The following is a 72089-nucleotide window of genomic DNA, read 5'->3' as shown; positions in this document are numbered from 1 at the left end:
AGCCTCTGAGGTGTGGTGTGTGCAGGGCTGCGAGCGTGGTCAGGCGCGGACTTCAAGTCCCAGGAGCGCCTGACACTCGGCATCACCAACAGCTGACCCGCTCTCCCTGCTGGCTCCTCCCCCGCCTCAGCGCGGCTAAATTCTCTGGCTGTTTCCTCACCTGTGTTTCGTTTGGCAGCAGTGGGAGCTTCGGACTGTGAGCACGCTGGAGCTGCTCTTCCCGTAATCTCCTTTCTTAACTACTCGCGGTACCCGCTCCGCGGGTCCCGCTTCGCCTTTGGTGCTTTGCCAGCGCTGCTGAAGTGCGCTGTGACTGTGTGACTCCTTACAACTGAGCCTCTGAGGTGTGGTGTGTGCAGGGCTGCGAGCGTGGTCAGGCGCGGACTTCAAGTCCCAGGAGCGCCTGACACTCGGCATTACCAACAGCTGACCCGCTCTCCCTGCTGGCTCCTCCCCCGCCTCAGCGCGGCTAAATTCTCTGGCTGTTTCCTCACCTGTGTTTCGTTTGGCAGCAGTGGGAGCTTCGGACTGTGAGCACGCTGGAGCTGCTCTTCCCGTAATCTCCTTTCTTAACTACTCGCGGTACCCGCTCCGCGGGTCCCGCTTCGCCTTTGGTGCTTTGCCAGCGCTGCTGAAGTGCGCTGTGACTGTGTGACTCCTTACAACTGAGCCTCTGAGGTGTGGTGTGTGCAGGGCTGCGAGCGTGGTCAGGCGCGGACTTCAAGTCCCAGGAGCGCCTGACACTCGGCATCACCAACAGCTGACCCGCTCTCCCTGCTGGCTCCTCCCCCGCCTCAGCGCGGCTAAATTCTCTGGCTGTTTCCTCACCTGTGTTTCGTTTGGCAGCAGTGGGAGCTTCGGACTGTGAGCACGCTGGAGCTGCTCTTCCCGTAATCTCCTTTCTTAACTACTCGCGGTACCCGCTCCGCGGGTCCCGCTTCGCCTTTGGTGCTTTGCCAGCGCTGCTGAAGTGCGCTGTGACTGTGTGACTCCTTACAACTGAGCCTCTGAGGTGTGGTGTGTGCAGGGCTGCGAGCGTGGTCAGGCGCGGACTTCAAGTCCCAGGAGCGCCTGACACTCGGCATCACCAACAGCTGACCCGCTCTCCCTGCTGGCTCCTCCCCCGCCTCAGCGCGGCTAAATTCTCTGGCTGTTTCCTCACCTGTGTTTCGTTTGGCAGCAGTGGGAGCTTCGGACTGTGAGCACGCTGGAGCTGCTCTTCCCGTAATCTCCTTTCTTAACTACTCGCGGTACCCGCTCCGCGGGTCCCGCTTCGCCTTTGGTGCTTTGCCAGCGCTGCTGAAGTGCGCTGTGACTGTGTGACTCCTTACAACTGAGCCTCTGAGGTGTGGTGTGTGCAGGGCTGCGAGCGTGGTCAGGCGCGGACTTCAAGTCCCAGGAGCGCCTGACACTCGGCATCACCAACAGCTGACCCGCTCTCCCTGCTGGCTCCTCCCCCGCCTCAGCGCGGCTAAATTCTCTGGCTGTTTCCTCACCTGTGTTTCGTTTGGCAGCAGTGGGAGCTTCGGACTGTGAGCACGCTGGAGCTGCTCTTCCCGTAATCTCCTTTCTTAACTACTCGCGGTACCCGCTCCGCGGGTCCCGCTTCGCCTTTGGTGCTTTGCCAGCGCTGCTGAAGTGCGCTGTGACTGTGTGACTCCTTACAACTGAGCCTCTGAGGTGTGGTGTGTGCAGGGCTGCGAGCGTGGTCAGGCGCGGACTTCAAGTCCCAGGAGCGCCTGACACTCGGCATCACCAACAGCTGACCCGCTCTCCCTGCTGGCTCCTCCCCCGCCTCAGCGCGGCTATAATTCTCCTTAGTATCACCGCAACGCGGGAGCGCGCGGGAGCGCGCCGGGAGAAGCCCGGGACAAGGGCGGGACCGTCTGAGGCCGTCAGAGGCCGAAGGAGGCTGGGCTGGGCCCCCTCCCTTGGTTCTTTAGCTACAATTTATGCTGTTTTATCATTCATAGGCTTGTATTGTATTTTAATGATTTTGTTCATTTGGTTTTATACTTTACAATCGTTCTTATTTTAATTTTTGTCCCTTTTTAATTCAGCCTCATGACGGCTAAAAAACTACGCTCTGGACGAGTGATTGTGGGGAGATCTGGATCCAAAACTAAATCAAACCCCCTACGAAACAAAATAGCGTCTACTATGCAATTGAAGGGGCAATGCCAGCTTTTTAATTTATGGGACAAAGGGAAAGACAAACCTATTGAGCTACAGTCTATGGATGAAATTCCAGGTTCCAATGACGTAGTCCCTGTTAATGGGGTTATTAATGTTTCCTCTAGTTTAAGCTTGGCGGTCAGTCATTCTCTTCCATTTCTAGCCAGTCCTGATGAATTAAGGGGCTCACCGCCGACATTAAATAATGTACATCTGAATCAGAATATTCACCTTAATTCTTTGGCCAATATGCCCTCAAAATCTGATGACATTGCTCCTTCCCAAGTTACATTAAGGGATGTCCCTAAAGTTTCATTGTCTACAGATTTTGAAGCAGCTACGTTAGTTACATCCCCTGTATTAGGGAATGAATTCACTCTGCCTGACATTGATTTAACAGCTCATAGGGCGCGGATGGGATTGTTGCAGGGGAACTCTAAAGGTGTGCCTTTAGAGGAAGTAATAACGATTTCAAGTACTGGTCCCCTAAGTAGCACACCCTCTAATAAATTAGATTTCTCCCTTCCACAATTAAATCTTACATCCTGTTCAGGTCCAATGTTGAACAATTTAGCTGAGGGCTCTCCAATTATTAATGGGAGGCTAATTTCTAACTCTTTGTCCTCTTTGGAATCAATTTTGTCTTCGATTCTAAGATTACTTGAAAAGTTTGTGGGAGGTTCGGAATGTATTTTTGATACTGTAACGCAGATTTTGCAAGTTCTCTTGTTAAGTAAAAACGAGTTAGTGTCAGACCCTCCTATTTCAGGGGCTTCTCTGTCGATGCCCCAGAAAATAAGCGTTCCTTTCACTTCTGCAGTTTTGGATTTTGCGCCTTCTTCTTCCGTGATAGAAGGTCAAAAGGAAAGCCAGCCCATAGTACTTTCAGCTATCCCCAAACCCTCCAAAGTGGTTTCGGCTGGTGCCAATTGTATAGCCTTGCTAAGTGATAAGATAGAGATAATGCCAACTTCCCCTCTTATTTCTAAATCCGAATTGCCTTCCCTCTTTCCGATATTTTCCTTGCCATCAAATAAGGAAGAGGAGATCCCTAAAGTAAAAATGGGATTGATGGGAAATATGAGTCCCCAGAAACATAAAAAGAACAGATTGAAGAAGAGGAAACCTATTCGTAGGTTTGCCAAAAAAAGACAGAGGAAACTTCTCTTTGATAAAAATGTGGATTTAAGTGTAGATGATTCTCCGAAGGTGGAGCAGTCTCTCACCCCTAAGGTAGAAATCAGGGTGGTATTGCCCAAAGACGATGCCCCCCCCTCTGGACTAGGTCCTATAAATTTAACTAACCCTTTCCTTCCCAAGGATTTTCTCCCTCCCGCTAATCCTTTTTCCTTTTGTAAGGTTAATCCAGGTTCTAGCCAAGTTATATCTAAGGTTACCTCTTCATTTGTTGTTCCGCCCCCGTCTTCTCTTAATCCTACGGCAACACCCTTTCAGGCTCCACCCTTAACGTCAGTTGTCCTCCCAAAAGAAAAAACATATGTGGATACGTTATTTCTTGATTTCTCTCCTCTTTTTGAACCAGATTTAATTTTGAATAGATCTGCCCTTTTGACCTGTTTTAAAGAGATCGAAAGCTTGAAATTAATTCAAACTTCCGATTTAGATCTGGTACTTCTCCTCAATTCATATGTGGGGAAGCCTTTAAGATCAACAAGGGTGAAATTCTATTCTAAGGTTGTGGTAAATCTTATTCTTCAATGGGCTGAGGATCTACAAATTAGAGGGATAGATGTGATGCCACACTTTGGGGAAAAATGTATTTTAAATACGGCCGCTAATGTTTCATTATCGCTTTCCGCCAATTCGGGTGTGCGATTGTCGGATTGGTCTAATCTTAGATCTGAGAACCTGAAAGTTTGTGTGGCTAGGAATGAAAGGCTAGTTTCCTACAAAAACCCTCCTCTTAAGCAGACAGTGAAGGATGATCAGTCTAAATGGAGTTGGCTACCTGGAGTCCTTGCGAGTAAATCTGCTCCCCGTTCCATTCAGGATTCTAATTTTTAACAGGGAGCTGAAATTCATCTCATGGAACACTGCCGGATTCAAAGATTATAAGGAGAAATTGGGTTTCCTTCATTCTCAAAAGGCAGACATAATCTGTTTGCAAGAAACCTGGGTGGATGGAAGTTTCGTTTTGGATAAAGACTATTTTGTTTTGGATTTTAACGCAACCAGCACTAGAAGAGGCCATGCTAAGGGAGGGTTAGCATGCTTGTTATCTAATAGATTGCAATGGAACTATTCACACTATCTGGATCCAGGAAAACTGTTTCAAGCAATAATTCTAAAAGATGTATTTGAGGATTGCCCTAATAGATTGCTGATTGTGGTAAACATTTATATTCCCCCTAATTGTTGTTTTAATTCTGGTTTAAAAACTCTATTTACCTTTTTAACTAAAGTTTTGGAGTTCTCACCATCTCCGCATGTGTTAATGTTTGGGGACCTAAATTGTAATATATCTAACTGCGGGTTGGAGTTGTTTAGAAATGTCGCATTGGAAGAATCTCTGAATATACCTTCAGCCCAGTTCCCCCCCAAAATTAAAACTAACAAAAGAGGTAAACTTATTTTAGATGGTTTACTTAAAGCGGATTGTGTAATTGTAAATGGGAGGCTTCCATCTGATATCCCGGCAGCTTTTACTCGTAAATTCAATAAGGGAAAATCTATTATTGATTTTATCATGATAGATTATGCCGGTTTTCACCTATTGAAGGATATGAAGGTCATTGAATCAAATCTTAGTGACCATAATGCATTGACGCTTTCTGTCTCCATTAGTCTTCAGAAAGCGGTTCCGTGGAGTCTGGATATAGATTCTGTGAATTTTGATTCCAGCTCAGGGAAATGTTTTTGGAATCCTTGTATTGTTGAAAACCTAGCGCCTCTTCTCTATTCTACTGTTGAGAATTTACCTTTCTGGGAAGGGAGCGTATTGTTATGTTTTACAAATTTTTTAGATTCCGTAACTGCTTGTGCAAAAAAGAAATCAGGTGTGAAACAGTCCCTTTTAGCCCCTTACCCTCTACGGGCTTTAAACAGAGAAATAAATAAAGTTGTAAGGGGACAATTTTTAAGTTTTACCCAAGAAGCTAAATGTAAGTTGTCTATTCTAAAAAGAAGGAGAGTCAGGCTTAAGGCCCGTTTAAAACGTTCTAAGGAAGATGCCCTCTGGATTCAACTGAGGGAAGCTTCTTATAATCGCCAAACTAAGACCTTTTGGTCCTTAATTGGCAAAGGCTGTGGTACTAGAGCCAGTCCTACGCCCATTGCCATTGAGGAACAGGTGTGGGTTCACTATATCGAGAAGTTGTACAGTAATAATAATTCTTTTGAGTTTAAAATTGAATCTGAGAATGTTTCACCTAAATTAGATTGTCCAACAGTAAAGGAAATTGAATGTGCCATTAAGAATATGCGCTCCTCTGGTGCGATGGGTCCTGACAAAATCCCAATTTCAGTATTAAAAAACCAGAGTGAACTTTGGAGTAAAATACTCTTTCCAGTGTTTGAATTCTGCTTTTTTAGCGGAACAGTCCCCCCCTCCTGGAAAGGAAGCATCATTGTCCCTTTATATAAAAAAGGGGCAAGAGATCTACCACAAAATTATCGTCAAATTGCCTTGCTTGACGCTATTGGTAAGGTGTTTGCAAAATGTGTGCTTTCTTTAATTAATGATTGGGTATCTGAACATAAAATCCTTCCCTTGGAGCAAACTGGTTTCAGACAAAATCATGGAACTTTAGATAACCTGACTGCATTACAAGTTATCAATGAAAAATATGTGAAAGTTCGGGGTGGTCAGGTATATGGTGCTTTTATTGACTTTTCCACCGCTTTTGACAAAGTTGACAGAAATTTGCTGTGGAGAAAGTTATTTAACCTAGGTATGCCTGCATCACTCATTAAGTTAATTCGCGCCTTGTACTCTGACACTTGGTGCAGAGTATTACTTGGAGGTGATCGCGGCGTATCGAGATTAATTTCAACATCTAATGGGTTGAAGCAAGGTTGCCTTTTGGCTCCGTTGCTATTTTCCCTATATACTGTTGATTTACCCACTGCCCTTTCGGCTTCCGCCGGTATTGCCCCGTCCCTGGGGGGTGTTCCAATTGCATGCCTAATGTATGCAGACGACATCCTAATTTTGGATCTCACCCCAAAGGGCCTAAATAATCGGTTGCACGCACTTTCTGAATTTGCTGAAAGTCATTTTTTATCTATAAATACGGCAAAAAGCAAGGTGATTTGTTTTTCTGGTAGAAAGAAGCCTAAATGTTTTAACTTTCCATGGGTTGTGGGGGGGGAAAAACTAGAATGTGTGAACTCTTATACCTTTTTAGGTAAAATTGTCTCTCATACTTTAAGTGACAAACCACACATAGACAATAACTCTCGGAGGGCCATTTCTCAGGGAAAGAGCTTAGTTTCGCTGTATAAAGCCACAGGTAGACGACATTTTTCTATTCTTTTAGATGTCTTCAGAGCGAAAGTTCCTGCCTCCCTGTTATATGGAATTGAGTTAGTTGATCCAAAAAAATGGAGTTTTTTAAACTCTGCAGAAGGAAAAATTCTTCGGAGTTTAATGTGTGTAGGCACAGCAAATTCGACTGCCTCCTTGAGACTGGAATTGGGATTACGTAGCAGCAGGGTACAAGGTCTGGCTAGTATCATACGCTGGGTAGTAGCATTATCTAAAGGTGAACCCAATACCTTAAGAAACCTCATAAAAAATGAATTATTAGGATCTTTTAATGACTTCTCATCGATTGTAAAAAACTTCAGATTTGCTGTGTTACAATTGAAATTAGATGAGGAGACTCTATTTCTATTGTCCCCTCATCAATTAAAAACTGTTTTGAAGTCAGTTTCCTGGGAATTGGGGTTTAGTCTAGATAGAGACTTTTGCCTAGCAAAAAAAGGTTGTACGCCTGTGATTGAATCTTATACCTTGCGGAAAGCTCAACCGTATATGTACTGGAATATTTTCCATGGTGTGAGACGACTGGTGTACTTATTAAGACACAATTTGCTTCCGCTAAAAGTTTTACATGCCAGCTGGTTTGGTGGTTCGGCACGTTGTGATCTTTGCCAATTGTATGATCAAGATCTAGATCACGTCATGTTTGTTTGCCCTGCACTGATGCCTGGCAGGCGTAGATGGTTAAGACTAACTTGCTTACAACTTAACATATTATCTGCATCTTTGTTTAAGGCAGCCTTGATTAACCCGCCTAATGAAATGTTTGCTTTTAAACTGTATAACTTTTTCAAATGTTTTTTGGACCTGTATTAAGTTATTGCAAGTGTTTGTGATGGAAACTTTTTTTTTTTTTTTTTTTTTATACATTTGTTGTTTTGTATGTATATGTTGTTTTATGTGGACCTCAATAGAGTTCCTTATCATAATAAATAAAACTTGAAACTTGAAACTTGTATTGTGACTTTTTTTTGGCACTGGCACTGCACTAATCAAGTGAATGCACAGAGGCTTAGGCCTATCCCTGGTAATGCAAGTTCAAGAGCCTGTTCTGTGACCTACAGGGGCGCACAACGCATGCCATTATAATGGATGTATGACTGCTGTCACTGGCCTGTTGAATCAAGTAAAGCGCTGGTGGCGGCGTGCAGAGGTTTTGTGAATTAATAGTGTGACCAGCCATTTTTCTCTGTGTCAGGAGAGTATGGTGACTCCTCTCATGTAAAGTTCTGCTTTTATATGCTTTTATTAGCTTGTACCCGGTCCAGGGAAGGCATGGCTTGGCAGTTCGGGCTGGACTGTTCCCATGAGGCACATGGTCAGACTGATTTGCATATGGCCATGTCTGAACTGGGGTGGCAGAGTGGGCTTAAGAACGGTGATGGATTAAACCCAGATCAGTTGACTGGGGGTGAGTGCTTGTATTGTCAACGCTCCGTCCATCATTTCCTTTGGTTTTCTTTATATGAACAGCAGAACATTGCACTGACAAGAAATGTGCATTTTGAGTGCATGTATGTGTAGCACATGTGGCAATAAGGCGGTAAGCCAAGGGATACATTTTGGATGGCCCAGCTGTAACATGGCAGAAGATGTAGAGTAATACAGCTTCTTTAGAGTGTTGAATATTGACTGCATTTCTGTGGCTTAAGGGTAGAGATCCAGACACTAAAGTGAGAAGAATAGAAACAGGTTGTCTTCAGAAATTGAATGTGGACCTTGTAAGCATAAGGCTGCTGATTAGCTCTTCCTAAGCACTGTTAGATTTGTAGGGGTCAGACTAAAGTTTATGTTGTTCAAGGTAGGGAATTTTCTAACCAGGACATGCCCTTTTGTCTCTCCCTGATTACTGCTTAAGGAATGCTAATAGCAGCCAGGAGCCATGATCACACACTTCATTGTGCCCTTGTTTTGGATGCTCCTGAGCCATCGCCTTGCACAAAGACTGTGTCTAAGGAGCAGCATTAAAAAGACATTTGAAAGAGAAGTAACCTAAATCAGTCCTGACACCTTAGACAGTGGATCCACATGCCCTGTCTGGAAGATGGTACTAAAAGTGAGATCCAGAACATCCCTCTTTAGCCCAGTTCCAAGTAGTTCTGCTTGACCTAGGAAGGTAGTGCACCGCAGAGTTCTCCAATAGCTGCTCATGAACAGAGCTGGTGTCTGCATGACAACTGGTCTCCCAGAGGTGAAGAGGGAGATATCATATAAACTCTGCAGAACTTGCTGGATATCTGCCTAGCACCTTGAAGCCTGTCTGACTGCTCAGAGATGTAAGGAGAATGCCTGGCCCCGCATGAGGAGCGATTGTCAAGAAGAATATGCCATCTGTGTTCCCTGCATTTGAAACACTTAGAAGTTGCTGACTGCCCTTGGGCATGAAGCAAGGGCTGAACTGTGTCATGAGGAATCTCTGGTCTCTCGTTGCAGGCCGCAGGTGGATTGACTACAGAAATCAAGCCTGGAAAGTAACCATATGCTGTCCAGCACCTAGGTAATGCCTGAAGGCCTGGTACTGCTCAAATCCAAGCGAATCCAGTGGAGGAGCTCCAGCTATTGCCAAAGAACACTGTGTGGCCCAGGCCTGAAGATTACAACTGCCCACAACAAGCAACCCTCAGAGCCTGCTCTGGTGACCATGTCTTCCAGGATTGGTGCCTGCTGATCAGGCCTGCTTGGCTGCTCACCCACAACTGCCTGAGTCCCAAATAAAGACGGAGCTGCAGTTCTAAGTCAGCGGAGTTAGTGCTGAAAGGGACAGCCAGAACATCTGCAGCAATAAGAGCAATCAATGGGGTGTTAGAGGTGAAAAACTGAGCGGGACTGCCCGTGTTCTGCAACAGGAATATTGACGGTTTCTTATGCAATTCCAGTTTGAGTATGAATTGTTGAACTGAACAAAGAAATAATATGCATGAGTAGAGACCCAGTGAACTGCACATCTTCCTAATATCTGCCTATGTCACGGATTCCTCCCCTGCCTTCCGCGGGAGTAACAGCTAACGCCCTGATTATTTTAACTACACTTGCTAGCACAGCGCTCGCCTAGCGCTTTTTTAACTCACCCTCTCCTGCATCCAGGGACCTCTCCCCTGTCACAGCCATCTCCGCGCAGCCGAGCTTGACGCTGCAGCGGACCTAGGACTCCCCGTTTGCCGCCTTCAGCGGCCGCTCCCCCGGCCACGCCCACTCTTTCTGGCCACGCCCACCCAGGACCTTAATAAGGAGCTGACTACGAGCTCAGACAGACGGATTCCTCCCCTGCCTTCCGCGGGAGTAACAGCTAACGCCCTGATTATTTTAACTACACTTGCTAGCACAGCGCTCGCCTAGCGCATTTTTAACTCACCCTCTCCTGCATCCAGGGACCTCTCCCCTGTCACAGCCATCTCCGCGCAGCCGAGCTTGACGCTGCAGCGGACCTAGGACTCCCCGTTTGCCGCCTTCAGCTGCCGCTCCCCCGGCCACGCCCACTCTTTCTGGCCACGCCCACCCAGGACCTTAATAAGGAGCTGACTACGAGATCAGACAGACGGATTCCTCCCCTGCCTTCCGCGGGAGTAACAGCTAACGCCCTGATTATTTTAACTACACTTGCTAGCACAGCGCTCGCCTAGCGCTTTTTCAACTCACCCTCTCCTGCATCCAGGGACCTCTCCCCTGTCATAGCCATCTCCGCGCAGCCGAGCTTGACGCTGCAACGGACCCAGGACTCCCCGTTTGCCGCCTTCAGCGGCCGCTCCCCCGGCCACGCCCACTCTTTCTGGACACGCCCCTTTTTTGGCCCTACATGTTATGTGCTTCCACCGTACGCGCAGCGGACGGGCGCAGCGGGCGCGCCGTTTGCGCGCCGAAGGCGCGCCTAAGGCAAGCCTGTCTGCGCCCGTCCGCGACCGTCCGGGACCAGGGGCCACGGATCCTGCCCAACCTGTGTCATATACCTCGGCTCAACTATCTGCACTCATGGTTCCCATTCCTGTCCCTCCTTCGTTAGTCTCACGCATTGCTTCACTTGGCGTCTCTGCGCCTCCCTGTCCAACTTCATCCCCCTCTTCCTCTCCCCCCATCTTTTCTCCGACGGTTCATCAGGCAACCCCTCCTCTCACTCCGTCACCCCCTGCAGCTTCTGCTTTTCTGTTAAACACCCAGTCAGCAGTAAAGCATCAAATTGAACTCTTCAATCTCCTATCCTCAGACTGCCCCGACTATCTTTTTCTCACGGAGACTTGGTTCTCTTCTGATTCACTCCCCGACCTTATAGCCATTCTTCCTGACACACACTATGCCCTCCGCATGGACCGCCCGGCCAGTAAAACCGGCGGCGGAGTGGCAATGATCATTCGATCTTCGCTGAAATTTCAGCTTCTTGAGCACCCTCCAATATCAAACGTGGATTTCCTGGTCGCCCGGTCCACTAATCTTATCGACCCCCTCACCTTTGTCCTTGTCTATCGGCCCCCTCTGCCCATGCCCCAATTTGTTCCCCTATTTCAAGATCTTTTGGCCACTTTGGCAGTGAACAACTCGGCAGTTGTCCTATTAGGGGACTTCAACTACTGGCCTGACGATCCTCGAGAGAGCTCAGCTTCTAAAGATTTTTCTGCAACTCTCCAGTCTTTAAACTTTATTCCTCATATTTTTTCACCAACTCACGTTAAGGGTCACACCTTGGACCAAATCTGGTCCCTGCGCCGCCCCCTCTCTGTTCTCTCCACCCTTCCCTGTCTCTGGTCGGATCACTTTTTAATTTCTTTTAATATTCCCCTTCCCTCTTATACAAAAACCCCTCTCCCCAAAAACCTGACAGCCCGCTGCTGGAACCAGACAGATCTCTCTCTTCTCTCTTCCTCTCTGGCTTCCTCGGTACCTGACATGACAGACCTTCCTCTGGAAGACCAAGCCGACGCTGTTCGTGCCTGGCTAACCTCCTCCTGTGACCTCGTCGCCCCTCTTAAAAACATCAAATCTGTGCGGCCCCATGAGGCCCACAGATGGTTCACTAGTGAACTTAAAGAGCTCAAACTCAATCTTAGGCGATCGGAGCGTCATTGGAGGCACAACTATTGTCCCCTTCTCCGTATCAAATATAAATCACTGCTAAACAGCTACAAAAAAGCCATCATCTCGGCGAAAACAGATTACTTCTCTGAAAAAGTCGCCCGTTCTTCCAACAAATCCCGAGAGATCTTCTTACTTGTAAAACAACTTGCCACATCTGATCGCACTAATGCTAGCTTCGCCCCATCCCTTTCGTTTTGTCTTTCACTTAATAACTACTTTATTGATAAAATCACCACTATTAAAGCTAATATTCCTGTAGTCTCTCAAACCCAGATCATCCCCCCTCTCCCCCCCCGCCTCTTACGTTACATCACTTCCCTCCCATCTCTGCTGCACAATTCTCCGATCTGCTTGTCAAAGTCAAGTCAGGATCTCCAGCCGACTGCGCGCCAGCTCGGATCCTTCAAACACTTTTTTCTCACTCTCCTGGACCCCCTCTTACACTCCTCAACTCTTCTCTGGCTCTCGGATCTGTTCCCTCTTCTTTCAAAGCTGCCACTGTTCTTCCCATAATAAAAAAACCTGGCCTGGACCCTTCCTCACCTTCCAACTTCAGGCCCATCTCCCTCCTTCCCTATTTGGGGAAGATCGTGGAAAGCCATGTCACTTCCTGCCTGTCTTCACACATCGAGAAACACGGCCTCTTGGCTTCCCACCAGGCGGGTTTCCGCCCGGGTCACTCTACCGAGACTGTTGTCACCGCTGTCTTGGACGAGCTTAAGGGAAGGGTCGATTCCAATCTCCCCCAGGCGTTGGTGCTCCTCGACCTGTCGGCTGCGTTTGACACGGTTGACCATGCCATTCTTCTCGACCGTGTCAGTGCAGCCGGCATCAGGGGGATTGCACTCTCCTGGGTGAAGTCCTTCCTCCAGGATAGGGCCCAGGCAGTCCAGCTTGCCGGGTTCTCCGCTCCTCCCCGCCCTCTTGTGTGTGGGGTCCCCCAAGGTTCCTCCCTTTCCCCTCTTCTCTTTAATCTTTATATCTATCCTCTTATTTTTACCCTCCGCGAGCTGGGGGTCTCCGTGTACAACTACGCTGACGACCTCCAGCTCATCTTTGATCTCTCTACTCCTGACTCCTCTTCTTTTTTTAGTTCCACCTTAGTCTTTATTTCGGACTGGATGATCACGAACCACCTTAAACTAAACCCTGACAAGACGGAGCTTGTCCTCACTGGTGGTCCCTCCAATCCCTGGTCCCCTGCCCACTGGCCCCTCTCTCTTGGTGTCCCCCCTCTTCCAGTCCCTTCTGTTCGCACTTTAGGCATCAAGGTCAGCAATGACCTCTCCATGCACTCCCAAGTTAGTTCTGTAATTTCATCTTGTTTCCTATCCCTCCGTCTTATCCGCAAAATCTCCCGCTTCTTTTCCACTGATGCCCTCAAATCTATCATTACAGCCCTCATTACTTCTCGTCTCGACTACGGGAACGCCCTCTACTCTGGCATCCCCGCTTTTGAAATGCGCCGGCTTCAGGCCATCCAAAATCAGGCCGCCCGACTCATTTTTCACCTCCCCAAATTCTCCCATGTCACGCCCGTTCTTAAGTCCCTTCACTGGTTTCCTGTACGCTTTCGTTCTTCCTTTAAACTAGCTTGCCTAGCCTTTTTAGCTTTCACTCATTCCGCCCCCCTGTTTATTGTTTCTTTGATCACTCCCTATACTCCTTCTCGCACTCTTCGCTCATCTTCTCAACTTCTTCTTCAAGTTCCCCGCTATCGTAAAGCCCGCATCGGTGGCACCCGTCTTTCGGTTCTGGCCAGAAATTCCATAGAAGAGCTTAGAATAGTGAATAGGGTGCACTAGAGAGTGTAAATACTTACCTGGGAATCAGATTCTCATCACAATTCCATAGCTGAGCCCCACTGAATTGTGCAGCCTTCCATTTGGCTGTGTTATTACAGTAACTTTTTATATACTTAAGTGTGCACTGGCATGGATAATGCATTATTGTGCCTTTTATTTCATTGTTCAGTTCTAAGCTCTTTGCTCTTGCTCACACATGTCCTCCTAAGAACTGTTCTTGGCTTGCCCTCACTAACTTGAGATAACTTGAGAGTCAAGAGTGGAAATAGTGCAACTTCAAGTTCCAACTGTCTTCAACAGAATAATAAGTACAGCTTAAAACCAGCATTGCCTACAAACTAAAATGGCTGATGCAAGGTTGTTGTGAGAAGACATTGACACTCTGTCCTTTGAGGTTGAGGGATATATATTTGGAAAGAGGGTAAATAGCTCTCAGGAACAACGATAAGAGGATCCTCCTTGGTTTTGTTTTGAACCAGCTAGAGAAACTGGGCAGTAGGGGAGAAACGTTGATGGACTTCTGGGAGAATACCATGATAGCTTGTGGTGGCAGGCTCTCTTAGCATTTTAGCACCGGTTATCCCAAAACAGAGTAGGTATGTGTGTCCCCACATTTGCTTTACAGTATTTTTCTGAGACAGTCCCCTCATTTCCCTGTACCCCATTTCAATGGTACCACAACACCAGCTCCAGAAGCCATTCCTTTGGGTGGCTAAATTCTGACTGAGACTCCAAACTTGTAGCTGGTGCTCCAGAGAGCCACGATTGGGAAAGAAGAGAAGGCTGGGAGTTTGAAAAGAAGTTGTGATTACCTCACAAGGAACAAGAGGCAAAGAGGGAATGGAAGAAAAAGGAAAAAGAGGAGAGGAGAGGGAAAGGGAAAGGCAGGAAAGAGTGAAATAAAGAGAATTGGAGAGAGAGTCAGAGGATACACTTATAGATAGAGAAGCACAGATAGCAGAAAAAACAGCTACATCTGAGAAAGACTATCCCCCTCCAACTCTGCAGACGTACCTGCCAAGGTACCAAAATTGCTTTTGCACATGTATGTGGAAGGGTAGGATATTTTGGAATGGTCTGGGTGACTTTGAGATTTCTGATATCCTGCAAGTCTTCAATGATGTGTCTATAGCTGCCATTTTAATGGTTCAGTCGTCCATAGAAGGAATGGCAGGCATTGGAAGAATGCTTGTAGCTTATCAAGTGAGCTATGTGTGAATGAATGAATTCTTATCAGACAGTTTGGCGGTTGCCAACTCACTCCCTTCAGAGGTTCAAAGAAATCAAGAGAAAGAATGGGGCTCCATTTGAAACTTGGATTTTTGTAGTGTTGCATGATTGTAATGAGCAGGTAAGAGGAATGGAAGCCAAGGATTTTCATGCCCTTAACAAGTTGATGCTAACAAAGAGACTCAAAGAGGAGGGCGTACTCGGATGTATGACGATAGAACGTGTTCTATTACAATGCGATATGTTACATTGCAGTCCTGACAACGCAAGTCGTTACATAGACTTGCGCTGGAGGGTGCTGGACTTGGGGACAGTGTGAATTACTATTCCAACTCCAGTCTACGTACAGTAGGAAAGGTGTTGGAATAGTATTTTACACTATTCCTTAGCCAAGAGTGCCCTCCAGTGCAAGTCGATATAACGACTTGCGTAGTCAAAATAGCGATGTAGCATACCGCATTGTAATTGATGTGTGGTAAAGGATGTTTCCCGGCGTACCCCACCTAAGCATTAACTGTGGTTCCAAGTCATGAAAATAAGGTTAAGAGAGGACAGGAAGATTCGTCCATCTCCAAATTTCTACTTGTTTTGAGTGTCATAAAGAGAGGCCATACAAAAGGGACTATCAGGTGAAAGACCTCATACCATTAGCATCCACTATAGCAAGTGTGTTGACTATGAGTGAGGAGACATAATGAAGCCCAGTGATCCTCAACCTGGTAGCAATGGGTATTTGGGGAAAGATCTCAAGATGCTTGTTGGACTTGGCCCTTTTGGCAGGTTCACCCCTGAACATTTTGCCTGTAAATGTGACCTGATACTAGTAGTTTGTGGCCTCTGCGCACTTTAGCACTGTGGCCCAGTGTAAAGTGCGAGCGCTCTCTGAGTGCGTGTGGTGAGATTGGCTGCCCTCCCATAGGAATGCATGGGGGATATGTGTGTCCATGGTAATTCCTGATGTGAGAGGAGTGCAGGGGCGAGTTTTGTGTGTGCGAACTCGTGAGAATAAATGCTGCGCAATGGTGTGCGCAGATTTATTGTGACTAGTGGAGAAGTGCCACTTTTAGAAGTTGGCATTTCTGTATGCAGTGTGTCTGCCTGCCTGATGTGAATTGCATGTCTGGCTTGTGATTGATAGGGGTTGGCTGGTGTGGTTGGCTCCAGGAGCCAGGATGTGTCTGCCCGGTGGTGAATAGGGAGATCTGCATGTAGATGGGAGGCAGAAGTTGCACCTGGGACCTGAATAGGGCTGTGCCTTCCCTCCACAAGTCTGGCTCCACCTCCTGTGGTGCGTCTGATGTCCCTGGCCTGTCCTATGCATAGAGAGGGGAGCTGAGCAAAACAAAGTGCTCCTGAACCAGTTGTATCTGGTTCTCCCGTTGCCCTACAGTTGTAGACAAAGGATTTAGTGGTATAAGAAGAGGTTGTGACCCCATGAGAATGTTCTGCTTTTTGGATTCTGACAGAGGGGAGCTTGCTGCTGGTGGGGCCCAGGAGGGACTGCCATGGGTACTGCATCCTTGCTGGAGTGTCCTGTGTGCTGGCCCCTGGGCCCTACGTTACTCCCTTGATGCCTCCAGGACTGCTGGGACATGTTGCTCTTTATTCTTTCTTTTGCCAAGGCTTGCTATACCCTTCCAGCGCCTGAGGAGCGCTTTATTCTGTTTTTAAACTTGCCCAGCTAAAGGAGAGCATGGGCTTCACAGTGCCGAGCTGCCTCTCGTCTGGAGGGAATCGCCAGAGTAGGGATTCCCCGAAATTGCCGGTACTTCGTGGGTGCCCACCCCACATGGCCGCTCTATATCTGTTTCAGAATTGCGGGTGCCCACCCTGCTTATGGTGCTATTTTTACAGCGGGTGCCCACCCCGCTTCTACATATAATTGTTGAGGGACCCTACCCCTCTTGCCGCCGAGAGAATGACCGCTGCGGCCCTCGCGGAAAACCGTAAGTCAGGCAGGCCCGCCCGTGACGTGGGTGGGGCCTGCAACCAAGCCAGAAGAGGCCGGCGTGAGTTTGTGGCATGGGGCTCCCAATTTCGAGGGAGAGCCCTACATCGCACAGACCGCGAAGAAGAGACAGCATCCTCCCGCCACCTCCGGAGAGCAGCCTGGCGCTGGATCCCTTCTTTCCCCGAGCAGCCCCCGCTTGATAAAGGGGCTGCTTCAGCGATGGGGCCGATTTGATTTAGTAGCTTCCAGTGTGAAGTGAGGCACAGTGTTGGTGCCTGCGGGGTCCTGCCGCTGCGGGCCGCTCCGACGGCGGGGCATCTTGGGTTTCAGAGCCCGCGTGGCCCTAGTGATGGGCATGATTATTTCCGGAGCCAGTGTGCTCCATGGGGGAAGATTTATTTTCAGAGTCAGATGGCTCCAATGCTCCGCAGTATTTGTTTTAGAGCCCAGATGGCTCCAACCAAGGGGACACCTTACAGGGCCAGAGGGGCCCGTGTCCTTTCCCCAGTGCTTGGGGACATGCTTCTTTCCAGAGCCAGATGGCTCAAACGTTGGGCACATTAATTTCAAGGGTCAGTGAGAGCCCATGCCGCATTTTAACTTTTACAGCTGCGCAGCAATTAGTGCCCCCTGCACCGTTAATCAAAACAGAACAATTGCCAGTACTGAGCACCAATCATAAGAAATGATTCTCTCTAGGCTATGTGAATAAACATATACGTCCATCTAGAAATTAATCCGTCATTTGTTTTATTATATTCACAAATTCATTTAAAGCACATTTTATCAAAAGTATTTCAAAGACATGTGTAGCAAACCTTGTATCCAAACCAAAAAAGAAAGTAAGAAAAAACTATCTACAAATCACTGCGCTCAAATGTGACACTCACAGACACTCCAGATTCTCACTCAACCACACCTTCACACACTCATTTCACAGGCACAACTCACTGTCACACATATCATCCATAAAACACACCAATGCTAGTAGAAAGCCGGTGAACCAATTCATAAATCCCTTCTCCAAACGAAGAAATCACAATCATTAATACTAAAGATGTAGGGATATTTACAAATTACCACCCTTCCATACATCAAACAGGAATTCATTTGTTCCGTTGTAAATGTAATCAAAAGACACAATTTGTTTGGCAAGGACAGACAGATAGGGTCACACCGTTCTTTTGGGTCTTGCAAAGTCAGGAGTGAGATGTACTCCTTTGCCCCACACTTTCCCAGCTGCCCAGCAAGTAGTGGGCAGCTGCTACGTTTAGGTGTGCGCAGTGGCGCACCCTTGACTTTCGCTGCCTAGGCAGTAGCCCTGACTTTGTGGACATAGGGAATTTGATCCCCTTTTTGAGATGGCCATTTGGCCAGGGGGACGGTTAGATTTATAGGGCGCCAGGCCCTAATGTGATTTATGTGCTAATGTGATGGGGTGCTAGGAAATGTATTGTGTGTATAGTATGTTTTATGCACCCTGTTTTATACCTCTAAATGTGTTTTATGATAATGAGGTTGTTTTGCATATCATGGTTTATGCTAGAGAGATTACGTTTCACTGTGTGATTCACACCCCTAATGTGAGCTATGCTTAGGAGGTTAGGGTCTAATGTGTTTAGATTTGTGTGATACTGTGCATAATGTAGTTTATGTCACAGACTGATGCTAAGTACAGTGATTACCAGGGTTTACTGGTTGTACGTTTATGATCTGTTTTGCTTTTACCAAGTTCGCTTTGTGATGGTTCTGACAGTGGTCCATGTGGCCCTGTCATGTGTAAATAATTCCCTTGTAAATATTGCCCAGTGCCAGTTGGCACAGTGTATATTATATGTTTCCTATTCTAATGTGTTTTGAGAATACAAAGGCTATTTTTTATGTAACCTTGTGTGGAGTTCCTTTTGTAGTGTGCCTCGGATGTTGTTGCTGTTGTGTGCATGCGCAAATGCTTTATACATGGCCTCCGGGATAAGCCTGACTGCTTGTGCCAAGCTACCAAGGTGGTGAGCAGGGGTTATCTTTGGCGTGTAACTCCCCAGCCCTGACTAGAATGGTGGTCTCTGCCTATCTTTGGTGCAAGCCTCCGCCAACCAGAGATCCCATTTCTAACAATGCTCTTAGCACATCCATCCAAATACCATGGGGTTTGTGGTGGAAGCAGGAATCAAGAGGAGGAATGTTCCTCCCCTGAAGGATACAGGTACTTATAGTACTATGGGTCAATGGCTGAGGGGAAGTTTCTCAACCATGAGGAGGTTCTCCTGTTTGTCAGTAACACATGCTTGGTAGCCCGTGGTGAGAACATGGAGTACCCAGATATCTGAGTTGCCGTAAAAATCGATGGTACATTGGCCATGTTCGTTCTAGCTGTGAGAGAGAAGCAAATTGCTGTTTGTCTCTTCAGTAGTAATTTTGTTGCCCCCGGTTTAGTACATGAACCCTATGTAGCTTTCTCCACATCTGCTGTGTTGACCACAGCACATACTGACAAGATATTCAGCTGAATAAAGCTGACTCTGAAAAGGGCCTCACCATGGAACCCACTACCCCTGCTTCAGAGAGAGAGGAGACTGAGAGGTGGGCTTGGTGATGGAGTCTGGCTCAATGCCAAAGCTGCAGGGTTGTTAGCTGCTGGACGACCTATCAGGGAGGAATGTATCCAAGAACAAATTGAGTGGACTTCAGAAGGAAGCTCGGAAACATGTCAGCATTTGAATGTTTGGAAGGCATCATGATGGCTGGGAGCATGTACTGCTACATGGTAGGCCTTTGAAAACTGAGGCAGGGGCCAGTAAGGGAGTTAGCGCTGATTGTTCTAGTGGGGCACTTGGGTATAAAACACCCAAGATAAGTGGGACTCTGTTCCACGGGCCAGGGATGCAGAGATACATGAGGGTTTAGACCAATTCCGTTGCAAATCAGGAGGTAATACCAAGACACTGTTAGTGCCACTGCTAGCAGTAGGTGTTCCATTCAAACAGGTAAGCATTGAGATTGTTGGTCTGTTTGACCACCCACCGCCAACATCAGTTTACAAATATATCTTGGTTGGGGTGGATCAAGTCACCAAGTACCCAGAGGCAGACCACAACTGCAATGATAGTAGTTAGGCTCTCCCAGAGACCTTTTCAATGAAGCACTCTAAGTAATGCCACCTCTATCTTGCAAGATCATGATGAGAGGGATGAGAAGCGTAGAAGGTGTCACAGTAAAATTTCCTCTACTATGTCAGAGCAAGGATTCAAGAGCTTATTGCATTCCTGACTGATGCATTTTAATGCATGTAGGGCTCTGTGGAGATGGGACGGTGGTGGTAAAAAGCATCTTCTCAGGCATTCTCTTCATCTGCTGGTGTTCCGTTTTTCTCAAGTAGTGTGTCACTATGAAAGTTGTGCTGTCTGAAGTTCAGCTCACAGTCTTGAGGTTAAGAAGTTTGAGCTCCAGCAAGTAAGACATTCTCCTGAGAATGACGGATTTCTGTGTAGGGATCTCATTGGAGCTCTACTATACAGGCTCATAAGTATTGTTGTGTGTCCCTTTGTGTCTTGTTGCTATACTAATGAGGTTGTTCCCTAGAGTAGTTATGCTGGTCTTGTGGCCTCCTTGTTGCCTTCTGGAGGTATGTCTTCCATTACTGTATTGTGGGCTTGTCTTTGATGAGGTTTTTACTCCATCATATGCTGATTAAGCTTTTGGTTCCAGACTGGTACCCGTCCATGGTAATTACAACTCTTTAGAAGCTCTCCTTTGATCTGTCTAAGATAGATCTTAAATTTCTCTCTATGAAGGCCATTTTTATGTCTTCCTTACACAGTGCATGTGCTGTGCTGCAAGACATATTGTTTACAGTTCAGTGGGCTTACAAACCATCTACAGCATGCCATTAGTTGTTTCCGTTATCACTCTCATGTGCAAACGTTTGATTGCGTAGCTCCTATAGGTTTCCCTTCCTTTCTCATGTTAGCTCCTCCCTGGAGCACGACCTAGTACATGTGTTTTTCCGGGTCTTTGTTCTTCCTCATCTTTTTGCATTGCATTATTTTTCTTTATTTCATATATGCTTCAGTATTATTCCTGGATGTGCAATGTGTTTTTCTACTTTTACCACAGGCATACAGCTTCTAATTTATGTTGCTTTCACCGTATCTTCCATCTCTATTGACGGTTTAGTTACTTACACCCCCAACTGTACTACTCTATGCCATCCTACGCAACTCCTCTCCACTCTACACCACTCTACACCACTCCACTCAACGACACTCTACCCAACTTTACACCACTCCCCTCTACTGTATGCCACTCCACTCCACTGTACGCCACTCCACTTTATGCAACTCCACTCTACTCAACACCACTCTACTCTACGACACTCCATTCCACTCTATGCCACTCCCCCTACGCCACTCAACTGTATGTTACTCCATGCCACGCTACCCCACACCGCTCTAGTCCCCCACTCTACGCCACTCCTCTCTACTCTATGCTACTCCACTCTACACCATTCCACTCTATGCCACTCTACTCTAAACCACTCCATGCCACTCCACTCTACACCACTCCACGCCAATCTATGCCCTTCTAATCTACTCTGCCCATTCTGCTGTATGACTCTCCACTCTCTACCAATCTACTCTACACCACTGTACTCTACACCACTCTATTCTATGCCTCTGTACTCGGTGCCACTTCACTCAAGTCTAAGGAACCCTGTGGCATAACACTCTATGACCCTCCACTGGATGCTACTCCACTCCACACAATGCCAAACTATGCCACTTCATTCTACGCCACTCCACTCTACACTACTCTACTAAAGACCACTTTACTCTATGCCACTCTACAACACTCCACTCTATGCCAGTCTAAGTCACCCACTCTATGCCGCTCTACTCTATGCCACTCCAGTCTGTGCCACTCCAGGATATGTCACTCAACTCTACCCCACTCTACTTTACACCAAACCACTAACAGTACAACATGGCAAAAAGATATTAGCAAAGCCAATAGCTCTCCACTTTATGCCACTCCATTCTATGCCACTCTACTCTATGCCACTCTGTTCTATGCTACTCCACTCTGCGCCACTCACCTTTATGCCACTCTCCTCTATGCCACACCACTAAGTTTTAGTCATGCTGAACGGCAGCCACACTGTTGTATAACATGGTGAAAAGACATTAGCAAAGCCAATAGCTCTCGCACAGGTGAGACCTTTTGGCTTTGCCAATACTTGTTCCAGTACTCATTACTTCAGCAGAGTAGGTGTGAGCTTTGATCTGTGGTGTCCCATAACTCTGCTGGCCACTAGCGTAACGAAACTTGAGAGGGCCCCCCCCTGCAAACTACATGGAGAGCCCCCCTCCAGACTCAATCAGGAGTTCTCAGGCCAGGGCACTGTGCTGAGGGGGTCACTGGAGCCCGAACCCCCATGCACCACAGGGCTGCAGGGGTCTATGTTACTCCACTGCAGTGCTGGCATCATTTCCCTGACAAACAGGTTTAGCATTAAGACCCAGGATTGTTTATAAAGTGGAATTGGGCTTTTAGCATGAACAGATCATTCATCCTTCTGTTTCTTTAGCTGTACTTCGTTGTGAGGAAGAGGTCTGGCATATGTTTGATGTAGTGCAGTACAGACCTACCTTTCTACATCACAGTTTATTTCCTTATGTAATAATTTGTTTGCCAACTTTGATCTTGAACTTTCATTAGGGTCAGAATTCTTCCAATGAAAAACGTGATCAGTGGATTAAGTTCGCCATCTCTTGCGCAGATGAGGCACCTGATTCTGCTTTGCCAGGCTTGTTGGGCAGGTTAATCCGAGGTATGGTGGCCTTCTGGTTAAGGAGGCGAGTGCACCATTATTTATCGGAAATTATTTTTAAAACCAGTCCATAAGTCGTCAATTCATTACAAAAAAGGAAGTAGGGGCCTTATTTATGAGGTTTTGGCATAGGGCAGTGCTGCAAGGAATCTTCCTGGGCTTCCCTACAGCAAAACAAAAGGGCAGGAATGTGCATTAACTATGAAATACGGTGCATTCCTGTCCTTTTCCCCAGCCCTGGTGCACAATGGGCTGCTGGGCGCCAACGCAGGCACCCTTGAGCCATGGTGCAAGGTTGTCTGCATTGCGGGACTGATTCATTTTGTGCAGGAAGGGTAATGTTTCTGCACAAAATCAATCACAGGAGGCAATTTCCACTTTCTATGTGTGCTGCAGAATGCAACACACATATAAAAAAAGGAAAAACAAAGAGAAATGAAAACATTTCTCCTCGTTGCACCTCCCTAACGCCATCTCTGGGGTGGCGTTAGGTTCTGATGCATTCCCAGATTTACAATTCCTCATGAATCTGGGAATGCTTCAGATTCCATGGATGCTGCTGGGAACACCCACAGCAACATCCATGGAATGCCCCTTTCGTGTAATTTTCTTCAAGAAAGGGACACATATTTATAAGGCCATGAAAAGCCATGTAAAGTGGCTTTATGTGGCCTTGTAAATAAGCCTTGGCACATTGTGCCACCGGAACGTCAAAAAAGTGACGTTCCAGCGCCGCAAATGTGCTGGTAGGGACTTATGACCAGGAAAAAATGTAAAAATAAACTAGGAAATGGGACAGAGTAGAACTAATAATTTAAATGCAGGTGACAAATGCAGGCTCACACTCATATCACAAGCGCTGTCACTGTCTGAAATAGCAACATTGCCATAGAATGCACTAAATAAAATTGATCAACTGATGGATACAAAGAAACTGGAATGACATTTAATGGAAGTGTTCCTCTGGCTTGCAGCTCCAATTTAATGGCAGCGATCTGTGGTAGAACTAAGATAGTGAGCAACCTTGGGATGATTTCAGAAGACCTTTTTTGCAGAAATCATAGAATCCTGAAAACAATTTCCTATATGGATGGCATACCGTGAACCAAATTAATGGATAACATGTAATTGCTTACATCTTATGCGCTGAAAGTAGGGGTGCTGCGGCAGCCCCCAAAATACCAAAGCTAGAGTTCAGAAGGTGACCGAGCAATATTTCATCACACCTGCTGCGTTCAAAGTCAAAGGTACCAAATTGTCCGGTGATGTCTTCGGAAAAATTGATGCTTATTCGAAACTTGTGTTTAGTTTTAATTCTCTGAATAGCAATTGAGAGGATTTTGTTTAAGTGACCTGGGTGACAATATTACTGGGGTACAGGAAGAGAAAAGAAAGGCTGTAGGGTGTCAGTTTTATTCTAGCAGACAACATTAAAATACCTGTAAATTAACTATAAATTTATTTAAAAATATATTAGCACTTAGCAAAACACAAATGAAGCACATTTTAATAGAATCAAAACACATCCAGAGACTTTACTTGGTTATGCGCTAATGATAAATATTCACCGACCCAATTTCCATTAATTTCCGTTTGCACACGATATAGTTTTATCAGTAAAACGGCACGTCTGTGCAAATTTACTGTCCATTTCAATGGAAAATGGTCTGTCTATAAATGACAGTGCACTACCTCACCAGTACTCCAAAATGCGCCACCAGCTGCATACCACTCTATAGCTGAATGGGCGTGGTACATTTGCTGCGCTTCCTTTTTTGCGCAACCCTCGGATTTTTCACAATCCCTGATGACTTCAGTGTTGTACCACTATTGGCAGCACCCCCACTATGAAAACTGTTCCAGCACCATGGTTTAGGTAGATTGATTTATCAATCTGTTTCCAAATTACCTTGAGGATACTGTATTATTACAGTCCAGGAACAAAATTATATCCTCGGATACAAAGGCATCTCTTTGATGATGGGGCAAGAGAGAACAAAAGATGCAAGCCAGCGAACACTGTTGGGGGGAATATTATCAAGAACGGCGATAAAATTATCGCCGCTTTAGCAACAGGAAACTGCTGCTAAAAGGCCGATAATGGGCTTGATAATATGTCCTTGTGAATTCCCATAGCAGCCCAGGTTCTGGTGTTAACCTGGACTGCTATGGGAATTCACAAGGGCATATTATCAAGCCCATTATTGCCGTTTTAGCGGCAGTTTCCTGCCAATAAAGCGGCGATAATTTTATCGCAGTTTTTGATAATATGCCCCATAGTTCTCTATTTTGGGACCAGTCGTAATTAATCTGCGATGGCAAAAAAAATCGATCACTGAACTAAAAGCCCAATGTCAACTTGTTTGACAAAGAGAAAATGCATGCCCTCTACAGAGAGGAAAATGAGAAGGGAATTAGCATATTATTTGTAATGTTGAGAGTGGGACAGCCATACCTGTTACACATAGTGCAGTTCATAAACATTAGAACTGGTGAAGCCTTCCCACCAAGACAAAGGCCCAACTTTGCAGTGTGTCAGGTGTGAAGAGCCGATGGTGTAGACATATTGACGGTCTATCGACATCATGGACCATGGAGTTTGTTCAATGGTAGATATTGTCCCTGCTTCCTTTTGCACATTTATCTAAGGGTAGGTTCTACAAGCCAATTGGAAACCAATGAGTGGCATTACTGACTGGCTCCCAGGTCAATCACTCTTTTCGAGTGATAAAAAAACACTTACTAACATGATTTCTGAGTTGCCCTCACTGAGGGAAAGCCATTTGGGCAGTGGTCACCATGAACACACTTACAGTGATCACCATTTAGGTGTTTGTATGGGACTAAAATTAAGTATAATTCGAGTTTTCCTGACAACATTTTATTAATCTTTAATAACAACACCTTTTATCGTGTTTTTCAATTAAATCAAGAAAAATTGAAAGTGAGAGGCGAAATAACAGGTGCATGCAGAGCACCACGGTTTTAGGAATAGACAGGTTGATGCATCAAGCATTTTTGCGAGCGCAAACGGTGCGAATCACAAAATTCAGCTGTTTGCGCCCCCGCAAAAATGGCATTTGAGATGCATCAATGGTTCATGCACTCGCAATTTAAGAAATCACAAATAATTGCGATTTCTCAAATTGCGATTGCATTTCAGGAATAGCAATTTGCGATTCCTTAAATGCAATGCATGAACCATTCCTAGATTGTGAATTCACAATCTGGGGCCGCTATTTACCGCGAAGTCAAACTACGTGGTAAATAGCAAAAACTGAGAAATATGCACTTTAGTGCATTTTTCTAAGTTGTATGTTACACACACACATGTCATTGGGACATGTGTGTGCGCAACACCAGTGAAGATGACCATTGGACCTTTGGACACCCTGGCACCCTTGAAATTGCGGCACATTTGCGATTAGCTAATTGCTAATCGCAAATAAGGAATGACTCCCCATTCAAAGGCCCATAGGAATGAATGGGAAAGCCATTCCTTATTTGCGATTAGCAATTAGCTAATTGCAAATTAGGAATCCGTAGGAATCGCAAATAATATTGCGATTCCTACATGCATCCCGTTTTGCGAGTCTTTAATAGCGAATCCTTCAAATTCGCTATTAAGGACTCGCAAAACATAACTTTGATGAATCTGGGGGAGAGTCTACTAACTTGATTTGCTGAGTCCTGTCAGCCAGCAATGCCTGCGTCTAGTAGTCCATAGGACGTCACAGTCAGCGCACTGGCCTTTGACACACCAGCCACATATGTCATGTTCAATAAAACCAGCAGACACAAGTCATTATCAGGAAATGACTAACAGCTGGAATGGGTTGCTCTAACATAATGCAATCTTCAGTGGTACATTATGTTTATAAATAACCAGATGTGTAATATTAATAAAACTGTGATATGGGAATTCACTCCATGCCACTGTGCCATAGTTCTCGGAAAAGACTGTGATTGCCTCAGGGGTAATTCAGTTTGTAATTGTGTGCTGTACTAAAACATGTATTTATGCAATAGACTGCAAATCATACAGGTGAAGTTTACGGATTTACAGCCAGATGCATCAACCTTAAAACCGGTCGCAAACGGGCAGATTCTCAGAATCAGCCCCTTTGCGACCTGTATCTTGGCATTTGGGATGCATCATCCCAAATGCAAAAATCGCAATTTAAGGAATCTCTGAATTGAGATTCCTTAAATTGCGATTGCATTTAAGGAATCCCAAATTGAGATTACTTAAATGCAATGCAACAAGGTAAAAAAATTAGCGATTTCGCTAATAGGGAGTGCAAATTACCATGAAGTATAACTTCATGGTAATTTACAAAGGCCTTGAAAAATGCACTTTTGTGCAATTTTCAAAGTTTCATGTTGCGCACACAGATGCCCTTGGGGCATCTGTGTGCGCAACATATGTGCACAAATTAATTTCAGGGGTGCAACAGGGTGTCCTTTAGACACCCCTGCACCCTTGAAATTGCATTCTCAATTTGTGATTCGCTAATTGCTAATCGCAAATTGAGAATGTCTTCCCATTCATTCCTATGGGCCTCTAGGCCCGTAGGAATGAATGGGGAGGTGAATGGGGAGGTATTCCTTAATTGCGACTCGCAATTTGCATGCCGCAATTAAGGAAAGTGTAGAAATCGCTATTTTTATAGCGATTCCTACATGCATGGGCTTTCGCGATTCCTAAATAGCTATTCCTTAAAAATCGCTATTTAGGAATCGCAATTCCATCTGTTGATGCATCTGGCTGTTACTCACTAACTACAAATAAATACATTAAAGTGGCGCGGTTTCGTATATTGAAGCAATTCGCCCGTTTTGGTCCAAAACAAGTGCATATCAGCATTCTGAACCTTCACTCATTTCGACCAGAACCTAGATAAGAGCTCACCTGCAGGGATGAAATAAACGTCAGCGACAGGACCCAGAAGGACAGGCTATAAGTGAAAACATTCGGATTAGGGCAGATGAAAAGACTCAGATGTGGACCGGAAAGTATGGGGAGAGCAAAAAGGGGAAGTGATGGTGAAGGAGCAGGTACCAATGAGGAGACAGAAGAGGAGTTCAGGAGCAAACCACAGATCAGTGAAGAGAGGGGGAGAAGAGCCAAAGAGCCAAGCTGAGGTTAGTTAGGAAGCGGTGGGAGAGGCGCTTAGAAGCAGAAGGAAGACCAGCAAGGAGATGGGAGGAGAGATGCTGGGTACAAAGAGAACCCATTAAAACACAAAGCCTTAAGCATAGAAACTACCAGAACCGGAGGCTTAGGGCCATATGTATCAAGCTAATGCTAATTAGCTAAATGGTATGTATGTAACATGTTTGATGCAAAATAAGGAATCGCAAAATTTGCTATTCCTTATTTTGCGATTGCACTTAAGGAATCGCAAATTTTGCGATTCCTTAAATGCAATGTATCAAAGAAAATATATTCAAAAAATGCCCATAAGGATTCGCAAATTACCACCAACTTCTAGTTGGTGGTAAATTGCGAATTCTTTAAAAAAAGCTTCTTTCAAAAAAAAGAAAGGTGCCATATGAAGCTCATACATGCCCTCAGGGAATGTATGTGCGCCATATGCCCCAACATGTCATTTTCAGGGGTGCAGCAGGGTGTTCTTGAGACACCCCTGCACCCTTGAAAATATTCCTAATTTGCGATTAGCAAATTGCTAATCGCAAATTCCCCCTTCATTCCTATGGGCCTCCTGGCCCATAGAAATGAATGGGTAATTTGCGATTAGCAATTTGCTAATCGCAAATTAGGAATGGTAAGGAATCGCTATAAAAAAGCGATTTTTGACATACATACCGTTTTGCGAATTCTAAATAGCGATTCCTTAAAAATCGCTATTTAGAATTCGCAAAACGGAACTATGATACATATGGCCCTAAGTTCCTTCCAGCAATAGACGCTGGTAGGCCTGTGGTTGCAGACAAGATATAGGGAACGGGTGGAGTGGAGCCACTTGTGGGACACCCCCGCGCCGCACGGCCACCAGCTGCTGCGTGTGCCCCCAGTGCCTGCCTCTGTCTCAGCGCCGGCCTCGCTGCCGCCCTGAGCGATCTCCGTGGTGTTTCCCCCGTTTTTGCCAGTAATTGTGCTTGTTTTATCCTGAATTTGTGCTTGTTTTTATTTCTTCCCCATATCGTGTGTCACTGTAGTTTTCACCCGCTTTTTGCCTGAATTTGTGCTTGTTTTCCCCAGATCGTGTGTCACTGTAGTTTTCACCCGCTTTTTGCCTGAATTTGTGCTTGTTTTCCCCAGATCGTGTGTCGCTGTCTTTTTTCCTTGTCTTCACTCAGATTTGTGCTTGTTAATTGCCGCTTATCGTCGCGCTTTGCCCCCGCTTCCCGCCACCGCCTTGAGCCCCGCCCCTTTTCTCTTCTGTTTCCCTCCCCGCTCCCGCCTCCCAGCTGCTCCGCCCACCCGCGCACTTGGCCTTAAATGGCGACCGTGCGACACAGGTGAGTGTGACCCACTTGTGGGACACCCCCGCGCCGCACGGCCACCAGCTGCTGCGTGTGCCCCCAGTGCCTGCCTCTGTCTCAGCGCCGGCCTCGCTGCCGCCCTGAGCGATCTCCGTGGTGTTTCCCCCGTTTTTGCCAGTAATTGTGCTTGTTTTATCCTGAATTTGTGCTTGTTTTTATTTCTTCCCCATATCGTGTGTCACTGTAGTTTTCACCCGCTTTTTGCCTGAATTTGTGCTTGTTTTCCCCAGATCGTGTGTCACTGTAGTTTTCACCCGCTTTTTGCCTGAATTTGTGCTTGTTTTCCCCAGATCGTGTGTCGCTGTCTTTTTTCCTTGTCTTCACTCAGATTTGTGCTTGTTAATTGCCGCTTATCGTCGCGCTTTGCCCCCGCTTCCCGCCACCGCCTTGAGCCCCGCCCCTTTTCTCTTCTGTTTCCCTCCCCGCTCCCGCCTCCCAGCTGCTCCGCCCACCCGCGCACTTCGCCTTAAATGGCGACCGTGCGAACGCGCAGCGGTCACGCGCAGCGGGCGCGCCGATTGTGCGCCGAAGGCGCGCCAAAGGTAAGCCCGTCTGCGCCCGTCCGCGCCTGGACCGCGACCAGTGCCAGGACCCCTGGCCCCCACCGACGGAAGCCGACCCGACGAACCTACGGCGCCGCCGACCTCATCGCACTCAACACCGGCCACATCCCAGGATGTCACCAAGCCGCCCCGAAGCACACCCACGGACCTTTCAGCTGCAACGCCTGCAAGTTCACCTGCATCCGGACCTTCCCTGCACCCGCCAAGCCGAACTCCAGCAGCACCCACCTCAAGTGTATCCTGCTCAACACCCGCTCCGTCCACAGACACGCCGTAGAACTCTGGAACCTGCTCGACACCACCGCCCCCGACGTTGCCTTCATCACCGAGACCTGGATGAACGCCTCCTCAGCCCCAGACATCGCCATCGCCATCCCAGAAGGCTACAAGATCGTCCGGAGGGACCGAGACAACCAGACCGGAGGAGGCATCGCCATCATCCACAGAGACACCATCCGCATCACTACCAACACCGATGACACCCTCACCACCGCCGAACACCTGCACTTCCAGATCCACACCAACCCGAAGACCACCCTCAGAGGCACCCTGATCTACCGACCGCCGGGACCACGCACACGATTCAGCGAGGACATCGCCGACTTCGTCAGCCCGCACGCCCTCCCCTCCGCCGACTACATCCTCCTGGGGGACCTCAACTTCCACCTGGAGAACAACAACGACCGCAACACCATCACCCTGCTCGACAACCTCGACAACCTCGGACTCAAGCAACTGGTGACCACCCCCACCCACCTCGCCGGACACACTCTCGACGCCGTCTTCTCATCCAGCAAAGACGTCACCTTCAGCCACGCAACAGGACTCCACTGGACGGACCACAGCTGCGTCCACTTCACCTTCAGAAGAACGACGATCCACCACCTCCAGCAACAGGTTGCTCGAAGAAGCTGGAACAAGATCACAGCCGACCAGCTCACCGCCTCCCTGAGCCAGCACCCTCCCGCCAACTCAGCGAACCCCAGCCAGGCCGCCGACAACCTCACGAAATGGATCAACGACTGCGCGGACGAACTCGCCCCTCTGAGAACCCCACCCAGCAGATCCTGCAGCAGAAAAACACCATGGTTCACCGACGAACTCAAGAGCTCCAAGAAGAACTGTCGAGCCCTCGAGAAAGCCTGGAGAAGGGAGCCAACCACGGACAACATGACCACCCTCAAGCTCGCCACCCGGAAACACCACCAACTGATTCGCGCCACCAAGAAAAACGCATACAAGGACCGGCTGGACAACAACGCACACAACTGCAAGGAACTCTTCAACATCGTGAAAGAGCTCTCCAACCCCAGCGCCGGAAACAACGACATCACCCCATCGCAAGACCTCTGCAACTCCCTCGCGTCCTACTTCCACAACAAGATCACGGACATACACAACAGCTTCAACAACCAACCAACGCAAGCCACAACCGCAACGACGCCACCCACCGCCACCCTCCGCACCTGGACCCCGATCAGCACCGAAGACACCATCCGCACCATGAACTCCATCCATTCCGGATCTCCGACTGACCCCTGCCCTCACCACGTCTTCAACAAGGCCGACGCTGTCCTCGCACCCCACCTGCGGGACATCATCAACACCTCCTTCGACTCCGCCACCTTCCCTGAGAGCTGGAAGCACGCCGAACTCAGCGCTCTTCTCAAGAAACCTACAGCAAACCCCACCGACCTCAAGAACTACCGTCCCATCTCGCTCCTCCCGTTCCCGGCCAAAGTCATCGAGAAGACCGTCAACAAACAGCTGGCCGCCTTCCTCGAGACGAATGGATCCCTCGACCCCTCACAGTCCGGCTTCCGAGCGAACCACAGCACCGAGACCGCCCTCATCGCCGCCACCGACGACCTTCGAACCCTGATGGACAACGGAGAAACAGCGGCCCTCATCCTCCTGGACCTCTCCGCGGCTTTCGACACGGTCTGCCACCGCACCCTAGTACAGCGCCTCAGCAACATCGGAATCCAGGAGAAGGCACTGGAATGGATCACCTCCTTCCTCGACGGAAGAACACAAAGAGTCCGCCTACCACCGTACAAGTCAGAGGCCACCAAAGTCATCTGCGGCGTCCCTCAAGGATCCTCACTGAGCCCCACCCTCTTCAACGTCTACATGAGCCCCCTCGCGGCCATCGTACGCAAACACAACCTGAACATCATCTCCTACGCCGACGACACCCAGCTGATCCTCTCCCTGACCAACGACCCCGACACCGCCAGAGCCAACCTGCACGAAGGGATGAGAGACGTAGCCGAATGGATGACAACCAGCCGCCTGAAACTGAACTCAGACAAGACGGAGGTCCTCATCCTGGGCTCCACGCCCTCCGCCTGGGACGACTCCTGGTGGCCCCCCGCCCTGGGCACCGCACCCAAACCGACGGACCACGCACGCAACCTGGGCTTCATACTGGACTCCTCCCTCTCCATGACCAGACAAGTCAACGCCGTCTCCTCGTCATGCTTCAACATCCTGCGCATGCTACGTAAGATCTTCCGGTGGATCCCCACCGAGACGAGGAAGACGGTCACCCAGGCCCTCGTCACCAGCCGACTGGACTACGGCAACGCCCTCTACGCCGGAACCACCGCCAAACTCCAGAAGAGACTCCAGCGGATCCAGAACGCCTCGGCGAGACTCATCCTCGACATCCCCCGTCGCAGCCACATCTCCGGACACCTGAGAGATCTGCACTGGCTCCCGGTCAACAAGAGAATCACCTTCCGGCTCCTCACCCACGCGCACAAAGCCCTACACGACCAAGGCCCAAGCTACCTCAACAACCGGATCAACTTCTACACTCCCAAGCGCCTCCTCAGATCAACCAACCACGCCCTCGCCGCCGTCCCCCGCATCCGAAGAGCGACAACAGGAGGAAGATCCTTCTCCTACCTGGCCGCCAAGACCTGGAACTCACTTCCGACCAATCTGCGCCTGACCCAAGACCACCTCTCCTTCAGGAAGAAGCTCAAGACCTGGCTGTTCGAGCAGTAGCGGCACCCCCCCCCCCTCCCAGCGCCTTGAGACCCTACGGGTGAGTAGTGCGCTCTACAAATGACCTGATTGATTGATTGATTGAGGCGATTTAACATGTTTGCACATTTCACTGAGGCGCCATTCTAGCTTGACTCTACAACCAGGGTGAGGCCAAGAAGTGGCGTGACACAGTTTGTCTTAATAAAAATGATTGGTGTGAGGTAAGTTCTTTCCCTGTACTTTGCTCGACAGCCACATCTGCTTTATTCTGTCCAGGGGCGAAGTCCGCCCAGCCTCTAGGGGTCCTCTCCCAGGAAAGGCCTAAAATGAGGAGAACCATTAGAAATCCACACCATTTAATATGTTCAGAAATGTTTTTTATTTTTACAGTAAAGCATTTTAAAACGTTAACAATTGTAGTTTTTAATACCGTCTCACTGTTACAACTGCATTGAGCCGAATTTATATGATGGAGTTAAACCCTAACTTCCATAAATAAGCCAGAGCTCTGACTTGTTAGCTGAAAAGGTATTTTAGTGGCTTGAATGCTTTTAATATTGCACAAAAAAGGCGTAAGAAGCTTAGTTCTGTCTGAATCTACACCCACTTCGTTATTTAGGCCAAGAGTGGTACTAAACTTCCCAAGAATAGGAGAGACAAGTGACAACATTCAATACGTTTCAAGCTATAGTGGTTAAACACATGTGCCGCGGATTGATAACACAAAAACAAAGAATGGTAACACTGTTGTCAAGCTTTTACTGGGAATTCCTGTGATTAGCAATCTATTCCATCATGCAATTGCCGGACTGGTCATACCAGGCATTGGGCGTTTTCCCAGGAGTCTGGTAGAGTGGGTGCCGCTTTTGTCACTGGGGGCTGGTTTTGTAGCTGTGTAGTAGTTTTAAAAGTACTGCATTGTTTGTTCTCTATCCAAGGTTTTCAGGCAACAATAAAAGTAACCAGATAACTCTGGTGAATAATGCACCCAGTTGGAGTTGTGTCTAACGGCAGTTTTGACTCATCTAAGGTAGCACAGAGGGTTAATATGTCTGATGCAGAAAGTGTTACTGTGCAGTAGGTTAGAAAGTCTTTCATTATCCTAATTTTGCCCAACAGGGTTTGTTTGGGTAGAAGTAACTTCTTATTAGTAAAGTCAATCCTAACTACTGTTACATTCTGAATCCGGAGTGTGTGCTTCCCCAGACCAAGGACTCTTAAAACAAGCCAACCAGCATGGGCGACATGTGAATCCTACACCTTGTAGTCCTCTTTGTCTTATGTAACATTTTCTATACACTGATTTACACATGTATGATTGATTGTCACTGTATGTGTGTGTGATGTAAAATGCTCCAACACACTACACTGGTATGAGAGGCGCTGTAAAAGAAATGAAATGTATGTGAGGGAGTGGCTATGGGGAGATTAGAGGCACTGTTGAAGAGTGATATTGAGGCAATCATTGAAGAGTCCCAATGAAGATTGCCGTATCCTGGTGCACTGCAAGGTCATTGTTTACTATGCTTTAAAAAATGAATACAATTGAATATATAATGAAAAATGTGTCATTGAATGCACCATTTTCCCCCATATTTTCTTGGGGGGAGAACACCCCCAATCCCCCGGTCAGGCTCACTCGCTGCACTCGCTATGCACCGCATGGAGTCTGGTCTGACAAAATTTGCCACGGGTGCTTTGATTGTCCAGCCGGCCTCATGACTTGTTGGCTCATCAGTGCCATTACAGACATGGCCTAACTATATGCCTGTAGGCCTAACCATACGCCTGTATCATTCATGATCATGCCACAAAATGCGATGTCCACCCTTAACTACTTACCCTCATACACTATAGGGGGACACAAAGAACCCAGACATGTTTCCGCCTTGCTGTGCCTCTTCATGAGGAAAATGATCAGTCTCTTTGACTGGGCAAATTGAGGATGTATGTCCAGTCGAACACTTCTACTTAAGGAGACTCAGAGAACAAAAACATAATGTATGTACATACTTTAATAGTTTGTTCCCAATTACATTCTGTCTCAGTTATCACATGAGGAAGTTGAAACTATTTCCTGTGCATTTTTAATTGGGGAACAGGCAAGGCTTCTATTCCTTTCAATGCGCATGACGGTTTGGCCGGCTGTCTTGGGACGGCCAAACAGTCATGCACACTTTGCATGTTCTCCACCGAGCTGTAATGCATAGACTGGGTGGAGAGCTTGCACAGGCTCCCAGTCCCAGTCTGAGCACTTAACCAAAGTGCTCGAACCAATCACAATGCTGCGGTCATGCTGGTGACAGCAGCATCGTGATTGGCTTAGGGAAGCCTGTGTGCTTCCTGCATCTGGTCTGGGAGGAACAGAAGAAGGTGGAGGAGAAGCGGCAGCAGGCGGAGAAGCGACGGCAGGCAGCAAGGTAAGTGATTTTTTTTTCTTCTCCCTCCGTTCCCCTCCATCCCCACCCCACCTGTACTACTTTGTGGCAGCCGCAACTTTTGGCTTTATTGCATCTCCCATTTGCTTGCTTCTTATTTGATGTCTTGTTTTCCTATTCTTGTGTGTGCTGCTCCCCTGTAACATATTTCCTTTACCATCCTTTTACTGACTGACTTGTATCCTACCACTCTTCACATTTTTCTGTTTGATTAGGTGATTCATGAGAGTGCATGCGTTTTCCGGTTCTCTCTCTCATGTTCTTCCTCATCCCTCCCCGAAAAACCCTCTCTCCCTGGTGAGCTGGACTTTCTCTGCCAAACTCTCCCACCCTCCATGTTGCTGTCTCCCTCATGTGCTTCCCCCTCTCCCCTGACTCCTAGAAGCGGTCTCCCTTGTGTGCTGCTTTTACCCTTACTCCCTCCCAGGTTTATTTTAACCCTGGGCGAAGGACTGCGCTACGCCCACGGAGTGGGCGTAGTGTTGCCTACTTCACCCATTGCAAAGTAGGCATAGCAGGCAACACTACGCCCACCCCGTGGGCGTAGCGAAGTTGCCCGCCACCCGCCTCCCTCCCACCCTACCCTACGATACCTAATTCTTCTAAATTCAGCAAGAAAAGTAAATAAAAGGCACTTACCTTGTTCGCTGCGTCCCGGGGCTCGCTCTGCTCGTTCACGCCGCCGTCGCCGCCATCTTGGATACCAATGCGCATGCGCATTTCTCGCGAGAGGTACAAGGTACACGGTAAGTGCCTTTTATTTACTTTTATTGCTGAATTTACAACAATTAGGTATGTAGGGGAGGGGGCAGGCGGCGTGTAGTGGGGCTACGCAAAGTGCTTAGGTGGGCGTAGTTTCTCGCCCACTTTGCGTAGCTTCGCGTAGCCCCACTACGCATACTACGCCCAGGGTTAGTTTATTTTAAATGTGTCCGTCTACCCACTCACCTTTGCTACCCTGCCATTGGCTCCCCCAGCTTGCATCTCTGTTGACCTTCCCACCTCCAAAGTCCTTTCTTTATATTTAATACTATTGGAGGGCCGCACAGCGAATTGCGGCTGGCCTCTGGACGAAACAAAATGCTTTTGCACAGGTGACTTTTTTTTTTCTTTAAATTTACAGATCCATGTAGGGTCTGTAAAAAACAAGCATTTACAATGCAACAGTCTCGCCTTTGCCAAAGTTAGAGCTATTGGCATTGTAAATGACAAAATTTGTATTTATGTGTTGGTTTTGAAAACAGATAAATAAATGGCATTGTCATTTACAATGTCAATAGCTTAATCTCTCGCAAATGCGAGACCTATTGCATTTGCACCCACACACACACAGAGAGACTCACACAAACAGAGACTCACACACACAGAGACTCACACACACATAGAGCCCACCCTACACAGAGCCACACACACACACAGAGCCACACACACACACACACAGCGTTAAAAGTCGAAACCCGTTCCTGCAGCCGATTCACTACAGGCCATTCATGGAACCTGAAGCAGGATTTTGGGAGAGAGGCCGAGTTTTCATTTGCTTTAACCGCATCGCTGCTAGAGCGATTCTGATGCTGTGCTGGACAGCAATAAAAACGGGTGTGGTCATAACGAGCTCAGCTCGTCATGAGCACAGGAGCACTGTACTGCATGACGAGCTGAGCTCGTCATGAGCATGGAAGGGGCTAATCTGTTGCAAGTGAACAGACCCACTCCAGAAAGTTCTTGATTTGTGACACATGTTTAGTGCTCTAAAAAGACAAGCGCTGCTGACATTTCTCAGAAGGGGCCACCCACACCGCAAGCGGCCAAGAAGAGCACAGAGATCCAAGTCCCAGAGCAGGGTCAGTGCAGCCAAGTTAATGAGCCAGCACAAGATGTACCATGGGACACGTGAGACCTTAAACTACCTCTGGCCGTTTGATACTAGGATTTTGCACCCTACAATGTAGTTTTATTTACTCGACCCCAATACAACTAAGAAATAAGGAAAATAAGAGAACTAGAGGTCAAATGAATGGATCTATTAAAATATATTGGATGAACATCAAAACCCTTATGAAGGGAGGGACAGTTCCCGCACTTTAACACACAGGGGTACGTGATCAATGCATTGCCTCTGGGTTGAGCACACTTAAAAAGTTACTAATTGTGTCGAAGTGACATAGGGCCCTTCGAAGCAGGGGGCTAAAACAGCAGCTGCGTTCCCTAAAACTGGGGCTGGGAATAGGCCTGAGATTTTAGCAGCAGGTGAAATAGAATCAAAATAGTGCAGGTACTCCTTGTGACAGAGTACCTGTCTGCTACTGAGAAGTTCCAGTACTCTCCCATTAAAATTATTGCACCCCTGCCAAGGAGTAGTGCACGTACTCTAGCATTAAAAGTAAAGAAGTGCAGGTACTTAGTACCAGCGAGTGCTTACCCATTTAAAGCACTGGATTTAAGTAAAGGCAAGCTAATCTCTGATTTGGTCAAACAGGCGCTAAAGATAGGGTGCTACTGTTGCATGGGCTAGGCCTGACAGGGTCCTGTTTAACTGCCGTAAACAAAGCGTATCTCATTTCTAAATACAATAAAGGGACTAAGAAAAAACTCCTGCCACATTGAACCCTCCCACCCCCTGAAGTTTCAAACAAAAGAACATTAAAAGTACTGTCATGCAGCTGACACAATTAGAAATGCGTACATTGCGCCACGGTAAAGAGTAGTACTGTTTACGCTATATAAACCCAATTACAATACAGACAAATAAAATGGATTACTCTTACGCGAGAAGGGAAGCCCTCCCTTTTACACTCAGACTTTAAAGGCAGCCCACTCAATGGTGTAACAAAACTTGAATCCCTTCTGCCCCCTCCCCCTCTCCCCCACATACTCCCTGCATGGTACATGGAAGGCCCCCTCCTGATTTAATCAAGAGATCTCCGGTTTGGGGACGGCAACTGTGCTGAGGGCTAGGCCGACACCCCCCAGCACCTCGCAGGCCTATGTTATGTCACCGAGCCTACTGACTAACATGAAGTGGATGGAAGAGGCAGTAAAAAATGGACCGAGTCCAGGAAGAGCGTTGTTTTACAATTCTTCAGTAGATTACACTGCGAGGGAGAGACCGTATACCAGATGAACAAGTTGTGCACCATTTGAGAAAGAACATTGAAAAGGTACATTCCTATATCACCAAGCTGCACAGTAGTTTCAACCGATCAGAAAAATGAATACATTGGTTTTGAGTACTTGGGGGGAGGAGGAGGAAGGGGTTGGGGGAGTTGCCTTATTGTATGTCTGCTGTAGTAATAACACTTTAATCCAACTGGTCTTCAACGAATGGGCAGAACGAGGGTGCTGCCACAGGAAGGTCCTATTAAGAAGAATTGTGTTTGCCTATTAATTACACTTCTCTGACCCCATTAGAGTGTAGAAAACCACTAACACCACCTCACACACCAAGGGATTTCACATATTCAACCGCACTAAAAGGCAACCAAAAGTATTCTCCCATCAGTAACTCAAACCACACTGGAGCCTTACTCACTTCCCATCACTGACTTAAGACACTACCAATAAACTATCGTTTATGGTCAAAGAGCGCATTACTTCCCTCCAACGCTTCAAAGGAATCACGATTATATGCTACAATCCCAGCACCGAGCGGCAGCCTAAACGTAGTGGATGCCCACCTAGCACGGTTTTAGAAAGCCTGCAGTGAATCATGCATTCTCTGCAGGGGCCACGCTCGTCTGGAACAAGCATCCCACCAGAATCAAAAGATGATGTAAGAAAGCATTAACGATCTACGTTTTCTTAAACCATACTCCTCTCATGCAGTCCCCACCTACTCTACTTCCACCGTGTCAAGAGGCCTAACTTCAGCAGATGTACATGACACCATTAACATAGAACTCTCACCTCCCATAGTCCCAGAGTGCCCCCATGTGAAATACATCCTAGGTGCTGGTCAAAATCCACATTCCTAGCCTATTACTACTCTGATATAAAAATACAACACAAATACAACAAGTATCGAGAATTAATCACAACTCCCGGCACCAACAACAAGCGTTCGCGCTCCACGGTCAGTCAGCAAGAGATTCCCACAACGGGCCACAAACAATACTCACAGGCCAGGTGGGGTCTCCCCTCGACCTCTGCCTCAGTCCCGGTTCCCAGCGGCAGACAGCGCTCCTCTCAGACGTTCCCTTCCAAGATTTCTAGTATTGTGGCGGTGACTTGAGGGATGTGCTTCCAAAACGATAGCGCCTCGGAGGTGTTCAAACTCCAGGGCGAGGTCCCTCGGTGGAGTTGCAGCGGAGGGTGTGAAGGGGGGGCCTCTCACTGGACGGCTGTGGCGCGGGCTATTGGACTAGCAGAGACGGGCCTTGGCAGACGCTGCACAAACTACCACCAAGGCCTATGTATCACTGAGGCGCCCGGGGGAGCACAGCAGCGCCCAGAAAGTGCGAGAGGTGGCAAGGGAGGCGGGAAGATGCTGTAAGCCGTCAGGAGGGCAGACGAACACCACCATGTTTCTCCGAGGCGAGGCAGGAATGCCTCGGAGAAACGCGGCGGCATTTTGGGATTCGGGGGCGTGTTTTTCGTTCTCTCCTCTTCCCATTGGCTGGAAGGTAAAATTACAGCCAATGGGAAGAGGAGAGAAAGAAAAGAGAAAGAAACGAAAAAACATCCCCCCGAATCCAGCTTGAACGGAGTGACGCCCTCTCCTCCAATGGCTGGCCTCCGTTTAAGAAGCCAGCCAATGGAGAAGAGGGGCGGGTTCAAGCACCCACACTCTAACATAAGATCTCTCCCTGCGAGACTGCACAAGCGCGGTCTACGCAGGTCTCGACCTAAAAAGGAAAACTGGGTCCTGTGTCATTTCGAAGGGCGCGCATGTGTGATGACACATACACAATCATACATCATCACGCAAGCTCATGCCAATTAAATGACGCTGCCAGCAGCCTTTTTTACGTCTCGCCTACGCAGCACGCATGCGCTGCTTAGGAGGGCCTTTAGCCGTCGCTCTGCTCATTTTCAAGCACTGCACTCGTGCTTGTGGTGGCATCCACCTTGCTGGAGTGAGCAGGGGCGGGCCACAAGCACGAGTGCAGTGCTTGAAAAGTAAAGACTCTCCCAAGCACGCGTGCGTACCACTCGCGGGCTCACCTCCTGCTCCCCCTCTCTCTCACAAAAATTTACTTTTGCGGCCGCAGGGCTGCGCTTGTGTTTCAGCGCATGTGTTTTTATTTCGTAATTTGCATTTTAAGTTTGCGATTTTTGCTTCGGCGTTATTGCTCTCACTACTAAAGATTACGGTTTTCCGGGATTTGGGAATGCGACCTGCTGTGATTTTCGATTTACTGATTTCAACTATTGTATCAGGATTATATCTTTCCATCTACACTTTGTGGTTTACCATTTGACACACGTCCAGAAAGGCAGCAGTTTCAAGCAGCTTCGATGATTTGTGATTTGACACCAAAGTTTGTGCCTCTGCTGCTTATTTCAGTGAATCCTTTTCTCAGCATCTTTTAATATTCTTGCTCCAGCCCTGAACCCTGCCTCATGCTGGGCCCCTGTGGACACTACACCCGGTGACCCACGGAGGGCCTGCGCCCACCGCTGCTTCCTGTTCAGATACAGCACAGAGCTGTGCTATGAGGTGGGGCTGCGGCCGGGTCTCTAGGGAGCAGCTGCTGCTTGTCAGTAACGTCACAAGTGTGAGAAGAAGATTACACTTTTTAATTAATAGGGCAATTTAGGTGTTGATGAGCCTGGCGTGGCCTACATATACCTGGTGCTACCTGGGGAGGAAGCAGAGAGTTGTAGAGACACCCAGTCATGGGATCCGGAGTCTGCCTAACTCCCAGGGAAGATTCAGAAAAGGGGGTGGTGATGAACAGAGTGTCTGAATTAAGCAGACCACTCTTACCCAGTCCAAAGATCAGGGCTTGATCCATCACCGTTATTTAGCTCACTGCCCCATCCCAGCTCAGAACCTGGCTATATGCAAATTAGTCTGTCCCTGGCCCAGTGCATCATGGGAACAGGGCAGACCAAACTACCAAGCCAATTCTTCACCAGAAAGGAGACAAGCTACCGGGGACCGGTTTCTGGCATTTCAGCCTCGTCGGCCCGGCTTGCTTGAATCCTGATGGAGCAGTGAGCAAGGGACTCATGTCTGAGTATACCCTGCCACACCTATAGTGGCCAAAAACGATTCAGAAAAGGGGGTGGTGATGAACAGAGTGTCTGAATTAAGCAGACCACTCTTACCCATATAGCCAAGTTCTGAGCTGGGATGGTGCAGTGAGCTAAAAAAACGGTGATGGATCAAGCCCTGATCTTTGGACTGGGTAAGAGTGGTCTGCTTAATTCAGGCACTCTGTTCATCACCACCCCCTTTTCTGAATCAACTCCCAGGGAAAGCACCGGCCTTGCTCCAGGATTCACAATCCATCCTCACTGTCTCTTTCATAGCCCCCTACCTCGTTGAATAAAGTGATGATAGTGCAGTAGGTTAATGCATCTACTGCAGAGATCTCAGGCACGTGGGAACTTACCTTGTACTGGCAATTTATTTTCATACCCTTTGCAAGGCCTAATGCACTTGTTGAAATGAAACCTTGGTGAAAAATCTGGTTGGTAAAACCCCACTGTCGAATTTTAAATCTGACATAAATACATAAATTCAAATAGAAGAAACATATTTTAACTTGACAAATTCAGCATGGGTTAGTAAAAATAACTTGATAGTAAGGACTGCTATATGGTGTGAACCCATTTACCCCCATACCTACCCCCTTAACCAAGCATGCTTTAAAACTAACACTTACTACGTCCCAGCTAGGAGCCTATATACCGCCATCATGATCCTCGTCAAACAATGAATGTTTGGATGATAGGAACATGAGCGATGGGCATACTGAGCTAGACCACAGAACTGTTTGAACCTCCACCTGAAAACAGAACTGAACTACCTCTAATTCCGTAACCCATGAAGATTGATAGTTGGGATTCTGGAGAACCTCTTAAGTTTTGTGATGACCGTGGCAGAGGAATCGTGACTAAAGGTCCGCTCCTTGCATCTGATCGGGCTCAGCTTACCTCTTAAGTTTTGTGTTGTTCATGTAAAGCAGCTTCGTACCTTCGCACTCCGTAGTGACCTCATACTGCACAAAGCTATATAATTGGATATATATGAGCGATCTTTCAATGTACATCAATAGCAGACATAATCGGTTTGTTTGTGTGCAATCCATCCTGTAACTTTCTAGGGGATAGAAAGAATGGAAGAGGGCACAATAAAAGGGCAAAACAGACAGCACATCTAGAACACAATGGGCTTTTACCAGCTCGTGCTCTCTGTCTTTATCCACCAGCTGCGTCAAAAACGTACTGTGTTTACCCAGGAACGCTGAGCTGCACTTTTTGTCTGAGAGCTTTGTGATACCCTGTTAAGGGGCTGCTGACCGCACTGCGTGCTGGAATTCCCTGGGGTTAATAAGCATTCCCATTAAATTGCCAAAGTGCCACTGCATATCCTGCTCCCAGCTGCCCACTTCCTACCACTCATTGCACATGTCTGACTCACAGAAAGTGCTTGTTTTAGCCAGCAACCCAAGTATACAACAATAGGTCTCGCCTTTGGGACCTTATACGTATTTAATTATGCAGCACAATATCCTTGGTGCAACATCAACTGTTGCAGCACAATATCCTTGGTGCAGCATCAACTGTTGCATGTCTAAAGACTTATAATGTCCTAAACGCGAGACCTAGCGGCTATGCCAATGCTTGTTTAATTGTGGCCAACGTTGAACAGCATCAGCAAAAAAATACTGCTTGCCCATGCTGCACAGTATCAACAAACAGCATTGGCTAGCCAATAGGTCCAAACGTCGAGATCTGCTGGTTTGCCAAGGTTTGATTTAAAAAGTGCTGAGAGAAAATGATCTCAACCCCCTTTTTACTGCATTCATGTGTATCAGCCTCTTTGCTACCAAACTTAATATCCCCTATAATCTAAAAAATGGCTCAAACTGTTAAGTGCTCTATATAGAAGACTAATTTTAAGCTATAGGTCTCAGGATAAAACCAAAGAGAGCTGATCCAGCCAATCCTCTTTCCAGCTCAATCAAATGAGTACCAACGTATAGGGTGATAAAAGTGCATATTATGTAGGATACAAGAGGGAATTCAGTTTCTATTGTGTACATGGTTAATACACAAGAGTCAAAAACACAGTAGACCCTCAGAACCAAGGAAACAGGGTTAAATGAAACCAAAAACCAACGGACTTCCCCAGGTTCTTTTTAGAGCATGCGTTCATACTGCAACTAAGACAAAAGTTGACAAATCAATGTTATTGCATAATCTTGTGCAAAAGAACTCCTTCTCTCAACTATAATAAATATTATAATGTATTTAAAATTGTTGTCACAAATAAAAATGCAAAACAAAGTAACATAACTCAAAAAACATAATCGGAAAAAAAAGACACAATCAGTCCAACTAGCCTGTACTGCCACTATACCTGTATGAATCATTATTTCATATACACTTGTTCAGTGCAATGCTGATTGTGGAATACAAAAAAATCATCAATTCTTTTCGGTGGTCTAGATTATTTTCTTCACATTCTTCAGGATTAAAACTTTCAACAATACCGGTAACCAATGTGATGCACACAGTTTGCAATTGCACCAATTAAAACATTCTGTGGGCAACAAACAACAAGCATTGGCAAAGCCAATAGGTCTCGCCTTGGGAAGATTATTTGACTTTAATGCCTTTCAGCCATGTTGTACAGCAGCTTGGCTGCTGTGCAGAATTGCTGAAAGTTAGAAAAGAAAGCACGTGACGTGGCCAGCACTGCCAGTGAGGGGAAGTGATCCATTTTCTTAGTATGGGATTTTTCTCTACTTTAACAAAAACAGTGGGCCCGATTCACAGAACTAACTTAAGACAAAATCCTAAACTTACTACTTTTGGAATTCACAGAAGTTAGGATTTTGTCTTAAGTTTGTCTTAAGACAGACTTAAGACAAAATCCTAACTTAAGTCGGTCTTAAGTCTGTCTTAAGTCTGTCTTAAGACAAACTTAAGACAAAATCCTAACTTCTCTGAATACCAAAAGTAGTACGTTTAGGCTTTAGTCTTAAGTTAGTTCTGTGAATCGGGCCCAAAATGTTTAATTATCTTGTGTCCAAGTTTAAGTTTGCCATTTTGGCCCGCATGAAGACAGCACAAAAAAGACATGCAGACCAGGGAGTGGAGTGTCAATTTCATCTATGTGGCATCTTGGCACTATTTGGCATAACACTTGGTTCCTTTTTTTTCTAGTTAGAGAGGAGGGGGCAAGCAACAAAAAGGGAGGGAGTGGGGGTGGAAGAGTCAAGCAACAATGGGGCAGGGGCAGATCGGACAAGTGCTATGTTGGCAGGGCAAGCAACAATGTGGGAAGAAGTGGGTGCAAGTTAAGGGAAAGGAAGAAAATGTACCTTTGAAAGTGGAGAGCACTGTAGGGGCGCTAGACAAAGTAAGCAGTTTTTGGCCATGCTCCAAGGCAGGGACATACACATGAAGAATATATAAAGCCGGCAGTTGTTCACCAAAGAGAATCAAGGTAACACGAGTGACAATAAAGCCCGCCAATGGAAGCAATGGGCGGGATTTAGGGCCATTCATTAAACAAAATGTTTCTCAAATGACAGCGCATGTGTTGTCTCAGGCAAGACCTAAAGTATTGGGTAAATTGCCAATGAGGCGATGGTGCCCACCAAACATACTGAAGCACATATAACAACCACCGGTGCCCCTAAAATATTTGGGTGCAGTCTGAGGGGAAACAGCCTTTACCATGCAGGACTTTGTTGTAGTATTATTGAAATACGCAAAATGTGTAAATGGCATGTGAAAATTATTTTTGATAATTAGTGGTTTTACTGATGCATTTTTTAAGCTAATGATGTTGCACTTGGAACGAGTTTCTTAGGTTCCTTAGAAGTGTAAAATAATTATATGAATAGTTAATCCACATTTTTGTGTAATGTGCCATTATTTTTAAAATAGATATTCCCCTAGATGCATCATTCTATCCGTTTGCGATTTCTAAATTGCGAAAATTAAGGAATCGCAATTTAGAAATCGCAAACGGCAATGCATAAAAAAATCGCAACTTTTTTTGCGATTCGGTATTTTTCCTTAATTGCGATTCACAATTTGCGAATCGCAAATAAAGGAAAACCCTTCCCATTGATTCCTATGGGCCAAAAGGCCCATAGGAATGAATGGGAAGGCATTCACATTTTGCGAATTTCAAATTGCGATTCGCAAAATGTGAATGCAATTTCAAGGGTGCAGGGGGGGTTCCAAAGAACCCCTCCCTGCACCCATGAAATGTAACTTTAAATGCAATTTACACACACACATGCCCCAAGGGCATGTGTGTGTGTGTAAATTAAAAGTTTCAAAAATGCAATTTGTGCATATTTGAAAGATTTGGGTAAATTAGCATGAAGTTCAACTTCATGCTATTTTATCCCTTCCAAACTGCGAATTCGCAATTTAAAAATAATCATGCATTGCATTTAAGAAATCTCAAATTGCGATTTCTTAAATGCAATCGCAATTTTAGAAATCGCAACATAGTTGCGATTCCTAAAATTGCGAAATGCATGATGCATTCCAAATTAGTGAATTGCATTCGCAAACGGCCGAAAATTGCGATTCGCACCGTTTGCGAATGCAATTCTGTTTGATGCATCTAGGCAATAGTTTCTCTTGTTCTACCCAACATGCTCCTTCTCACTTTCCCGGTCGAAATCCGTGTCCTCCTGCAAAACCATTTCTCCCCTTATTTCTGCTGAGATTCAAGTGAATGACATAAATGTATAAGAACTGTACAATATTGTTATAAAACATGTATTGTGAATGAAGCATCCGTTGTGTACTGAACGTATCTTTTTCAAGGACTTTCACTGGAAGAGATGGGGTAAGCATGTTAATTCTATGAGCCATTGTTTAGGAAATGTTTACTTTGTGTTGCACATCTCCGGAGTGTAGTTGCTGAGGGAGCAAATAGAAGACTTCTCTTACCGTAGGAAATTGGCTAGTGCTAAAGATTTAGAAATTGCGTTGTTGTTTCTGATTCGCCAATTGAACCCTAAGCATGATCATTCCATGCTAAATTTACAGAATATATTATTTGCTTGTGTGATTTATCTATAAAACTTCTAGGTTTCTGTCTTTCGTGAGATTTTTTTACTAGTTTCCTTGTAGACAACTTGCCATGCTCCCTTTTCTCTCTTAGACTTGATATTGAGATGCTGTCAGTACTCATTATGAGTTTGGCGCTTAAACATTTTGTTAGATTTTCTCTAGTTAGTTACTATTACGTTGATGAATTTATATTATTTGTACTTCGGTGTTGAGCCTTTGTGACAGTTCATGCATTTTTCTCTGTACCACACTTTTAACTATTCTGTAATAAATTCATTTTTCACTTTATTTGTGATCGAGGACTCAACCTTTATCCTTCCAATATCTTATTTTGTTTAGCTCTGCTATTTTGTTTCCTCTTGATGTTGAGTGCAGACTCTAACTACTAGATCAGCTGGAGACCCTGGAAACACATTATTTAGGTCAGAATTGGGGTGACTGGATTTTGGGGTTCAGGTGATTATTGGGGTTCAGCTCCCACAACTTTTACCCCGCAGTCTTTATCATGCTGGTAAGTATTTTTTTTAAATAAAATATTTTTTATATTATTTGAGAAAAATTGATTTTAAGGAATAGGGATGGATAGACTTAAAGGGAGGTGAGGGTGACTACGATTCAAGGATAGGTAGAGGTAAAAGGAGGTGTGGGTGACTTGAGGGTTCATGGGGTGGGTAGAGGTAAAGGGAGGTGAGGGTGACTTGAGGATTTAGGAGTCGATAGAGGTGAAGGCAAGTGAGGGTGACTTGAGGGCTCAGGTGCTGGTAAAGGTAAAGGGAGGGGAGAGTTAATTTAGGGATCAAAGTTGACTAAAGGTAAAGGGAGTTGAGGGTGATTTGAAGGCTCAGGTGTGGCTAGAGGTAAAGGGAGGATAGGGTAACTTGAACGTTTAGGGTTGGGTAGGGGTAAAGGAAAGTTAGTGTGACGAGGGTTCAGGGGTGAGTAGTGGTAAAGGGAGGTGGGGTGACTTGAGCATTTGGGGGTGAGTGGAGGTAAAACAAGAGTGACTTGAGGGCTCAGGGTCAAGAAAAGATAAATGGAGGTGAGGGTGACTTGATTGAAGTTTTGGGGCTTGGAAGAGGTAAAGGGAGATAAGAGTGACTTAAGGGTTGACGGGTGGGTACAGATAAAGGGAGGTGAGGTGAGGGGACTTGAGGGTTGGGGGTGGGTAGAGGTAAAGGGAGGTGAGGGCAAAAAGGGCTCGGTGGGTAGAATTAAAGGGAGGTGAGATTGACTTGAGGGGTCAGGGGTGGGTAGTGGTAAAAGGAGTTGAGGGTGACTTGAGGGTTCAGGGGTAGGTAGAGGTATAGGGAGGTGAGGAGGGCTTGAGGGTTGGGGTGGGTAGAGGTAAAGGGTGCTGAGAATGAATAGGGTTTTGGGATGGGTTGAGTTAAAGGGAGGTGAGAGTGACTGGCGGTTCAGAGGGATGTGTAGCCGTAAAAGGAAGTGAGGGTGACATGAGGGCTTGGGGTGGGAAGACATAAAGAGAGGTGGGGGGCTTCAGCCTTCAGAGTGGGCAGAGGTAAAGGGACGTGAGTGTGGCTTGACTGTTTCCAGGGTTGGCAGAAGTAAAGGGAGGCTAAGGTGACTTTAGGGCTAAGGTGTGTATAGACATAAAGGGAGTTGAGCATGACTTGAGGGTTGGGGGTGGGTTGAAGTAACGAAAGGTGAGGGTGACGAGGGTTCGGGGTAGGTGGAGGTAAAGGAAGGTGAGGGTGACTTCGGGGCTCGTGGGGGTGTGTAGAGGTATGGGTAAGTGAGGGTTACTTGAGGGTTAGAGGATAGGAAGAGGTAAAGGGAGGTGATGGTGGCTTGAGAGTTTGGAGTGGTTAGAGGTGATGGGAAGTAAAGGTGGCTTGAGGGTTTGGGGATGGGTAGAGGTGAAAGGAGGTGAGGGTAACTTGAGGTTTCAGGGGTCGGTAGCGGTAAAGAGAGGTGAAGGTAACTTGAAGGTTATGGGGTGGGTAGAGGTAAAGGGAGGTGATGGTAACTTGAGGGTTAAGGGGTGCGAAGAGGTAAAGGGGGAGGGTGACTTGAGAACTAAGGGGTAGGTAGAAGTAAAGGAAGTGAGGATGACTTGAGGGTTGGGGGCTGGCAGAGGGAAACGGAGGTAAGGTTGATCTCAGTTCAGGGTTAGGTAGGGGTAAAGGAAGGTTAAGGCGGCTTCAATGTTTGTGGGGGTGCATAGAGGTAAAGGGAAGGGAGGGTGACGAGGTTTTGGAGTTGGTAGAGGTAGAGAGAGTGAGGGTGAATTGAGGGCTCAGTGCTGGGTAGAGGTAAAGGAAGGTGAGGGTGACATGAGGGCTGAGGGGTGGGTAGAGTTAAGAGAGGTGAGGATGATTTGAAGGCAGAGGAGTGGCTAGAAGTAAAGGGGGTGAGGGTGACTTCAGGGCTGAATTGTGGGTAGAGGTAAAGGGAGGTGCGAGTAACTTGATGGCAGAGCGGTGGTTAGAGGTAATGGTAGGTGAGGGTGACTTGAGGGCTGAGGGGTGGGCAGAGGTGAAGAGAGGGAAGAGTGACTTGAGGGTTGAGGGGTGGGTGTGGGTAGAGGTAAAGGGAGGTGAGGGCAATTTAAGAGTTGAGGTGTGGGTAGAGGTGATAGGAGGTGAGGACAATTTAAGAGTTGAGGGGTGGGTAAAGGTAAAAGGAGGTGAGGACAACTTAAAGATTCAGGGGTGGATAGAGGTAAAGAAAGATGATGGACATAGGTAAAGGAAGATGAGGTTGACGTAATCGTTGGGGGTGGTTAGAAGTTCAGCAAGGTGAAGGTGACTTGAGAGTTGAGAAGTGGGTAGAGGTAAAGGGAGGTGAGGGTGACTTGAGGGCTCAGGGATAGGTAGAGGTAAAGGGAAGTGAGAGTAGCTTGAGCACTTGGGAATGAGTCAAGATGAAGGGAGGTAAGGATGACAAGGGCTCAGGGGTCTGTAGCGGTAAAGGGAGATTAGGGTGACTTGAAGGCAGAAGGGTGGGTAGAGGTAAACGGATGTGACAGTGACTTGCAGACTCGGGTGAGTGGAGGTAAAAGGAGATGAGTGTGACTTGAGGGCTCAGGGGTGGGTAGATGTAAAGGGAAGTGAGAGTGACAGAGGTAAAATTTGTGAGTGGGACTTGATTGGATAGTATGATATGTTGTGGCGTGTCATTATACAGTATGGTATGGGATGGGATGGTGTGGGCTGTTAATGTATGTTATGGTATGGCTTGTTATTGTAAGGTCTGGTATAGAATAGTATGCTATGGTGGTATGGACTGTTATTTGTATTGTATGGTATGGCATGTTTTATAGTATAGTACAGTATGGAATGGTTTGATATTGTATAATATGGTATGTTATGGTATGTTCTTGTATAGTTAGGTATGGTGTGATATGTTACGGCATGCTATTCTATATTATATTGTGGTATGAATATGGTATGGCATGGTATTGAGGTGTGATACCTAAGAAGTGCTAAAAGCATGCATACACATGCATTTAAGCAGGTGCTAATATCATAAGTTAGTACAATTTTAAAACATGCAACTTACGTTGGCTTTTTCAAATTGGGACGTAAGGCGGCGTTATATGGAATGTAACCAAAATGAGGATGAGTCGTAAACAAATGAACACTTAATGAATACTGCAACATTTAACTTTATTAAAATTCAATGAATTGTGTTGTCGTTTTGTTATGCGGCTCAGACGACTGGCCAGAGAAAAGCAGCCATTTGGAAAGTGAAGCTTTGAAAAATGGAGAGCAAAAACGAGGGAAGGGAGTATGCTCAAGATGAAAAAGCAAAAGTGAAGGGGTATAAAGCAGCTAAAAAACAAGCTAGAGTGGCACAGCAGCATGTTAAAAAGACATACAAACAAACAAACAATACACACTCACACAAAAAAAAGGACTACAATGCAATTGCAGGCAGCGCAGAAGAACAATACACAAAGAACTCAATCAGTACTTGGGCCCTGCTCCAGAGAAGAAAACAAAGACAAGCAGGCAAAGTGAAGCTGATATGCACAGACATGACTGACCAAAGAAAAGGAAGATAACAAGAATGACCATGAAGCCGACTAATGGTAAGTAATGGGCAAGCTAAAAGAACAATAGATAATCGCAAGCAAAATCCCTGTATCTAGCTAGACCTAAAACCCCATTATTAAATACAATTGTATGACAGTTATTAAATACATACTTAAAATGGATACAATCTCACTGCAATAGCCTCTGTCAATAATATCATATATCATTTGAATATGAAATTTTGTTTACCTACTGACTTCAACTCATGTATGTGAAATTAGAGAAGCCGTAATTCACCACATAACTCGAGATGTCAAAAAATCATATTGGCTAATACATTTTAATTGGCCAATATTCCCTTTAGTACCAGTCACACTGAATTAGTCCAAAGGGCCTATCTCGTCCCAATTTTATACCAGCATAAGTAAACAGTCCTATTGCACGTGCACACTTCTCACTAAAGGAATTCACTTGGTGTATGACCAATAAACATTAATCATAATTATGTCAACAAATACACAATTCACTCCATATTTATATATTTCTGAAAAAAGCTAAATTGTGACCGATGTTGTTGGAAACGACTACCTTTTGGCTTGGTATTCCCCCAGATGTTGCCTTCTTTTGCTGAACCCGTTTTTGTTGGCCATAGGACCCTGCCCACTTTACTCCTGTTAAACTAGTTGTTTAAAGGGCTTGTGCTCTGACCTCCCCTTTTAAAGGGTAAAGGTGTCACCAAATGGCACATTTAATTTGTTATAAGTCCATAGATTGTGCCACCCACTTAAGTAGCTCTGTAAAACAGAGAGAGAGCGAGAGTTGAAATTAGTAATGTGGTTTTGAATAAAGAGTCAGTTAAGGTCTGAGCTGAGGAAGGACTGGTGCTCTTTTGGGCCACTCTTTATCTGTGTTCACTTATATAAATATACATCTTGAACTCACGAAGCTTGTTTATGTCACTTTCATTCAATTCCAACACAACCAAGACTGCAGCAATATTTACATGAAACCACTGGCTCAGATGTTACTAGAGCATCATTTCTGGTTTCTAATGCATTTACATCACATTTAATTAGTCAAAAGGGTGGGGACTTCAGCAATCCATAGCGGAAATAGTGATACTTGTCAAACACGTGTGCCATTGCATGAAGACTTGGAAACCCGTCCTCTATGTCAACATGGAATAATCTGATCCCTGCTACTAAAGGTGCCCTCATGAATTAAGAAACTTGTCTTGTTTAAGAAATTAGACTGATCTGCACCTTGTGGTCTCTAACACTAACTTTTCGAAGTGCCAATAGAAAAATAAATAATAGAATCACGTGACTTTGACTTACTAAAGCAGTCCCTATTTTTAAATGCATTCTATGCAGCATGGTACACTTTTCACTTCCACTGACATTAGAAGCTTGCCTGTATCACATCAATGAGTTTCACTTCGTTAAAGGTGGAAGCTTTTGAGGTCTGATTCTGAGTTATCAGAGTGTTATTTCTCTGCGGGCTGCTGCCCCTCCAATGACGCATCAGGCTGGCATGGAGTCAGACTCAGGCCTGGCACACCCCCAGCTAGCAGCCGGACTGTTCTTCTGTCCTCCTCAAGCCCTCAGACATCTTTCAGTCGTTTTCAAATGCGCCTTTCATATGCTTTTCCCCTCCAAAAACACTGGCTTAATTTACAAAGACATTGTTTACTATGTCAAAGTAAATTAAGTGTTCTAAAAAGGCTGAGATGAACAGACTTTTTCCTTTGACCATAACAGAAGCGCCGGCGAATTCTAGCAACGCCAGAAATAGGGCAAGGGGGCAGGCCGCGCTCTTAATGCACTGTATGGACGAGTTATTCATTCCTACAGACCGGACACCTGCCACCTTCCAAGAAACTAATGAGACAAAACAGGGACTAATTCATATTCATATCCTGAAAGCATTCACATTATCCGACCAAAAGCAAATGTACCAAACCGGAACATATTACTGCCGCACTGCTTGCAGCATCTGTTTTTCAAACAGAGACACAAACTGAGGCGTCATCACCGTGCACCACGAAATTGAGTTTCCAAATTCAGAGATGTGTGGCAAACGTGTCAATTGTGTTTTGTTGGCCACCATTAACATATATTCATTTAGAATCTTTACATGGTGCAAGTTAACCGGGTCTCTCGACAGTTAGTAGGAGCCAGTCAAACAGTGCTCACAGTTTCAAAAAACACAAATTGACAAGCATTGGCAAAATCAATATGTCTGACCTTGGCAAGAGAAAATATACCATCACCTAAACGTGGTTGTCTGTTGGATACCATAACATTTAGAGATTTATATATTATACTCCGATATGGCTGATTTGCCAGTGAAGTGTTTGCAAGAAGGCTTTAAGATATCCCATGCCTTTTATGCCTAATGTTTGTGAAGAAATCAAGAATAAATTACTACCCTAAGGTTGAACAATGGAAAAAAGTCTTGGTGGGATGAGATATAGCGGATGAGAGACATACAAAATACGAGAAGTTGACAGACGACCTGGCTGACCGGGATGGAATGTTGGCAACATTGATAGACTGTCCGAATAATCAACCACACTGAATGAAAAGAATTGAGCGAATGGGACCCTGCCTCCTGCTATGTCTTTCTCGTTTTGGCTTCCACTGCCGGGACTCTCCAATCCCGCTGTTGGGCCTTTCTTCTGCAATTCCTCGCTTCCCTCTCTGTCTCCGATGTGATCAGTCTTTTTAATCAAGCACAGCAGTTCCCTGTTTTTCTCTCTCCCTCAGCTATTTCTGAATAGTCTTGATTCGTCCCATCATCTGTGTCCAGTGCCCTGCTGAGACTGGTCTTTGTGCCTTTCTGAAGTAGCTGAACAGTGGGCGCCGAACTAAAAATACATGTCTAGAAATAAAATTCAGTTTCAGTGACACACAAAGGCTCCAAAGAAAATTTGTGCTACCTACTATCAAAATTTAGGATTTTCTCTCCTATCTTCAAAAGATATCCTTGAGCAGATAATGTACCAGATACGTGATGTAAAATAGAAAAGGTATTACGATTGTTTGCTGATATTTTGGAAATGGATGCTTGTCATATTATAAATCAATAGAAATAAACAAGTCCCCTCGGAATTCTGATGCAAACAGTGAGAACATGAAACCAGGAACCTTGAAATGACGGGCAGGGGAAGCAAATTGTGTTGCTGCTGGGAATGTGTTTAGGAAAATCGACATGTTGCTGGAACAGATAGTTGCAGCACCACAGGTCATTTTTTTTAAGATTAAGCGGCAGCGGCAGCTCCTCCGCTAGGCGGAGGAGCTTCACCCCACTGCTTCTGAGCAGGGCAACAAAGAAAAAAATAAAATGATAACAGGATGTTATTATTATTAGATTTTTCTCTATGGAGCCAGGTTGGTTGAGGCGGGGCAGGGCTGGACTTCTGTCACAGTGCAGGAGAAGTGATACATGCACCTTAAGTGCACATGACGGTTTGGTCGGCCGTGTTGGGCCGGCCAAACTGTCATGCGCACTTAGCATGTTCGGCACTGGACAGTAATGCACAGCCTGGGTAGAAATCATGCACAGGCTCACAGTCCCCGTCTGAGCGCCGAACGAGGATGCTAAGACCAATCATGACAATGCTGTCATGGTGGCAGCAGCGTCATGATTGGCTTTGAGGAGCCTGGGTGCTTCCTGCTTCCGGTAGTGAGAAAGAGCAAAGGACGATAAGAATCATGCAGCGTGAAAAGGTAAGTGATCTTTTTTTATTTTTCAGCTGCCCCGCAACCCCGTTCCGGAGCAGCCAACACTGTTAAGAGGGAAGAATGAAATCTGCATCCAGAACAAGTGGGATAAGGTTCTACTGGGAGAACAGGAGCCCAAAACTAAAACCGAGATACCTACATTGAAAGGGGAAAGGCAAGGCAGAAGACTGGTCCAAGAACAAAATAGACAAACGTTCCACAGAAGTCAGAACAACAGTTAGAAAATCTTGGTCATAGGTTTGTGATCGCTTACCAGACCAGAGTATCTTACTAAGAGGACCATTCAATATACTAGGGATGCCCCACCATGTCAGCAGAGACCCTGGCATCCGTTCCCCTGACAGAGGACCACCAGACATATTCAGCGATTCCAAGACCACAAGATTCAGCTTTTTAAGAGTTTTATTTACTGAATTCCCATATTTAAGAAATATAGAATGAGACAGACTGGGCATATTTGTACCAGGAGAGACCTGAAGAGGTATTTAAATTGGTGTTGCTTTTGCCCCACCAAACTCGACTCTGCTCCAGAGGTGAGGAAAGTGCAGGGTTTTCAACAGCGCAGCCTTTGCTTCCTCCCTCAGAGTAAACAACCTGTTAGCCCGTCTACCCAAGGGGCATCTGATGAAAGTGACAGTTGTCACTTATTTTCCTGTTGCAGCCAGACCACGAGTGGCCGTAACAAGCATCTGGCATTTTCCCCGGAGGCTGGAAGGGTGGGGATGGTTCACAGAATTTCGGCGTGTGCGAACTCATTAGTGCTAAATGGTATGTATGAAAGAAATCTGCGTGCAAAATAAGGAATCGCAAAATTTGCGATTCCTTATTTTGCCATTGCATTTAAGGAATCGCAAATTTTGCAATTCCTTAAATGCAATGTAAGAAGCATTAAAAAAATGCAAATTGGCTTTAAGGAATTGCAAATTACCACCAACTTCAAGTCTGTGGTAATTTGCGAATTCCTTGAAAAATTAACTTTTATGCATTTTTTAAAAGTGCAATGAGAAGCACATACATGCCCTTAGGGCATGTATGTGCGCCACATGTGCACCCATGCTAATTTCAGGGGTGCAACAGGGTGTCCTTTGAACACCCCTGCACCCTTGAATTTATTCTCAATTTGCGATTCTCAAATTGCGAATCGCAAATTGAGAATAACTTCCCATTCATTCCTATGGGCCTCCTGGCCCATAGAAATGAATTGGAAAGTATTCCTTAATTGCGATTCGCAATTTGCAAATCGCAATTAAGGAATACTAAGAAATTGCTAAAAAAAATTGCGGTTTTGTACATACATCCCTATTTGCGATTCTCAAATAGCGATTTCTAAAAAATCTCTATTTGAGAATCGCAAATCAGGTTGTTGATACATATGGCCCTTTGTTTTTATTGTTTCCCAGAAACAGGCTCCCACTTTAGGAGTTTGTTTCTTGAAAACAAAAAGGTTGCTGCCTGGGTAACTAACAATGTGCCTTCCCAGTCTAATTTAGTGCCTGTTGTGGTGCTAAACACAGTGATGCCCACCTGCTTGGCAGGATTTCAAAATCTGTCAGGCAGTTCTCCACCAGGAGAGTGGCGGCGATAGAGAGCACATAAGCAAACTCCAGAGGCAGATGAGTATCATAAGGTCCAATAACAACCTCTAGATATTATATGTATACATACGGATTATTTATCTAAGCATCAACACAATATAATAATTGTTCCAAGTAGGGATCAACAACTAAACCTAATCAGTGGGCAGCAATAAAGCAGTGTGATATGCCACCGATGAGTAACTCTGGCAATTAACCAGCAATTACAGTCACCTAACTAACCCTAACAGGGTGTAAATTAGCACACCAATGAACTTACTCAAGTATTTTTATTGAGAATACTACAATGTCTCGGAGGGCCTAATTCTTTCAAACAATCTCCATTGTATAATATCATTACTCCTCCACACACGCCTGGACCAATGACTTTTGTAGTTGTGCACACCTCATACTGAATTGGCTCTCGTGTTCGTGGCATTCAAGAGGCTTTATGACACTCTTAATCCTCTTAACAATTGCCTGAAAGGTGCGGGAGTCTTAGCATTTCTGATTCTTGTGTTTGCCTGGGGCATTAGTGATGTCTGTTATTAATTAGTTTCCACTCTCCTCCATGGAGGTGTTAGGAATGGTCTAGAGAGTTGACACCTTGCCCACCAGGACTACCAAGGATAGTAGACAAATAATTTAATCGGAAAAGGGGATTGGCAAGAGAAAAGGCTGGAAGTCGGCAGTAGAGTGCTGATCTCTGTCTGCTCCTGGCAAATAACGAGAGAAGATATATTAATAAACTTAACATGTGCTTCCTGAGTATGAGAAAAATAGACATACTCAGCACAGTTGTATCCAGTTCTCAGCACTCTAGGCTTCCTCAATTCTATTATCCATTTGTAGTTCTAGCCTCTATTACCAAAGGGAAAAACAGAGATCAGAAAACATGTAACAAACAGGTATACATCCTCCTCATCCTCCTACCTGTGTAGATGAATGGATACTTTTATCTACAAGAGACGAGGGGAAAACTGAATAAGAGTTATTTACTCCACTCTCAGGAACTGTAAACGGTAAAATAAGTAGAAGAGTATGCCGTTTCTGCTTCATAAGACAAGTTGTTGATGCCTTCTCACGACTATATGGCAATAATCGCATCTGAGACTTAGCACAACACACCGGGAATTCCTGAAAATGACTATTGTGTATTCTTTAACGGCCAGTAGTTCAAATTCCTGGATTATTTATGTGTCCATATACATAGTCAAATAAACAAGATAGGACCATTCTGATGTAGAATTCAGTATAGGATAGGTAAAGCCAAGCCAAGTCAAAGGATAAAGTTACCTTGAATCCCTTAGGAGACCATCCTTAATTATTTATTTATTTATAAAGTTTTATATAGTGCGAACATGATCCCGAAGGATATCAGAGCGCTTTAAAATTGGAGGGAAGGAAGGTAATAAATACAGTACCGTCATCAAATAAGCATACTAAACAGAACAGTTACCAAACAAAAGGGGTCAATAGTGAGTAATACAATAACTGGTACATAGCGAGCTAAGAGGGGAGCTTACCACTACTGACACACCAAAACTACCCCTGCACCAACGTTGATGCTGAAGCTCAGTGGACCCGGGCCCCAGTTGTGCACAACAGCAATTAGAGTACATTGGGAAGCACTGTGTTCTGGGATGCCAATTCCAAATATATGTTGCAGTTGCTGACACGCAGACCGTAATACCGAGAAGGTCTTCGGTTTTAGCAAGATGATTATCTACACTGAGTGGAAAGCCCTTTCTTCCAGCTGTTTGCTCCTAAAACTGCAGCGACAAACAAAACTGTTTCCTGAGAGAGAGTGTTTATGTGAATACTTTTTTCAATGCCCACTCCCACCACCACATAAATGCATATAACAAGGGAACGGATAACGGGAAGAGTAGAGTGATACTCTCAAGCCCTCGCAGTGTCTTGGACCATAAATAGTCTGCTTCTCGATAAGTTTACTATACCAACTCATAATCTTCCAAGGGGTTCTCGGTGCATGGAGACTCAAAAGTGGGTAGTCTCTCCTTTGTCCACCAGACATGGCCTCTAGACTCAAATGATTCCATTTGTTTTTTATTCTAAGTATTCCTCTGGAGGACACAAGGATATCCTCAACTCCTGAAATATTTCCTAAACTGTTACAAGTTATTCCTGAATCAAAACACATCAGCTAAATATTAAAATATTAGAGTATTAATATTATAATAAATTAATCCATATTTATTCAATTTATTTTACTAAAGCTTTTAAAACATGTAAAATAATAGGAGTGGGCTGTAAGGGACATAAGGTTATGTGTGGAGAAATGTATTATTACTCAGTTATTAATTGGAATTCTTGAATATTGATAAGCATAATGAGCATTTATTTAATTAGAACAATAATTGGTTTGTGTTTTTTAAATATGTAACATCATTTTAAGAGCAGGATATAAGGGACAGTGATGGGTGGGCAAGAGTGTTAATGCTCATCTATCAATCACAAAAAATTAGTATGACTAATTAAAAATAATTAAAATGTGTAAATCAGAACAATAATGATTGAAAATATGAAAAATATTTTTTAGGAGCAGGATGTAAGAGGTTTAGGTGCTAAGGGGGCCATTAGGATGGCGGGCGGACTTTGCCCGCCCGCCATCCTCACGGTACTTGGGACCGCCCGCCATAAGGGCGGGGGTCCCGTGGGGGGTATTGGGATGTGCCCGCCACAGTGGCGGGCGCATCCTGCATTTTTAACATTGTGGGGGGTGGGGCTCTCAGCACCGCCCGCCACAATGCTAAAAATGCATGTATGCATTTGCATACACAAAGCGGCAGGCACGGCGCGGTGCCTGCCGCTTTGAGTATGCAAAGGCTGGGGGGTACCACAGGTACCCCCCATGTGCACCCCCCCTCGCCTTCACTCCGGGGGCCCGCAGGGGGCCCCCGAAGTGAAGACCGCTTGCCTTCGATGCCACCACGGAAAGGCATCTGTTGCAGCCAATACTAATATGGCTGGCGGTGTCTGATAAACACCGCCACCATATTAAACCTTTTCCGCCCCGGTCGCAAGGCGACCGGGGAGGAAAAGTGGCAGACGGTCTTTCCGTCCGCCGCAGACCCTCCAGCCATGCTAATATGGCGGGGGGTCATTCTGGTTAGGATGGCGGGCGGATTGCCCCCGTCAGGCCGGCGGTGTCTACTGCCAGCCTGGCGGGGGAAATCCGCCTACCATCCTAATGGGCCCCTAAGTGTGCAGAAATGCATTAATACTCAGGAATCAATTACAGCAATTGAGTATTCATAATTAAAATTAATACAAATGCAATTAAATTAGAACATTCACATATTTGAACTATGCAAAGTAAATCTTTAGGAGTGGGATGTAGGGATATAGGGGTTATGGGTGGGGAAGTGTATAAATACTCAGCTATTACATTTAATACTTAATAATAATATGTGTAAAAAGATAATTAACATTCAAAATTGAAATCTAAACTGGGAAAAATAATTCAACTAATTGAAAAAGAACTTACTAACAGATAAGATATACTTAGAATAATTTCACAAAATATATTTATGCATTTTTTAAATATTTAAAATAAATGTTATAGAAAAGAAATAAACATTACACATATTAAAGTTGGAAAATTATGTATAAGGCCAAATACTAGTATGAAATCTTCAACAACAAAAAGATTTTTTTCAAATAAAATCATTTAAAAAAATCGGACCTTTATTAATATTTTTGAGTACTAAGCAATATATGAAAACATTTCAAACCTTAGTTCCTATTGTTTCACATTCACTTTCATGGGAAAAATTGTCCATTTTCAATTTTTATTTTTCAGCTAGATGTACACGGTTGTGTGTCTGATTCTACACTTGGTGGAGGAAGGAGGATTTGCAGTCCAATAAGAACAATCTAATTTACTTGAAAACACATACAGAATAGGATTGTTTTGTAAAAGAGAGGTAGGGAAGTACAGTAAAGCTAAACAAAATGTTTTGTAAGTATTTTGTGTTCTAGTCAGAATTAAATCCCCAAACAGGTTGTGCACATCAGGCTGGTTGGCATTAAAAAATGAAAATCTTTAAAAAGAGTTTCGATTTTTTTGTGCTGATATTAAAAAAAAAATTACAACCATATTTTTTAACTTGTTTCTTTAAGCAGTTTCAAGGTGGAGATGAAAAAATGAGTTTTAATAAAGAAAGTAGAAGCTTTGTGTTGTTTTTTAACTGCTGTTTAATAGGAGAGCAGCTTTTTTTTAAAACATAAATTTGCAAGCATCTACAACAAGTGAAGTGAATAAAGAAGAACGGAAGTAGGATCTTTTTGTGTTTTAAAAAAATAAATATTATTGGTGCTTGATATTTGGGGAAACATATTTATGGATTGTTGGAATTCCAGTGATTCTTGGTGAGATGATTTTGAAAAAAAATCACCAAGAGTTGAAGACATAAAACATCAACAGATAGTATTAAATGAATTATACTTTTGAAAAGTCAATTAAATGTTATGTTAAAATGCTAAACATGAGAGTAATCCCCAAAAATTGGAAATATTGTTAACAGTGTAGACTATACGCAATATTGTCCAGGTATTCTGCAGCCCCCAAAAATGAAAGCTGTACCCAATAGTCCTCCAAACATTTCTTTACTTTGTTGTTTAACTCAAGGCTGCAGACTGCCTATCAATAATTGTGCCTGTTACATATCCTGGATCTTTGATCCTTCTTCAAAATTTTCAGAAAATTATAGAGTTTGAGGTGACTTTTATGAGTGCAGCTGTTAATAGAGTTATTCCAACCCTTGATAGCTTTGTGAGGCTTTACACCTCGCACTATACAAGTCCAGAAGAAGTTCTGCCACTCAATTGGACAACGTGGTTGTCTTCGGCAGCCTGACCTGGTTACATGTCCAATCCATTTGTCTTTAAAGTTATTTACCAGTGAGGCCAGTTTTTCTCCATTGTGTAAAAAACAAAAATCTAACCGTACAGTTAAAGTGTAAACGTCATCCACACATTCAGAAAGTACCAAATACAAGCAGGTGTGTGTTTTTTAATTCAAATTGCATTTTACCATTTGCCAAATAATCCTCCACTAAGGATGAATTTTTCTCCAACATGTGTGAGAAAAGTAAAAAAACCATCTTTGAATTTGTGTAATAGGATACATTTTATTTATATGGTTAAGCGTACGAGTTTCAAAATGAATTATGATTTTCCTAGGATTTTTATTCATTGTTTTGGAATCTATCACTGATAAAAATTCAGTGTATGTTTTGTATTGCTTGTCAGAAACTAAGGTATACTTTAAAAGAATAGTTATGTTATCAATGGAAGCATCCACTTTATAAATATAGGAGAATGGATGAGGCGGGGACTTAAAAGTACCATCTATCAGCTAAATATGGCTGTTTCCCGGAGTTACTGTGTTATAAAATGTTGCAAAAATTAATGAATGCTTCTGAAGTTACTTGGTGTCAAAAAAAGGGAAGATTCGTGAGACAGTTGAAACTGGTCCATATATTCAGAGTGGATCCTAACAGGGGCTGGAGGGCCCCTAAATATATCTGGCCCAGGGCCCCCAAAATCCTTAAGATGTCCCAGTTTGTTCACTCTTTTAAAAAAAAAATATCGTGGGGAGATCCCACCTGAACCACCATCAGGTTGTTCAGGCTCGCTCACTACGCTCGCTTAGCGCTCTTTTAAATGTCACCAGCTGCCTCTGTATGGGTGGCGGTGCTGCAGCGGCACTGCCAAGCATATTGCTGTCCCCAAACCTCTGCTACACAGCCAGGGAACTCCTGGGGAATGTGGTTCCCTGACAGTTGCCGTGGGCCCAAAACGGTCTGACCGCTACACCTGTAATACGGAGGTTAGGCCACTGATGCGGTGTCCCCAACCACCACTGCATCTCCACCACGAGTTCAGCAGTCCATCAAGCCCTTAGTCTTGGAGAGGTAAAAGTGAACACTCCAACTCCAATCCAACTAACAGCAGGAAGAGTGTAGGTCTATGAATGTAAAAGGGTGTCCATCAAAGGATGTGTGCATCAAAGGGACGGAGGGAGGTGTTGGCCGGGTACGGGATGTGGTTCCGAGGCAGGGTCGCGCTGAAAGAGGTGGTTTATGGCCCGAGCGTGTGAGAGCGGGGGCTGTCAATGCGCGGGGGATGTTTGCGAGGTCGAGAGAGAGAGAGAAGAAGAGACGCGCTGGCTATCGGCAGTGGGCAGAGAGGCCATGGCATTCAAAATGGCTGCTGCTTACGCGCACATATGAGCCTGAAAGGGACAAGATGGCGCCGATAATGTTTAAGTCGCAATCTAGATTTTAACAGTCCTCCCTTTTCAACATATCTAGCCAGCTTGTCAGTCTATGTCTATCCCCATCATGTTATGGATCTCTACATCATACAATGCTTTCATGCGTTCAGTTTCAAAGTCCAGAGTCTTAGGGCAGATGCAGTTGGCACAAAGTGAGCACAGGGGTGGCAAGCATTGAATACCCAGGCAGAATCCACATATTACAATAATCGGTATCAAGATGATCATGAACAACTTCCACCCCCAGCCCTTTACAGTATTCCAAAACCAACTCCCAAGCGACCATTCTTCTTGTTCCTGATGAACTTCTGAGGAGAGTCTATGGAGATGTTCAATGGCCTTGTAGACTGAGGGCGAATTGTCTGGTATGAAGGTGCAGCAGCTGGACCCGATGATACGGCATGCTCCTCCACGATCCGCTAGAACCACATCCAGAACAAGGCGGTTCTGAAGGGCCACCAGGCGGACCGCCTGAAGCTCGGCTGTATTGTTTGTGAGGATGCCAGCTGTAATGTTCATTGTTGTTTCGACTGCCTGGGTCAAATGTCGGATGGCACGGCTGTTCGCCATCGGACCCCAGAGTGGAACGAGTCCCTTTATTGCATCCAGGAATTGTGCTCCGGTGGAGTCGGCTTGTTCAATGTCTCTCGCTCGCTTTTGTCGGTGATGGTTTGCTGGAGCCACATAGGTGGGAGGAAGGACGAAGGCTATGTAGCAGGTACCTCTCCAACCCTTTGGGAGCCAAGTGTAGGCCTTTGTACCACAGACAAAGTACATGTTCGGAGAGGTGACGAAAGAGGGTGGATCAGTTGAGTCCAAAGTTCTAGTGATGCGGCAAGTGCTGTGGCCCACCAACTGCGTCCCGAGACCTTCGATGCATCCAAGGCCCGAGATGTTGACAACAGACAGGGCTACAGTCAGGGTGGCAGCTGCTCGTTTTTGGAGGTAAGAGAAGGTGGGTCTGGCTGGGTTGTTGAACACCTGCATTTCAATCCGTTCTTCGGCCGGAATGTCCATGTGAACTGAGGCATTGGTTGTCAGCGGGCAGAAGGGGGCAGCAGTTCTTCCTGTTTTGTTCAGCCAGACTCCATGATAAAAGTGCGACATGGTTTTTCCAGAGGTGGCATTATCCCTGTAACTCTCTTGCAAGAGGATCAGCCAAGCAAGGCAGGAACCATGGACAGAGAAAGGTGAAGGGATGAAGGGGATGGAATGTCCAGTGGCATGTGGCAACAACCCACAAATCCAGCAAATTGTGGCATTGGCGGCAAGGTTGTGTTGATGTAGCACCTGCACGAAAGAGTTGTTCCAAAACTCCTTACGTCTCTCTCGGAGTTGAGGTGAAAGAGAGATCAGATGGTGTTCTTTCATGGTGGTAGGCTGTGCAGTGGTTAGAAATACCTCACGAGCTGGTGCACTTTCTTCCACGATCCAGAGGATGGTCACGAGGAGGAGGCAAAAGAGAAGGGTGATAAAGAGTGCAATAGTCTTTGAGCTGTGTGACCTGTCAGTCTTTGGGTTTCTGTAGTGGGTCTTCGGATATCCGGTTGCTTCCATCATCTTCGTGTCGGGCGCTTCCATCATTTTCAAGGGGCTCGGTAGCGGGCAGAACCACAAACTTCGTTTGGCTTCTCTCCTGGCAGCCTTAGTAGTGTTAGGCCACCGCTCTGAGAATTGTAACTTAGTCAGTGGTCTGCTTAGCCGAAGCTCCCTCCTTTCGTCGCAGGTTATACCCTTCTCTGGATGGCACAGTGGGATCGGGAAATTCTGCCAATTCAAGTGTCTCTGTATCAGGGTAACAGCTCAGGGATGGTCGGTCTTTGTTCAGGAGCTCTTCTTGGGTAGCCACGTCTTCGGTCGTCGTCAGTGTTGACGAGATTTTCTTGCAGTGGTGTGCGTGCAGCCAATTCCGCTTCCCTTCCACTCGAAGAGCTGTTCGGGTGGTGATGAAGACTTGCCAGGGGCCCGTCCACCGAGGTTCCAGACTCTTAGCCCGCTGGAAATTCCGGACAAATACGAAATCACCGGGTTGGATGTCGTGTCCGAGGCCCCTGGAAGTGTCGGGGATGGCCTGCAGCACCTGTTGATGGATAATAGACAGTGTTTTGGTCAAATTGTACAGATAGTCAGACATAAGGACGTCCGGGACGTCATGAATGGATGTCGGTTTCGGTGCAGACCAGAGGCTCATAGGCCTGCCAAAAACGACCTCGTAAGTGGTCAAGTGGTGTTTGGTGGGGGTGGAACGCATTGACAGCAATGCCAATGGGAGAGCGTCTGGCCATTTCAGTCCTGTGGTGGCCACTATCTTTTCTAGTTTGAGCTTCAGTGTGGCATTATGTCGCTCAACCAGCCCAGCAAATTGGGGGTGGAAGACTGCGTGGAACTTCTGCTGTACACCCAACCCCTTCAAGATGAGTTGGATAACCTCGGCTACGAAGTGGGGCCATTGTCGTTCCACAAAATTCGACAAAGGCCGTAGCAAGGGAAGAATTCTTTTAATAAGACCTTCGCAGTAGCAATGGCAGTGTTGTCGCGAGTTGGATAGGCTTCCACCCACTTGCTAAATGCGCACACGACAACAAGTACATACTTTAGGCCTTGGCACCTCTCTAGTTGGATGTAGTCCATCTGCAGGACTTCAAATGGATGATTGGGGACCCCAAACCCTCCCCGGGGTACGACAGTTCCTTTCCCAGGGTTGTGTTGCAGGCATATCAGACATTGTTGGACTAGGCGTTTGGCTGAGTCTGTAATCTTGTCATTGTGCCAAACTTTGGAGACAAGTTCGGCCATAGGGGCAGATCCTATGTGTGCAGGGGAGTGTGCCATGGTCAGTATGGGGATCAAGTATGAGTTGGGTAGCAACCATTTGTTCGTGTCCTTTGTCCGCCAGCAGCCTTCATCTTCTTTCAGTCCCACCCGTGCCCATTCAGTCAGTTCGTGGGGTGAGCTCGCCATCTGGATGTCCCTAATAGTTTCCCTAGCGTCCTTCCATTTTTCTGTTTGTGACCTGGTCACATACATGCGTGTCGTTGTCCTATTCTCAGCTGTGGTCCAGGCAGTGATGTCGGCCAGTGCATTTCCTTGCCCAATGATGTCCGTAACCTTTTTGTGTGCCTGGCATTTGATTACAGCAAGTTGTTTGGGGAGGAGGCCTGCTTCAGTCAGAGCGGAGACTAGATCTCCGTGTAGGATGGGTGCGCCGTGTGAGGTCAGGAATCCCCTCTCCTTCCACAAGAGCCCAAAATGATGAACCACCCCGAAGGCGTACTGGCTGTCTGTGTAAATATTCGCTGTCGTCCCGGCTGCTAGGATACATGCTCGTGTGAGGGCAATAAGTTCCGCTGCCTGTGCAGATCGTTGTGTGATGTGGGCTGTCTCAACTACAGTTCGGGCTGTGGTAACTGCATAAGCGGCTGAGGTAGTGCCATCGGGGAGTTTAATACAAGAGCCATCTACCCATAGCTCTCCGTCAGGATCTGGAAAAGCAGTGTCTCGGAGATCAACTCTGCTCCTGGTCTGTTCGTCCGTGAGGGTCACACAGTCATGTATCGGGGGCACATTGGGGTCGTTCTCAGGTAGGGGCAACAAAGTGGCTGGATTCAGTGTGGTGCATCTTTTCAAAGTGATATGGGGTGCAAGCAGAGTCAGTTCGTACCCAGTCAGTCGTGCACTAGTCAGATGCTGCGTCTTAGTCTGGTTTAGGAGGGTGTCAACCGCATGGGGCACTAACACCGTAAGGGAATTCGAGAGTACGATCCCCTCACTCTGTCGGATAGAGATAGCAGCGGCAGCTACAGCTCGAAGGCAGCTCGAAGGCAGGCAGGCAAAGCTCTGGCTACGGGGTCAAAAGCGGCAGAGAAGTAGGCACATGGGCGTTGCTTGGGGCCAATGGACTGAGTCAGGACAGACAAAGCGCATCCCTCCCTTTCGTGAGTGTAGAGGGAGAAGGGCTTTGGATAATCGGGGGTTCCTAAGACTGGTGCGGAACAAAGGGCGTCTCGTAGTTCTTTGAAGGAGGATTGGCACTCGGGGGTCCAAGGGAGCGGGAAGGGGACATCTTTAGCCAGCAGGGAAAGTAGTGGCTTCACAATGAGGCTGAAATTTGGTAACCACTGTCGACAGAAGGAGGTGAGGCCTACTAGGGAGCGGACTTGTTTCTGTGTCTTAGGGACAGGGGTGTCTAGGATGGTCTGAATTCGGTCGGGCGTAAGCTTCCTCCCGTCTTTGGACAAGAGATGGCCTAGGTAAGTGACCTGGGGTTGGCAGAATTGCAACTTCTTTTTGGAGACCTTGTGGCCATTCTCCGCGAGGAAGTGCAGGAGTTGGATGGTGGCAGTGACTGCGAGTAAAGTGGTGTCGGCCGCTAAAAGATATCATCGACGTACTGTATCAACACCACTCCAACTGCGTCAAGCTGTCTCTTGAGGGCCTGGCTGTAGATGCTGGGACTTTCAGTGTAGCCTTGGGGTGCTCTACAAAATCTATATGAGCGGGATTTTAAGGTGAAGCCGAAAAGGTAGCGGCTGTCTGGGTGGATAGGGATGGAGAAGAAGGCGTCGATCACCGTGAAGGTGGTAGCAGTGGAAGGAATCAGAGTCAGAATGGTGGTGATGTCTGAGACTACGGGGTACTGAGGTACAACTACTTTGTTGACCTCTCGCAGGTCAATGATGAAGCGGTATGCCTTTTCATCTCCCTCACCCTGCTTCTTTACAATGGGTAGGATAGGGCTGTTGCAAACATTGCTAACTACTTCCTCTACCACTCCTGCATCTATTAGGGACTGGATGATCTTCACCAATGCCTTCTCGCCCTCGGGCGATATCCGATATTGTGGAAGTTTCGGGAGCACTGCGTCCTGTTGAACAGTTATGTGTACCGGGTCTATCATCATGCATCCTACGTCTGAGTCAGTCTTTGCCCATAGGTACAGAGGTAGCGTGTCGAGTAGGGACAAGTCAGCGTCAGTGATGGAAAACATGCGTGGAGTGGGACAGGATCTGAGCATAGTCGGGTTGTCGTACAGAATGACTCGAACCCCATCTTGCGAACACCTAATAGTAGCTCGGAAATGCTTCAATAAGTCAAGTCCCATAATAGCATCGGGGGTGTTGGATGAAAGTAAAAACGTGGTGTCAGTGGTGTTATTTTCCAAGTCAAAGGAGATCATTGCGGACAAGGGGTTAGTGGAGGGCGTTCCATCAAAACCTATCGATGTTACATGTGAGCCAGACAAGGGTGCTCTCGGAATCAGTCGTTTAGATAACGAGCTGCGTGTTGCGCCAGTGTCTACCAAAAATGGAGACTTCGTACCCAGGACCTTAGCGGTGACATAAGGACCTTGCTGGTCAACATGGAGCTCTACTGGATCCCTCCCTTGCCCTCGGCGGTCCTATGCAAAGTCGCGGGCATTGTCGTAGTCAGACTGTTGGTACTGCTTCTGTCGGGGACGGTCAAACGTATTCGGTCTGCCTGATCTGTCGTTGTTGGTGTCGTTTGTGTTCCCTCGTCCCTGTCCTCTATTTCTTGGCTCACTTGCTACGTCTCTCGTGTCCCTATTTTTGATTGCTTCTAGCCGAACCGGACACTGGGATTTCCAATGACCAAATCCTTTGCAAAACGCACACTGGTTCTCGTCGATGTCTGTTCGTGGAGTGTAGGGTGCGGGTGTACGGTCTCTAGAGGGTGGATTTCTAGGAGCATTCGATTGGTAGCTTCCTTTGTACTGTTCTCTTCCACTAGTCACCCCTTGCAACTGAGCAATCATCACCCTTTCCTTCAGGTCCTTTTTCTTTTTCTCAGTCACCCTATCGTTCTCATTCTTCTGATGCTCGTAGTACTGGGCCATCTGAAGGATAGCCGCGGGTTTGGAGGCTGCCCAACTACTCTCGCTAGTCTGTAGTTTCTGTGAGACCTCCTGCGACAGACCTTTGACATAATTCTGGACAAACAGATGATGTCCGGTTGCAGTGGTCATGTCCTGGCCGCTGTAATCGGAGAACACCGTTTCAAACCGGGAGAAGTATTCTGATACGTCTTCCTGGGGTTTCTGGCGGCAGGCCGTTACTATCGACCAATCCACTTTCTTTTCTGGGATCAGGGTTTTCAATTTCTGGACGATCTTGTCTGGGAGGTCTAGAATGGATTTTAAAGGTTTCTGCCCAGGCTCTCGTTGCCTATCTATGCCATCGAGTTGCGACCAGGTATGTCCGAACAGCTCAAGGTGGTCGACTTTCCGGATTTGCTTCCACACATCAGCTGGCAGACATAGCCGGAAGAACAAATCGATGTCCGCTAGGGTCATAATCGTCGAACCCAAGGCTGTGCCTAATTCAGTATAAAAGGCGGTGGGGTTCTTTCGTAAATCAGGCAAGGATTTTCGGAAAGTCAAAATGTCTTGCCGATCCCATGGTTGGTAGACCCAGTTATAAACTACTCTCCCTCTTGCATCTTGGTGGTTAATGTCATCATGTGTTCCCTGTCCTCTTGGGGGAACCCAGTAGGGAGCGGCCTCCTTTATAGGCATCATAGTATTAGCTTTTTCTGTTTGGGGTTCGGTCGCTACAGGAGTCGCAGCGCTAGTTTCTGGTTTCTGTTCAGTGAGGTGGCGGAAGACTTCAAGCGTACGCGTGAAGAGGTTCGTTACATCACACTCGCCTTCATCCCCAATGTCAACTTTCCAATAGAGAGTCGTTAACCTCTCAGGACCTTTATCTTGGTATCGATCCTCATAGGCATTGAGGGTGTGATAACAAAATCGCACAACAAAGTGTCGTCTGTGGCTATTGGCATACGAATTGTACATATCTGTTACGTATTCCTCGCTCTCTTTTCGTTCCACCAGTGTCTTTACTATCTTATCGATCCCTATTCGTTCATCTTTGCTCAATCGGTTCATTCTAGTGGAATCTTTCCTTCTAGTTTCAGGGTCATCTAGTGCTACTGCTTGTGCTGTGTTGAGTACAAGGGGTTCGTCCGGCGCGGAGGCCGCGTGGACCGAGGTTTTGGCACTATTCTCACCCGTACTTGGGGGCTGCGGGTGTTGTACTAAGGTTTGGGAAGGGGCGTATGGGGGAGGCATGTAGATGATTGGGGGACCTAGTAATAAATCATCATTCGCTCGTTGTTTCGAGGGTATCTCAGGGTAGAGCATAGAGGGTGTTCTGACGGGACACTGGCCCGATGTTTCGGACTCTTGCTTCTGTTTGGCTTTCTCCCTATCCTTTATCTCTTCCTCTAACTTTCTAGCAGCTAGGTGAGCTGCTTTTCGTAGCTCTTTCTCTAATCTGACTTCGTTTCTCTTTTTCCGTTGTCCTGCTTCTTTGCGCCACATGCCGAGGCTGTCGAGCATAGTGGGCGTTGCCTTATTGTTACGAAGGGCTGTTTCCAACACGTTTACTTCATCATCATCAAAGGATCCTATCAGTGGCCACTGACTTTCCTGATCCTTTCTTGTATATTTATGCCATAGTTTACTATAAGCTATGGCGACTAGTCCGTATTTAGTGAACATGTCCTTATTAGGGGTGTCTTCCAGTGGAGCAGGATGGTTCATCTCTAATAAGCGGTCCGGGTTAAACCAACTACTAATCAGTGGGGAGAAGATAGGCATGACAGATTACAGAGGGGGACAAAGGTCCGCACTACCTATCTTTTCACTACTTGCAAAGACTAGACAGAATATTTCTATTCTACGTTATTTGCAAACAGAGAATACCTCAAAAAGAACCAGCTTCGAACAACCAATGTTCGAACAATCAATCAGTCAGTGGGGAGAAAAATAGGCACGACAGATTACAGCGGGGGACAAAGGTCCACGTTACCTACCCTTCACTATCTGCAAAGGAAGAGAGAATATTTCTATTCTTCCCCGTTTGCAGGCAGAGAATATCTCAAAAACAATCAGAGAGCAATACTAGTATTTTCAGACAGTCAGACAATCGTTTCGCAATTTGTCGTGTTTACACGACCTTACCCGGACCGCAAGGACAGTTTCTCGTCTTCCGCTTCCAGCGCCCGATCGTCCTCTATTCTCCGTAATCGCTGCGGCACTCCTGATGGTTCCCAGTCAGGACCGTAGATCACTCGAGAGAGGTCTGTTCGGAACCGGTGAAGTTCGGATGATCGGCTGCCAGACGAGGGTCTATCGGGCAGGTGTACTTCCCGATCGTTGCAGTCGTTCACTCTGTCGTCAGGACCTCTCCCACTGGATCCACGTGTCGCTGATGGGCCCCATGTTTGGGTCGCCAATTGTAAAAGGTGGGGCAGATTTCAATCGATAAAATACCCAAGTATTGCCCGGCGTTAGTCGCCTTTCATACCATTCGAAATTATCAAGCAAAGAGGCAGGCGCTGGAGACTGGAAGGCAGGAAACAGAGGTTTATTCCGACGGAGCAGAACACGTCAAATCAGACAACAGGGTATCTTCTCGAGGTGCTCTAACCGCATCTCTGAGGCCTGGCCTCTTATACACAAGTTTATGACTTTATTGCATGAAACACATTCCTGTCAATGCTTTGAAGTACGGAAAGACATCCTTGAAATCCCCGCTTCATGCCCGTTCCCACACACATTTACAGTAGAAGTCCCCACCCCGATCTCAGCAGGTGATGACTGTAGCGCAGCTGGATATTCCGCCGATTCCCGGAATGTGTGCGGCTGATCGGATCTCATGGGGTGGGGGGTTTCGATTAGTCTTAGATCCTTTGAAGAGGGGCAGCTGCCTACTGTATGGGCAATAAACTGCATCCGCAGGGCTAGATGACGGCCTGGGATCGGGCCGGACAATCGGGCACAGAGGATGGGGGTCCATCAAAGGATGTGTGCATCAAAGGGACGGAGGGAGGTGTTGGCCGGGTACGGGATGTGGTTCCGAGGCAGGGTCGCGCTGAAAGAGGTGGTTTATGGCCCGAGCGTGTGAGAGCGGATGGATGTTTGCGAGGTCGAGAGAGAGAGAGAGAAGAAGAGACGCGCTGGCTATCGGCAGTGGGCAGAGAGGCCATGGCATTCAAAATGGCTGCTGCTTACGCGCACATATGAGCCTGAAAGGGACAAGATGGCGCCGATAATGTTTAAGTCGCAATCTAGATTTTAACATGAAAAGGTCAACTTTACTAATTCCCTTCAAATCTAAGTAAAAATTGGAAAATGTGACACTTTGAAACTGTCAAATTTACTATTCCTACTCTAAATGTTTTGAAATAAAACAATCTAATACATACCAAATAGAAAGCAATGACAATGTAAAGTTGATTTAAAACAATACATTAATTCATTAAATATAAAACAAATATATATTGTATTTAGAAAGTATTTACAAATATTTCTAACATACTATCCCATAAAACAAACCCTGACAAACAACTAAAATAAAACAGGACCTCGCCCACATATGATGGCGCAAGGTTACCAGCTTGGATTATTTCTAAACACCATACTCACCTGGGCCCATAAAATATTCATACGTTAGGCTGGCAATCCTGCTCTGAAGATCTGGACTTTATCTGATTTGAATGATAATTTACCTGTACACCTTTTCTTACCAATAATGTATACCTTATTACTTAATTTCCTCTGGTCGATAGATCAGGTAGTTAGTTAGAATAATAGGCATAGAATAACAATTACTTAATTTCTTTGAATGACCACAGACTCAGGAGAATTTTAAAAACTTTATCTATGAAATATTTTGTGAGTCAAATACCAATACATCTCAATCACCAACTTCTCAAGGAGAAAAATAACGATCAAAGCAAATATCTTTAGAGACTTAGCAACATTTCTAGACATTGGCACCTGGGAATGGAGAAAAAAGGAAAACAGTACAAGGACATACCACACAGATTTATATATACCTAGAATGGTGCGAGGACCAACCCCTGGTCAAGGGCTCCCGACTAATCACAAGTCAGCAGGTATGGACAGGTGCAGGACAGGAAAGGTAACCACCTCTAAGTGTAACGCCAGCGTTACACCCCTCTCTGCAGCTACTCTCGTTCCCCTTCTAGATGGACAGAGTCTTCTCCTTCAGCAATCTCCCGAATCGTCTTTCAGAGTGCTCGACCAGCCCTCTGAGCTCCGTGGCATCCACGATCTCCTTCAGCAACATTGGGTCAGTGACAGGTCTGTGACAAGTCATACAAAACTAACTGACTAAGCCTACCTTAGTTGTACCATTTC

This window comes from Lissotriton helveticus, chromosome 1_1, assembly GCF_964261635.1.
Source record: "Lissotriton helveticus chromosome 1_1, aLisHel1.1, whole genome shotgun sequence".
Lineage (NCBI taxonomy): Eukaryota > Metazoa > Chordata > Amphibia > Caudata > Salamandridae > Lissotriton > Lissotriton helveticus.
Note: the sequence above shows the minus strand (reverse complement) of the source record.